Here is a 72,089-nt window from a genome sequence, read left to right on the forward strand (position 1 = left end):
TCTGACCAAAATTTGTGAAGATCGGATACAAACTTCTTCAATTAGAGAGCGGACACCATGCTAAATGCTTGAAATGCACTAAGTGACCATATGACCTATTTTTTGACCCGGACTAACCCATATTCCAACTTGACCTTGATAATGTCTAGAAAAAACTTCTAACCAAGTTTGGTGAATATCGGATGAAAACTATTTGAATTAGAGAGCGGACACTGCTGTGGACGCCGCCCGCCCGCCATCCCGCCCACCCGCCCGCCCGCCGCCAAGGTGAAATTATAATACGTCCCGTTTTTTTTAACGGGCGTTTAAAAAACTAGGGCCATTATTTTATATTTTAGTAGCTTTTTTTTAAAGCAACACTTTTGATTGATAATAGGTCAAAATATTATTTGTATAAACAATTATTGGAGAGATTAGGTTCTATGCTTTTGACTATGTATACGGGAACTTAGTTGTTTGTTTGATTTTTTTTTCGTCCGGAAGTGGCATGTGTCATAATTTTCCATCAATAATACATTTCTTAATGCCAGCTTATAACAACACACGTGTACTTGCATTTGCAGTAAAGAAATAATATATTGGTATAGTTATTGGCTAATGTGTATTTAAAAAAATGCGTGACGTTTCTGAAAAAAAAGGTATCAGGTATAAACATAACCTTTGTGTGTTATTTGGATAGCTAATACTTATGAATTTCTGACAACATATAGGACAATTCAGAAAAAATAAAAGATATAAAGTACACTGTTTTTTACAATGCTGCATACATTTAAAATGCATTAAGCTCATTTAAAAAAGAACATTTTTAGTTTCACTATCATTTACTATAGTAAAAGTTTGGCTAGACATGTTATGGTAATTCAATATTTCCATTTCGTGCTGTGTTAAAGTATTTATGTAGGCCACACACATGGTCAACGAGACTCAATACACAATTTCAACAGATTTTCTTATGATTTTAAGTAAATATTTAATTGTCTTAGTCTTAACTTCATATATTGGTAACGTTTAAGGGCAAACAATTCAACATTCTTAACCAGATTACATGAAGTGTCAGATTAAGATGCTATTTAAATGCTTTTTGTTTAATAAATAATATTTCGCCGATAAATAATGACAAACATGTCTCGCCTCGTTGCACTCACACGTCTTTATCACTCATTCGTCTCGTCTAACTCAATCCACTCAATCATCAAACTTGTGTTAATCACTAGTCTTGTTTCGTTAAGATTGTCTTGTATCTCATCTCATCTGAGTGGACAAATCGGTTTATTTTGGTTCCCACAAGAACTTTACATTTGAACCAGAGGCAGTGTGTTGCGTTTACCACTCCCATTCGGTACCTGTGTATGCTCCAACTTAACCAGGTCATGTGAAAATATTATTTATCTTCAGTACGTTGTTTTATATATAACCTTAAATGTTGTGATTGAACTAGCTGTTACGCATCTTACTACGCCAAGCAATGTGCCACTTCTTCAATGTTAATATAAAATCCGTCTATGCTGGACAAAGTAACTCGCAAGTAATACCGGTTTATTTCAGAATTTATCACAGACATCGAAATTTTTACCTTGGACCAGGTTCTTTGATGAGACACTTTCTCACCACACCTTTCACTTCAAGTATAAGTACAAGTATACGAAAAAATTATACTGAAAATCGTAATTTAATTTGGACAAAGATTTTTTCCGTGAACAGTGACCTTGACCTTGAACTTATGAATTGGGACCCGATTATTGCGTGCTACTCTTTATCTTGAAATAATTGTAATATCTGCTAATCACAATTAAACTCGATCGAAATTGAACATATGAAATGATATATTAAAATTTGCCTTAATTGTTGACCTTGAAATTGGGCCCACTGGCCTGGTCATGGCATTGATAAGTCCACCAACCATAATGAAAGTATCTTCTGGTAATTTATTTTTAAAATCCATCGATCATAATCATTGTTAAGCTACAAAAAGATTATGTTGTATCTTTAATTATTGTGACCTTGCATTATGGTCTTGATCTTTGACTTAACAGTCTATGTATTGCACACGACATACCGACAAATCATGTTAATCACTTCAATCAAATCGTTTGAAATTCGTCCATGGTATAGCAATACATATTCTGTAGTGCTAAGTGTTTAGGTTGATTTGTTACTTGACCAAGGACCTTGACACGTGAACATGGCATATGTTCGGACGGCTGTATTCTTTCGAGACTCTGTCTGATCATGCTTGTTTGAAAAAAAGAAACTCATGTTGGACAAAGATATATTTCAAGCACATTGGTAAGGTTGAATGAAATATATTTTACCTTTGATCTTTCAAATGATCAATGCCTTGGACATAGAGACCTTAGTCTTAGAAGTGCCAATCCGAGCTATCATGCTTATAAAGTTTGCAAAGAAAGTGTATCATGTTGAAAATATATTTGCAGGACAATGTTTCTTAAATTAAAGTCTTTTTTCTAGTATGTTACCATTGTCATAAAATATAAAACATGGTATTGGTCGTGACACTCTGGCTAATAAATCCTAGTACTTCAGCTTAAATATTTTAACAAAATTCATCAATTCAAGACAAAGTAATGATCCGAACAAACTGGTAGGATGAGTATCTTTGTAGTTTAAGTCGAAGCACACAAAACCATTTAAATATTTCTTTAAAAAGAACACGACATTCTAGCAATATAAAAGATACGGACGTGAACACTATACATGATGCACCGTAGCTTACACAGACAGATCTACGCCCCGGAAAAACACTCCCTTCTTGTTTTGCTTATTATAGTATTTATACTATATAGCCATTTGTAAATTTGATAACATCTGCCTATCAGTGCATAGTAACAAACATTTTCTTGATCTATGCGAGTTGTTAAATGATACTTACGACATGTGACCACACGATTTACATGAATATGTTTGCTTTTGAACAATACAAAATAGTCAATTAGTATACCGAAATACGTAATCTACTCTTTCAACGAAAATATAACTGATCTAAATACTTAATGCTCATGATATTGTTTTAGAATAACTATTGTTTACATGTATCATACTATATTAATTATGTCACTTTGTCATATTTTATATTCCATATATGACTTTGAATGATGACTAACGGTATATCTCGCCGTCATTATTCCCTACAAGTCTGCGGTTTTTCAAATGTACATACATACCGAAACAACTACAGACTCACGCGCCTCCTCATAACAGATTGCACAAAATCCGCGTATAACGAATCTCTCGAATGTTTGCATGCAGCAACTGAGTACTGCAATTATCCACGGAAGTTAATCACGGATGACACCTCTTTTTGGCGATGCAGTAATAAATGAGCCAAGTTGGCGCTAAGGACCGGATGTATTGATACTTCTACAGGGTAAGTAGATTTTATAAGTTTTTTCAACAACTTGAAATAATTCTTAAGATCAGGAAATGTATTGCTATTAAGCAAAGATTTATGTATCCACAAATGAACAGAAACGTCATGTATAGGCTGTGCTATAGTGGAGTTTTAAAAAACAAATTGATATTGTTTTCCTGTATGACCAGACAATTTCCAACATATTGACACCTTTATTACATCAAACGATTACGCTAAACATAGACTAGTATTTATAGGCACAATCATTTGTGTCTCTTGCGGATCTAATAGGTAGTGATGTATTTGTCCAAAAGAGATGGAGCAAATGCCAATGAGGTTGCACTAAAGACAGGGGCTGGAGCCAATGCACAGTATATGAATCATCACACGATTTACATTTGTTATAGTATGTTCCTTTTTAATATGTATTATGTAAATATCTAACATTTGTGAATATTACACACCATCGATATCATAATGTTTCATAGTTGTTATGGAGAGAAACATGTGTGATATAACTTGCACTTACATTATTATACTATCGCATAGCTGTTGAGGGGAGTAACATTTGCGATGCAATTAAATCAGGTTATATTATATTGTAAACTGTTTTGAGGATTTATATTTGAGATGTCAGTAAAGACTGTCGATAGCATATTCTCACATAGCCATTGCGTGGAGAAATAGCTGTAATGCAAGATTCTGGGTATATCTGACTGTGAAAAAGCTGTGATATTTAATACAACTGTGATGATGTTGTTTCAGACTGGCAATATCGTAACGTAGCTGTATAATAACATTTGTGATTTCAGCATAAACTTGCGATATAATAATGTAACGTGTGAGAAGTAACATTGTGTAATATTAATATAGAATGGTGATATCATATGGAGAAGTTTTTATAAGTAACATTTGTAATGTGAGTATAGACTAACGTAATCATATGGAATCAAATGGTTTCACATTGTTTAACAGCTGTTAGGGGAGAAGCATCATTTGTTATGTCAAATAAAATTGGCGATATCATTTTGTTTTCAAACCGCATTGATGTCTAAAAAGCGTAATGCCAGTACATATACTAAAACGTTATATAGCTGGTGCGAGTATAAACATTTTTGAAGTCAGTATAGACTATTTTATCATATTGTAAACTATCTGTTTTGTATTTTTATATTGGAGCTGTCAGTTAAGGTGTCGATATCAAATTCTTACATTGCTGCTGTGGGTTGTAATATGAATATAGACTGGACAATCTTAATGTAATAAAGCTTTTTTGGTTAATACCATTTTCGTGATGCCAGAATAAATGGCGATATCATGGTGTAACAAAGCTTTGCAGGGTGTAACATTGTTTTGCCGGTAGAGACTCTCAAAATCATATTGTTATTTAGCTCTTTTGGACAGTAGCATATGTGATTACAGCATAGAATAGTAATATCATGTTATGAAATGAATGTATTTCTTTTGGTTGAGTTACATATGTGATAGCAGTATATATTTGCTTCTGTAAATGTGCTGTGTATGGCGTATTGTAAAGCAAACAACACTCATGCATATCTTCTTATAGTAAGATCTCGTGTAATTATAGTGAAACTTATATGATGGTGTGCCCGTATATATCTGCATGTAGTTGACTTTAATGCAGACTTGCAATCGCATTGTCAACAAACTGCTATGGAGAGTGTCAATGGTGTTGTCGGTATGTATCTGCTGCAACTGACTTTGATTAAGACTTGATATATGATAATTACCTAGCTGGTATGGTATTTACGTTTAGAGATATCTCATTTGGACTAAATGTCTTATGGTTACCGAGTTTGTGTTTCATTTGTGCGTGCAGCTTCCTTCATACAATTATTTCTAATTGAAGAAAGATTACATGTACTTTGATCATTTTAACAGAGTTTATTACTCAGCTTATCCGTGTTCTTTAAAAGTGTAATAAAATCAATATGACACGATTCAGATCGACGTAACATTCAAAGTAGGAACACACAAATGTGACTTAAAAACGTACATGACCCAAAACCTGAAACCAATAATCTTGTGATAACTTACTCCTTCTTAGTTCAGTAAGCTGTTGATTTGGATTATAACAAACCAACAAACACTTTAAGAAAGAGGTTACTTTTATTATACTGTAATATACCGTAGGAAAGAATAATATCCATACATCCACCGTGAGAGTAAAAACCAACATCTTATATTCCCGAAACAAATTATCACACTTCTAAGAACCTGTACGACTTTTAAGAAATCATCAATTCAAACAATATACAAACGTCGAAATAATAATAGAACTTTTACGAAATGAATATATAAACATTAAGAAAAATACAAAAACATGGAAACCAATTAAAAATAAAAATAAAACGGACGATATAAAAAGTTAACATGCGGTTGGGTGTTAACAACAAAAAAGTTCAACAAACACGATGTACGTTGTTTTGTTTCTTTCTCAGAAAGTTATTGTTAATTCAAGTATATGTTCATAATTAAAGACTATTTTAAAGTGGCGTTACTAACTTATGTTTTTAAAATGTATATACTACAGCTAGACGAATTTTGTTGGCATAGACGCTTTAAACAAAATATACATAATTATTCCAATATAGACAATAAATACGGGGAAGGGACATAGGCATCTTTTACAAAATACTATGTACAATATATACGCAACATTCCATACAGAAATACGGTTTATTTTTTATCTAACCAATCTGTTAGTTTAGTGGTTGAAACGGAGACATAAGAGTCAGCTGGAGTGCAAAAAATCAGCAACTAAAAAAAGAGCCCGCAAATACAAAGGATATACTTTAACACATAGTAACTGTGCTGTTGTCAAACCGTCAGTTTCGGAACAATGTCTTAAAATAAAAGATTGATTCGTAAAATAAGACGGAAACATTGCATTGTATACATATCTATACTATGTATACGATGAATGACACCATTTCGTATAATATATGCAATTGTGTAAATCTCTGACATGATCTTAAGTTTGTATTATGATTTGTATAAATTACTAATTAATTGTTAGATTAAAGCAATTTAGTAATCGCGTTACACAAGTTTATTCCATGCTTAATGAGTAAAGCGAAAAAGACTAAGAGCATGATTACATTGAATTTTAGATCAGTGTAGCTTAACATACAACTCATATAATTATGTTATATGATATGTGTGTGTACACATACATTGCTCATAACCAATAACAGCTATAGTTAACCGCCAGTCGGCATTTTGCAAGTTGACTTGGAAGAAAATAAAGTTAAGTACATACATAAATAAAGTTACTGTGTAGAGCAAATACTTTGACGTGAATACAAATCTGTCAGAAAATATGTTTGCGAAGTTCACTTGATAAAATTGTCATTTTAAATAATTTCAGATAGCAAAAAGTCGACGAGCTTTATAGTTTGTTGGTGGAATATTTATGTCGAACACTTGCACGCATATTTTGTGTCAACCTTATGACATTTTAAGTAAATCTTCACCAAATAAAACAGATCCTTAACGCAACAATTCGGCTAAATAACATTATTGCCACCAGTCTGCTATGTTGACTTGTGTTCAATAATATATGTTTCTCCATGCAACGAGTTCGACAAGTGCGCTAACTTTTAAGGAAACTGCTGTTATGTTTGATTAAGAAAACATAGTATGGCGACTTATAATCTTGATTGAGATAACAAAATAAATAATGTCTCCCACTTATATTGTTTTTTTAATATAAAACGTGTGAAGTTTAATATTTAATGGTGAAACATCGAAGAACATTATTTTATCCAAGAAGTCTGACAGTTATCCATTTTAATGTTATCGAATGTCCGCCATTTTGCATTATTATGCAAATTATGGTCAATGACGATTACAAAATGTTTGCCTAACGTATATCACAATTTACGTTAAGCTATTTTCTAATTTAAGCACAAAATATGTCACGCAATAACACTCCCTTAGAATACGAATCGAGAGAAGTTTTATGTAGTTTCACAAAGGTATCAAAAAGTAATTCAAATAATCAGCTTTTATCAAATATATACATGTAGATGAAATGAAACTAAAGAATCATTAAAAGGATATAAATCCGTGTCCGCTTGTTTTTAATTAAAGGCATATGACCAATTGGCTATGCTTTACAAGACAATACATATAATACAACATTATGCACAAAACTTGATTGAGACTGGATATACTGAACAACATTAAGCAAAAACATGATTGAAACTGGATAACCGCAATGGAATGACAATTGTAACCATTTGTTATTTAAACCGGTTCATCAATAGCTGAACAAAACACTTAGTCAATACGTACTCAAGCACGACAATAGTGTAAACAAACATTAACATTAACCTCATAGCATCGTGATTAAACATGAAAACACATAAAAGCATATAATTTGATTTTTAAATTAAATTACTTAATTATGTTAAGATGCCCCATAGTAAAATACTTGAAACATTTTGAGGCGAGATATATATACCACTCACTCATGTATATTAAAACAAAACATTTTTATAGTAAAGAAACATTAATACTCAAAACCAACCAAAATGTCGTAAAATATTTCATAGAATAGAGTAAACCCATAACAATTAAGTATTTCTTAATGCAATATCCGAAATTTTAGCGATATATGTGGTATCGCAACATAGATTTAACGAGATACAAAATTCCCGTTTTTATTTTTTGTGTGATAATACATTTTATGTGAATTTCCCGCGGCGATATCCGAATATTTACCAGCGAACACAAGATGGGATTTGGGCAGTTCGTGAGAATCACGTCTTGGTTCCTAAAATAGAAGTGATTCACAAAATCGAATTATATATATTTACGCCACAAACACTTCGACGTTAAACTTGATATTGTTCACATTATAAAATCGTTGATACAATTAAAGGGCAACATTATTCTTTGTGGTTGCGGACGAAGCGTGTTCAAATAACATAAAAATGTTTTTTTTCTCTTTTATATTTTGACGTGCTAGCACCAAACGAACAATTTAATTATATCGTCACTTGCTTTTAACTTAAAAATCCCAAACGGTAATTATTAACTTTAACCCTTAATTCGGCTACGCTCAAATTAAAGTGAACAGAACTCTTACACATAACAGAGCTGAACCAGTAAAAGGTACGCATTTCACGAGTAGAGTTTGCATAAATATTTGGAATAGGCGTTTTCTCACTCTGGGTGTTCGAAATGGCGACACAAAATGATACACTGCTTCAATGACACTACGCATGTTTTCAAACAAAACGCCTTCACCCTTTTTATCGCCAATGTTCGAATTTGAATTTGAGAGTGCTTGTTTACTTCTAGTAAGTTGAGCTTTATGAAAATAGGAGAAACACTATTATATAATACTTTACTATTATATAATACTTTAAGTATGGTATTTTAATTTTGAATTTTGCTAGGCTTGAAATTGGATCGTTAGATTATTCAAAATAAGAAAGTCGATCATCCCAATGCATTTTTAGCTGTATTCCCTTAAATAAAATAATTGGTATTAGTATTGAGTATATAGATTTATTTTAAGGTCAAACCTCTAAAGAAGCGAAAGATAAACATACGTTTATGCCACAAAGTCATGTAAGGTAAACAAGTAACTTCTTCAACATTTGTAAACAGTAAATGCACTGCAATATAAGTGTATTTGTTGTTCCTAGTATACTTAATACCTTTTCCCTAAGAACAAAACATTATAGTTTTAATGTATGTGAAATCAAAATATCAATATGTATGTGAACAATACCTTTTAATTTTAAGACCGGAAATAAAAAAATCGATATACATTTGCACCATTTACTGTTTAACATATAAAGGAAAATGAAACCAATAATCTAAACATACTATCAATATACAATAATTTAGTTGAAGGAAGATATAAAGTAAAAATATGTGTACGTAATATACATTTCATTCATTCCAGAACCAACACTGTACGAGTATAAGTTATACAGTTATGTTATCTAAAAATATTATTACATGTTAACAATCTAATGTTATATCTGTAAACAAACAACTAAACAAAATCAAAATGCATGCAGTCAATAGTTGCTTCATCTCAGGAAAATTCAGCCAGCAAATATGTAACTTTGATTTACCTCAGAAAAATATCAAAATACTTATGCTAGATATACATTCATTAAATTAATATATAATATCCAAGTGTATGTGCTCGATATAGATTATTTATATCATGACACAATAATATCGAAATCGAATGTCTCAATATACTATCACTTTATGCCTCATTGATATATAACAAAGACAGTATACTGCATTTCCAGTTCATTGATCTCAATGATAAATAACATCGAACTATATGTTCAGAGATCTTAGAAAAACTAGCTTCGAGATTTTTGCGCACGATTTACAGTTTTTTTAAGGAAACAATATAACAGAGAAATGTGTGCGTTCAATGTATGTAACTATACTGTCCATTAATGAAAGATATATATAACATTGTCATGCTATATATAAATTATAGATTTATAGAATATATAATATCGAAGTACAGAAACACGATATCACATTCATCTTTTCGGACAATACACGTACATAAATATTAACACTTCTAACATAGCGGAATGCATTCATCCAATGTCAATAACAAACAAGAATAATCCATGTTATGTTACACTGGTAGTTTCATTGAAATAAGTATACTTGATATGATATATAATTTCAAAGTGAATTAACAAGGGTAAAACTAATTTGTAACGCCATATTATTGTGTGTTTTGTCCAACACATAGAACACTCCGCACTACGAATATTAAGCCAACAGTCTGTAAACCTGATATTTCCGTAATGCAAATACAAAAAAAAAACGGTTATAAATTGTATTTTTTTACATTATTCAGTAAAGTAGTGCGTTAAATTCGCATTCTTTCAAAAGAAGAAATTCACCAAGTCAAAATCTGACGGCTGTAAGTTGAACTCGTCGTTATAGTTTTGAGTATTTTGTCGCATGGCATTGCGATACACGTAAGAAATACATCAATATGCATGCACATTGTACAGCGTCTTTGTAAACATAATATCATAAACATGAAATTAACAGAACTCACATCATGAAAGAAAGCGTCAACGAAATAATTTTTATTCACACACACACAATAAGTCGCAAACATCTACAAACAGATTCCTGTTTAAGAGAATACAATTAATCTAAACATGTTTTTTCACAAATAAATTTTAATTTGGTATTGTTATTCTTATACATAATGTATATATATACGAATGTAACTAAGTAACATTGTTTTTTTAAATCTTTTATAAACTACTCCTCCCCACTTAACAAGGTTGCATAATTGTGGATAGAAAAATATGATGTCATTTCTGTTTAGTGCGAAGGGACAATCGCTTGTCTTATTTTTAGCGAGGCATATAAACCCATTGAAAGCTGTGTTGGCACTGGTGTCATTTTGCAAGTGACACTCGTTTTAAGTAACGGCTAGTCATTTGGTTTCAATGGTATTGGTATTCCTCTTGAAAGCTGTGCAGTCATTGGTTTTAATTAACCATTGATCGTGCTACTAGTGGCTTCGTTGATTGCGGGTCGTTAGACATTCTCTTCGTCAACAAACTCGCTCGAATTATATACATCACGGTCTGCAATGTGTTCAAAATCGCTGGACATCAGAACACTGTCTGTCAGTGTTTGATTCCTTCTTCCCTGCATAATAAGGTAAGTGTGATCTTACTCATGTTCATCACGATGCCATATTATATGAATATAGAAGACATGTATCGTTTCGTGTGTGCACAATTATTAAAAATATCATCTTGTATGAATCATTATCGAATTGAATACTATATAAATAGGATATTCACAACCTTTGTATTGATTGCAATCATTTTAAAGGCGTCTGTTTTACAATTTCAATACTATCAGTTGGCGATGATCATTGAATACCACATTGACGTCATTTTAAAGTTTTATCGAGAAATCGTCTGCAGTCCTGTTTTGTATATACTCAACCGTGCGAAACAAATAAATTTACATCTTGCTTATTCTAATATGTGCATATAAAAGTTTTTATACAGAATTAGTCAATTATGTATAGTTGCCATTACAGTAACACATTATTTGATTTACATGGTGGTTTGGGCAAACACTGATCATTTGATCGTTCCGGAATAAAGATTTTGGAATTGGAATTAACACAATCAAATTTTTTGATTATTTGGCTCACTTCCTCGTTGCGTGCTAGCTAATCAGTTATATTTTTAACATACCTTTTATTTGAGCAATTACCTAGAAAAAAGGTCGGCAGGCAACGAGGGAGTGAGCAATAGATTAAGGAAAAGTGGCTCACTGTACCTTTATTCGTCTTTCCCAAATATATTGTTGTTTTAAAAATTGTACGCGTTTGTTATATGATCAATATAACGGATCGTCTAGAGCAATATCATATACATACTTGTATTTGTATCAATGGATTGCAACGTACAGCATCTATCGGAGTCAGTGCGGGGTCTTCCATCGGAAAGCTGGGGGTGTTATGCCTCCTGCGTCTTTTTTACAAAGGTTCAATGTAAATATTAGATTCATAAATACAAATAAATACATTAATACATCAATAAATACAAACATTTCTTTAAACAATGTATTAAGTACTTAAACTTGCATCATGCATGTGTTGTCGCATTGGATGTATTAAGTGAAAACGTATACAGTAAACCATTTACATTTCATTCAGTATTGTTTATTTCACATTGAACATATATATATATATATATATATATATATATATATATATATATATATATATATATATATATATATAATATTGCCAAGTAACATTTAAGCTTACTTCTGTTTTATGAAGATAATAACTGCTACAGTGACACCGAGCCCAATGCCAATGCCGATGCCAATGCCGATGTACACATGCGCTTGGGATGTTGACGCCTCTGCATTGTTATTGAAACAAAAGGCAATATATGAAAAATAAAAAAGGCGCCTTTAAACAGTTCATATTGCTGCAAAAATAAACCAATTTATATTAGTCATGAAAAGTGCCTGTCTACGGCACCCTTCTTGTGTTTCTCATTTTTCAAAAAAACTAAAAATAATTAAATGTGTAACTAGCGGACAAAGGGTCAAATGTGATAAAGGCAGTTGCAGTTTTGAAGTGTTGAAGTAACCGACCCCGTACTGGACGGTTTAATGGCATACCGTCGATTTTATAATCTTTAGGGATCTCAACGCCGCATGGTTGTGTGTTTTTGTAATTGACAATATGTTGGTCACATTAAATGGTTTCATTTTGAGATCGTGGGGGATATTAAATATATGTAAGCATATTGGTTTTTAACCTCTTGACGTGGCTGAAATGTTTAGTGAGTAAATACAATATTTATCTGCTGCTGGACGTAACAACATAGCAAAACGATAAAAATCCAATCCATGTATTGGGCCTTCAACTTTGGAAATATGTTTACAAACGTCGTAAGGGGAAAACCGCTTTATGTACGATCGTATTGAACATTCCCGGGTTTTGTGTAAAAACGGCAGCAAAATATTATTAAATCTGGTCAAATATTAATCGATCAGCCATATGGTCGTAATTGTGAACGGATTTGCATCCTTCTTCTTTGGCAATAATAATCGATTATTTAAAAGAATTTTTAAATTACCGAATTATGCTAACATTGTTTTAAAATAATGACGTTTTGTTGCATACTGTGGTTACGACACGACAATCAACCAAAGCATGTCGCTATTAAGATGTGAATCAATTTTTACTCCAACCAAATATTAACGAATTCGCATAGGCACGAACACGTAAACCTTACATATCCATACGAATTCGATATCTTAAAGCGTTTTGTACAATTTGATACAAAGTCAATAAACAACGATAATTTAGTCTAAAAAAGTCGACAGTACAGAGTATTAATCTTGTGTGACGGACATGGTTCAATGAACTTCTCGTTCACATTATAAATGAAATTAATTTGGACATTGAACTAACTAAATATATATCTATTTTTTTTAAATAACAATATAAATTTTACAATTTATATAGCTTAATTTTCAGGATTTTAATGCAAACGCTAGGATCATACATTTATATATTACTTATAACGACACAATGTGGTAGACGTTTTCTTTTTCAGATGGAACTAGCCTGAGTGTAATGACCTTATCCGGTAATTTTATATATTCACCAGTCCAAAGATTGCCGGCATCCGTTACAATATCGAACACTTCGACAAAATATAGTTTTATCTTATTTACAGCGGATTGTCACAATATGACCTTGAACGGGTTACACTGATGGTTGTTGCCAATAATTGCACTATTACATGGATACTACAATTAAATTGCTAGATAAGCGATCGTTTTTTAAAGGCAGTACAAATCGTAAATTAATATAACGTTTTTAACCCTTGTAGCCATGAGCATCGGAACAGATTGTCTTTAGTCCACTTCAAAATAAATAAGTAAGGTATATGAATGCAAAGACATTTAAAAAAAAAAACAATGGGTAAACACATTTTCCTTCATACATAGGAATTCTGAAACTCAGCATAAACATTCTTATCTACATCCACTATTTTTTATTCTAAACAGGTGTTCAATATTCCATACGATGCATGATTAAACCGCAGTTCATATCAGTATTGAGCATTTATTGACGATTTTCTCTTTGTTGAAGTACGTATATATACAAAAGGTATACTGCTGCTTTACAAATATTATTGGAAGGTTAACATCAAGCGATTATGAGGTCAACGGCGGTAACCTTTTGTTAGTTCCATGCATTTGAAAACGTTAAATCGATGTCTATAAGTAAAGTATTTAGACGTATAACTGATCGTCGTTTAAACCTTCTTGAATAATTTTATAAAATAGTCTGTAATCTTAAGTATAAGTACATTATATTTAATTTTTAGCACTAAATGTACCAATACAATACCACGTTTATTATCGTTAAAGAATCAGAAAACGGACACGAGAGCGTTTCAATAAGCCTGAGGCTTTCGATGAAATCGAGCTAAAATAAGTTCTTTTGTTTATACAATTGCTCCTGAAATACAACAAACCAAAAATGACAACCACATTGACTTAAAACCAATTCAAGCGAAACAATTGAGTTATACATAGGTGTGACACAAGTGGAAATTGTGTATATATTATTTTATTAAACGATTTCTGGACGGTCTGGACAGACGAGCTTTTTCAAAAATCTGTTGTGATCCAAATAATTGTATAAGTCATTTAAGGTATGTATTGTTGTGAAGTATTTGCATGTTATGGACGACATTTGATTATCACAACGTCTTGCGATTGGTCACATAATATGTAGTCGATGAATACGCTTACTTTACAGGGATCTCAGGAAAAGTATTAAGCTATGAGTGTTATACATAAAAGCATGGTGAAACATGTAGCCATTAACGTATCGCCCTACGGAAACCTGCACTGACATGGATGTGAAACCGCATTGGCCTGTCACCGCATAGACGTGACGTGTTTGTCTATGCGGCAATTGTCAATTTATATACACGACCCCGTCTATGCCGTCGAACACTCGCTCCGCATAAACCATTCTAAATAAATGCATTCCAGCCACCCTGTTTAAATCCGATAAAGTTCTGAATGAAATAAAAAATGGATTTATACAGTTATACACGCATACTCAATTTCTTTGTGAAAATATTTAAATAAAGGTTATTATTGTTCAACACATGTTATTTCAACGTCAAATATTCGTATGCGTAACTTGAAATAACACTCATTTTTATTAAAACAGCAAAGTGTGGAATATCAATTAAGATTATATTCATAGTCGCGTCAATTTATACAAGTTTAATGATGCACAAATGAAAAGCTGGAATTCAGATATAAGGAGGAGGATATACAACCTTGCAATATTCGAAAAAAATGAAGTCCTACTTGTTTTTTCCAGCTCCTTTCCTTTCACAGTGAAGTTCACCACTCGATAGTCAAACTTGTGGCTGATATTGATGGAGAACAGCCTGTCATCCGTGAGGTCCTGGTAGAGATCATACTCGGCCGTATAGTCCGCCATTACAGGTGTTTTCACGTCGGGGATGGTGAAGGTCAGCTCCTTGCCCGACAGTGACAGCTTGAAGTACTTTTCATAGTTGGAGGTGTGTGGGATTGGCTGCTTCTCTGTAAGGTAGTTATATCAGTGAGTAACATTCAATGAACATAGCGATTTATCAAAAACAATTAACATAGATGTATACATGAAGTAATCATCTTTAAGCCACTTTATGTAAACAACCAGAAATTATTCCACGTGATGGTCAGTGACAGCTAGAAATACTGATCATAGATGGAAGTGCTGCTTCTCTGAAGGGTAAAAATATTGGTGATTTACATAGATGGAAATTCAGAATCACATGCTTTTCTAAAAAGTTACATTATTGGTTAAGCTACACAGAACGAAATTTGGAATTATGAAATTATTTTCTCAAGTGAGATATATCATTTAAGTAACAATGAAATTCAGAATCCTACATTGCTAGCAACACAACATGTAGTGTTTAATCTGGAATGTCAGAGGGGCATGGATAATGACTTAAAAAAGGCATTGCACACGGTTATTCTCTTACAAAAGGCACATAAGCTGTGCTTAACTTTTTTTAAGTTTTCATCACAGAATTAACTGATCATGGCAGAACTTATTTGAAATTAAAGGGATCTTTTCACGCTTTGGTAAATTGACAAAATTGAAAAAAGTTGTTTCAGATTCGCAAATTTTCGTTTTAGTTATGATATTTGTGAGGAAACAGTAATACTGAACATTTACCATGCTCTAATATAGCCATTATATGCATCTTTTAACGATTTTAAAACCTAAAAATTATAAAGCGTTGCAACGCGAAACGATTGAATAATTTGGAGAGTTCTGTTTTTGTCGTTAAATTTTGTGCAACTACGAAGATTGCTTATATAACGTATAAAATACGCCAATGGTGTGTACTCGGCGAAATAGCTCAGTAGGCTAGAGCGTTTTTACTTCAGGACTCTGGCAGGACTCCAGGGGTCACTAGTTCGAAACCTGCTCCGGGCAATGTTCTTTTTACAGCTTTTACGATCCAATATTTACATTTATCAATATAAAGCATTTAATGAATAAGTTAAAAAATGCCACAATCTGTGAAAAGGCCCCTTTAAACTGTTCGGATGTTTATGTTTAGCGTACGTCGAATTTTCGCAATGACGTCACATTCATATCGAACGCTCTTGTCGTTTTCAAATGAAAAGGTTACATGAAGCAGGGACGTACACGTGTTGGTATACGTCCCTGAATGAACTAAATAACACATGTTTCGTAATGCTTTTACTAAATGCCATTTTTAAATATTAATCATGTCTGTATTCATAAATTAATGAAGTATTAAACAAAGAAAGTTTTAATCAGCGCTAGATATCAGCGTGTTTCTCGTGAAAATGAGAGTTAAACAAACGGCGGTTCATGTATATGCCGGTTTGCCAGTCATGAAATAGGTAGTCAATACATAATAAAACAAGAACACCGCCTAGCGGGTGCAGACTGCTCATTTTTTTGTTTTTAATTTCAAGGACCCATCTCAAAACTTCAATAAAAATGAATGAGGTGTGGGGATGGAGAGGGATGTATAGTGTTGGGGTGTGGTCATGTATTACATTATCTTCCACAAATAAGAAACACAATGAACAAATCATCTTTTTGTGGGGAGGATTCTTGGGCGAAATGATTAGACGGTCTTTCAAAAATACAATAATGAAAAAAGTTGCGTTTTTTCAAACCATGTTTAAATAAGAAATAGTATTTTTATTGGTGGGTCGAAGTGGTCGGGGGTTGAGAGGGTGGTATAGTGTGAGGGTATAGTCATTAATTAGATGATCTGACCAAAATTAGAAAAACATGTGGAAAAAAATCATGTTCTGTGTTAGGGAATCTAGCATTGAGCATGGGGGATGGTTTGGGTGGAGCTTATTATGGTATGTCAGGTAAGTGTGGTTTCGTCAAAGTATGAATCAAATCTGATAAAAATAAAGAAGGTATGGCAATTTTAGCAAAATTTAATAATTTGACCTTAGAGTTTAGGTCATTTAAAGGTCAAGGTAAATTTAAACTTGTCAGGTACAGTACCCCAATGGTAGTATGAAAGTAGTTAAAGTTTGAAAGCAATAGCATTGATACTTTAGAAGTAAAGAGGATCGAAACAAAAAAAAATCAAAGTTACTTAGTAAAAAAAGGGTCATAATTCCGTTTAAATGACAACTTTACTTTGCCTGCCAAGTCCCCTCATAACAGTTAGTAAGAGTACTGAGTTTGAATGCAGTAGCTTTGATACTTCATGAGAAAAATGCACCTAAACACAAAACTTAACATGACGCCGACGCAGACAAAGACGTAGAAGCCGTCGCCGAAGCAATCGCTGACGCTCAGTTGATGATAATAGCTCTTTTTTCCAAAAATGGATAAGCTTTAATTGCTATACATGTTAATAAGCGTTCTTCAAAATTTGAGAGGGTTTGACTTGTTACATACAGTATTCTATTCAAAACTCGGCTTATTTCTAAGTAATTACAATCTTTACCGTTACGGCCTTGTGTCTTACGAATATTCTGATATTAACAAAAGATGTCGGATCATTTTAGTTCGACTTACACTACGTAAAGTCGTTAATTTAGGTAAATATTATTTGTACTCCATGTAGGTGAGCGAAAAAAACAGTCATACGCAAGGACTGTATAATTATTGCTGAGTTATTTCAGATAAAAGTCTTAGCCAAAAGTTTGGGTCGTCGAAGTTTGTCATTACGAAACGTGAGTGACTGTAATAAATTCGTTGACACAAAACCCACGCCGTTGTATTAAGAACAAACTGCTTTTTCTGATTGGTTTCCATTGATATTGCCACTTAGCCAATCAACATGACAGATGCATCACAAAAATGCCGTACGCAGAGTTAACATATCATATTTGGAGCTTATACCAACTCGCGCAATTAAATGCTTCGGGGTGATTATTGATTTTTACAGCACTTTTCGGGTCATAGGCCCTCTCTCATTGCGTCATACGCAGTCATGCATTAATATGCATGTTTTCGGGACACCGAGATAACAAACGATTGTACAATAAGATAAGACTTTAAACATATGGATCTAGATAAAATGGCACATCGCGCTAATGGGCTTTGCAAGGGGTAGAGTGGCGCTCCGAAAACTTAGGCATGGCGGGGCGCCAGCTGATGAGGCCTGGATAAAACACTACAACATGTCATAACTAACAGTGAAAATGTGTGGGGAATCAAATAATAATTTCTCAATATATGATGAAGCCCATACATGTTTTGTATATCATCTTTTATTTAACCTTTAACCTCTAAGCATGACCTTTACCTTTAAGCATTAGATATCTTTTTTATGTGATCGGCACTTTCCACAAGTTAAAGTCTTTGGCAAGTTATTCAAAAGTGTAGATGACAGAAATAACAGTCTAGAAAAGTTCTGGGATACCGAGTTTGATGATCCTTTACCACTTGGATACATATTTTGACGCATGTGTAGTCCCTTAGAAAGTTAAATTTATTGGATTCAAGTTTCAAAGGCTTTGTTTCCAACCATTTAAAACTCATGAGAAGCAAACAGCATAAAGCCGTAACCGACTTCAAGTGACTCTCAGGCAGTTATAGCTTTATACTGATTGCAAACAGCCATTTTCACTGTCCTTCTGAGCGGTAGAGGGTTAATTAATTCTTTGCCCCCAAAACCAAAGCATAGACACACATATCATTAAATGTGAGTCAATACTTGTATAAACACAACTTTCCAGTAGTCCGATTTGTGTACACTGTTCAAATGATATTAAGTACCTCCTACCATAAAAGAATCAGTTAAAAAAACCTTTTGTAACAATTTGTTAGGGGTCAAAATGAACGTGTTGTTGACCTGACTACACCGACCTATAATCTGGTTACCGGTCGCCGTGGTGACTGGCAAGTACGAGAACCATTTGTAGCTAATCTGGGTCTGCCAGTCTGGGTCCGTGATGACGTCTATGGCAATGACAATCGTCATATTGGGCTCAACATCGTATGTGGCATTAGGGGCCTTTAATATTTCAATCGTATCTGCAAGAAGCAGCAAACCAAAAATAAGTTTACAACAAAAAACAATTCACTGCTTAAGTTCAAGAAATACTTTTTAAAAATCAGATAAAAGAGTTGCTTTGTCAAAACAGGACAAACTCATTGTAACCTGTTTAAATAAAGTACACTTTTCAATTATATTAGCCTACATTTAGAAAACCGGATTAAATACATTTGAGTAGTTTTATCCCAGATTTGCATGTGCATTCCACTTTCTGCTTTCATGGATGTTTTCATTAAAATGATGTCTCGTTTTCAATAAATATTAAGTCATTGGCAATTGTCATCCGTAATAAGCCTGTGCTGACTGCAGAGTCTTATATAAAACGACACTTTTCACACATGCTTTAGCCTAGTTTTCCAAAATGGAGACTCATATTTTCTCCTATGTTGTCCAATCGCTATACTTGTCATAGGAAGTCATTATCATATCATTATTCAATGTATTTGTGTTACATTGTTCACATTGTTCACACTGTTTTCCTTAACACAACACATTCATTGTATCGAACAGCATAACTTTCAGAAACAATACCGGTACTCTGGTATTATGATTTTGGAAAGAACGTTATAATACTCTCCAACTAGGGGCCAAAGCAAGGATAGGAAATAGTTATACCTATCTATTCAAGCTCGATTGAATCAAAAGCCTAAGGCTTATTTCAAACTCATGAGTCCGCTTCCTGGGTAGAACAATTACTTTGAGGCATACACCTTTACACTACCCCATGCAAATTAGTTTGGAAAGCCAACACATCACATCATACAAGACTGATTCTTATTTGACTGTAAGTCTGACACATTACCTGCATCATTCAATACTGACTCACCTATGACTGTTAGTCTAACAAATTACCCAATACATCAAACAAGACTGAACTTATTTGTACAAATTTAATATTCTAAAGCAAAATTGGTATTGGATCCCGGTTTACGCAGCAAGTTTTGAGGAGGTATCTTGATCTCAGCAGCCATTTTGACGTCATCTTTGTCATTTTTCAACATATAATTTGCACTCCGTAATTCATATGTAATCTCTATAATATTATCAAAATGACATGTTTCAATGAACAACTCGTTTACATTATGCATGGAATTGAATTTGACATTGGACTAAATAAATATGTATCTAATTACTCTAAATAACAATATTCATTTTACAATTTACATAACTCAATTCTCAAGATTTGTATGCACACGCAACGATTACATTGATATATTACTTATTACGATTACTTATTACGACACAAGTTGATAGACGTTTTCTTTTTTAGATGGTAAACTAGCCTGAGTGTAATGACATAATCCGCTAACTTTATATATTCACCAGTCCATAGATTACCGGAATCCGTTCCAAAATCGAACAATTCGACAAAATATAGTTAAATTTAATTTAAGCGGATTTTTATAATAGGACCATGGACGGGTTACACTAATTGTTGTTGCCAATAATTGTACAAGTACATGGGTAATACTATTAAATTGCTACATAAGCGATCGTTTTTTTAAGGCAGTATCAATCATATTACGTTATTAACCTAAGTAGCCATGCGCGTCGGAATAGATTGTATCCTATTACCAGATGAAAATCGATAGCATAACAACGATCGTTTAAACTTCAGCGTTATACTATCGCTATTTTTATATCAGGATATTTTCCAATTGCTATTTCTAGACGGAACTACTTGTTTACCTCATTCATAAAGTTCATGTGAAACTCATATTTTCAGCGACCTCATAGGCATAAAAATGAATTTATAATTATAATCAATTCATAATAATAGTACATTCTATAAAATAAACAAATAAATAATAAAACACAACGTTAGCCTTATTGTTATATATTTAATTTAATTTATTTATTTATGATGTAAATATTATGCTCTTAAATTGCTGCTGCAACAGATCAAAATTCAACAAATATGTCTGATCATATTGAATATCCAAATTTGAATTTAATACTAGAGGATAGTGACTTTGAAACTGAACTAAATGAGCAAACTGCAAATACACAAGATGTTGTTGAAATTTCATATGAAGACTTTCAGGCAAAGTTTGGGTTTGATGCCAGAGTGTTGTTTGATTTTGACCATGAACTGGTAAAACCTGCTACTGACAAACTAGCTTATGAGAACATTCCCATAGATGAGGATTCAATCAGGCAAGAAACTTCCAAAAGCAATGAGTTTAAGGATGTTTACATTGAACATGTCAATAAATGTATCACTGACCAAGAAAATAAAAACAGCAAAAAAGCATTTGCTGATATCAACAAATTTCGCAGATATCTTGCACAAAAAGGCAAAACAAATCAAATACATGAAGTTCCCGTTGATCAGTTAGATCATTATGTGACAAGATGCATCCTCTCTCTAACTAAACGGATGGGTCGGACTATGAACCGAGTTCATTGAGAGGCTTTTTAAGGTTATTGAATCGGTATTTCCGTCGTCATCGTTTTCCACACAGCTTTATGTCCGGTTCCGGAACAGACTTCGCGCTGACTCGTTAAACCTTCAATGCAAAAAAGAAAAGTCTAAACAGCGAGGTTTACGTCTGTTCTTAATACATAATTATATAAAAAATGAAAGTAAGTTTATCCAATAAATGCAAAACCTATCCAAAAATTGCATAAACTATTGGAATTATTAATAGCATTTCTAACAAGACTATTGCCAAGCAATATATGTCCCCTACCGGCTCCACCATTGTAAGATTTCTTTTATATATTTGTTGCCATAGCAACCAGAATTTTTGACGTAAGCACACAATGAAATGACGTGCATTATAGCCATATTGCCATCTATCAATGTTTTAAGTTTCATGAAAAATATGAAGAACTTTGGAAGTTATCGCAGGATCCAGAAAAGTGTGACAGACTCACAGACTGACGGACTGACAGACACACAGAGCGCAAACAATTAGGCCCCTACGGTGAAACCAGTAGGGGGCAATTACTAGCATATATTCTGTACTTCTACTTGTTTTTAACATGTAAATAACACACATAAGTATAGTTGACTGGATTATTTAATGAAATGTTAAAACAAACAAAGCTATTTTAGTTGTCCGATGGATGTTTGTAATGTAAGGCAGAACACTACATATTAAATGCATACCTTCACATTATCGAACAGTTGAAAATTGCTGTATACACGGCTAAAGCAACCGGGAGAAGCTGAACCTCTCACGGTGAGGACATAGACCAGATATGGGAAACTGCTTGGCTTGGTCCACACACTCCATGTTCCCTGCTAAACACAATGTGGCTTAATAACAGTCTCCACTTTGGCTTAAGAGGGACAACTGAATAACACAATTTGAGGTGGGTAACTCTATTTTATCAAAATGAATTGTTTCAATCATTAGTGATAGGTCAATTACATGTTTTTTATTATTAAACCTACTATTTTTTTAATAAATAAAATTTTCGATACAAAATCCAAATAAAATTATTAATTTATGATACTGGTAGTGTGACAAATGATTTACAAGGGTTTCGCTGTCCATTGTCAGAGTCCATTGTCAGTAAAATTGACAAACTTTTAAATTGTTGAGCTTTTAACAGTTTGCAAATTCAAATTTGTAGACAACGTCATCTAAATTAATTTACCCATATTATCAATATAGTATTAAAATGGTAGCTGAAAGAACTCTAGCGAACAGTTGATATTGTACTGACAGACCTGTTTAAAGGCGCGCCATTCAAATAATAAAAAGCAACATTTTAATTTATGGAAGCCATAACTATTAAAGTTGCACTGTTCGGAGTTTTTTTCTTCTGTGATAATGGCCGTTTTTACAAATTTATTACAATCGCTACTCAAATTTTCACAATTTTAAAAAAGTTCGCAACTCAAATTTTCACAATTATAGAAAGTTCTCGACTCACATTTTCACAATTTTAACAATTTCGCGACTTTTTTTTTTATTTTGAACATTTCGCGACTCATTATGTCACAGAATGGGGTGGCAAGGCCGCTTCACAAAACTGGAAAAAACATGTTGTTTTTTCATTTTTGTGTGTATTTTTGTGTATTTTTTTATTTTTAAATTTAAAGGGGCCTTTTCACAGATTTTGGCATTTTTTTAGCTTATTCATTAAATGCTTTATATTGATAAATGTAAACATTGGATCGTAAAAGCTCCAGTAAAAAATCAAGAAAAAAATTAAAAAAAGGAAAAGAATATTGCCCGGAGCAGGTTTCGAACCAGTGACACCTGGAGTCCTGAAGTAAAAACGCTTTAGCCTACTGAGCTATTCCGCCGAGTACACATTCATGACGTATTTTATACCTTATATAAGCAATCTTCGTAGTTTCACAAAATTTAACGACAAAAACAGAACTCTCCAAATTATTCAATCGTTTTGCGTTGCATCGCTTTATAATTTTTAGGTTTTAAAATCGTCAAAAGATGCATATAATGGCTATATTAGAGCATGGTTAATGTTCAGTATTACTGTTTCCTCACAAATATCATAACTAAAACGAAAACTTACGAATCTGAAACAACTTTTTTCAATTTTGTCAATTTACCAAAGCGTGAAAAGATCAATTTAAAAAAGCAATAATAGAACAAAAGATTTTTATCATAACACAAAACACATAGCATACCTTATATTTAGATGGGGAGATGTGAGGCTGAGAACCACTGCAGAGGGTGATGAATGCAAAGAGTTTCATGAGAGGCAGACAAAAACTCGCACTGGTGAGAATCTGGTCGACTAAAGGAAGGTCAACCCCAAGGTGTTTGGGGTAAATTCTCCTCGTGACCCAATTGCCATGTACAAGGCTTATTCGGCAAAGCGACCAGATGGATTCTCAAAAGACGATGATCCATTTTTACCTAGCGCCGCGTACCAAAGATGGTTGTTCTAGTCAGTGTTTTTTGAGACAGCGCCTTTGAGAGGTCAATCGAGGAAAGATGCTCAAAAACATGTCGGTGGTAGCAAAATTTCCTGAGGGCAAACGTTACACAAACCAGTCTGCGCGAAAACATCTTGTCCAGAAGCTGCGAGGCCATGAAGTTCCTCCCACATAAAGTATGGCTATTACAGGTCATAAGAATGTTCAGTCCATCTTGAACTATTCGTCAGTAACTGAAAAACAACTTCAACGATGTTCAGCCATATTGTCGACGTCATCAAAAGCACATTCGAAGTCTGAACACGCCATCAAAAAAACAAACACAGCATGTACAGCAACACTAATCTCACAAGCAAATCTAGTTTCTCTTACAATTCCTGAATATACTGTGCATTCAGATTATATATTACCTAACCACCACACAACTTCCACTGTAAACACGGAATTCAATAGTTCAACAGCAAGGCTTTTAACATCACAGTTTTATTGAGCAACCTTTGACATCCAAAACTTTAATGTCATTAACTCTTTGAGTACAAGATCACTTTAAGATCTAAATAAATAAGTCTTGTATTTCAAATTCCCACACGCGCACATGTCAAATGTTCGCTTTCTAACCGATTTAAATCGATTTCTGGACGGTCTTGACACACGAGCTTTTTGAAAAATCGTGTGTTACCCGAATAAGTGTATAAATCATTTAAGGTTTGTATTGTTGTGAAGAACGTGTATGTAATGGACGACATGTGATTATCACAACGTCTTGCGACTGACGGAAGATGGACAACACGTAATCATCAAGCCTCCCCCCATGAGAATTATGCTTAAATACATGCCATTTCAAGTCGCGCTTAAGACAAAAAAAGGAATGCCTTACTGAGACAAACCAAAATGTATTTTTATAAAAAATATAACATATAGTTGTGGCTGTTATATATTAAGATGTGGAGGTGGCACATTCTAACAGGCAATTTTATTTTGTTGTTTAAATGATTGCGCTACTTAATTATTCGTATGATATTTTTAATACGATTGATACTCTTGTATTTGAAATTTTCTGAAAAATGGTAATATTAGAACTTACCAAAAAAGTGTGTTTGTTTGAAGAGGAAAGTCGATTAAATCCATATCGATTTCATTTCAAGCATACTCGCGACATCGTTCAAAATTACCTACATGCGAGAGTGTGTTGACTCCGTCAAAATAACATCGCAACATTTGCATTACCGCATTTCATTTATGTTGTGCCAGTTATGTCAGCCATACTAGGACATGTGTAACTGAGGTATTTTTCTGACAAATGTTCTTACCAATAAATGTAGCCATAAGAACGTAAACTTTTTTACTTTAGCCATATAAAGCATACTAACCCGCCGCATGGCGGAAATATTTTGCAAGGAACCGGAACTATTTAAGATATCGACCAATCAATTCATTAGAACAACTGATCTAACAAATATTTCGTGAATATTGGACTGTAATTTTTACATCAATAGTTTTAATAATGTTTTAATAAAGCCATATACAAAACTGACGCGACCCCGTGTGGCCATGTTTTTCAGTGCGGCAGAACCATGTTTAAACTCTGCCCAGATACCAATATAACACATTTTCTGATCAAGTGTAATGAGTAGTGGACCAACAAATGGACGTCTTCAGTGTAAACAAGGTTTCACTATAGCCATTAAAGGGATACTGCCTCGCTCCCTTGAGGCCATGTTTTTCAACGGACCGGAACCTTTTCCTAAATATGTCTAGATATCTTAAACAAAAACCATTATGGCCAGGTTAAATAAAGGTTGGACTAAAATGTGAATTATACCATGTTAACGAGGTATAGCTCTAGCTACAATATACATATAATAAACCTGCCCGTGAACCTGGCGGCCATGTTTGTCAACGGACCATAATCACTTTTTAAAACACGGCCAAGATCTTTAGAATACATACACCTACCATGTTTCATTCAGATTAAAAACAGTGAGTGTTTCAATATTTATTAGATTTACTAAAGTCATATCAAAGAGACTGCCCTGTCATCTGGAGGCCACGTTTGTCAACAGACCACAACCGTTTTCAAAGTCAGCGAAGATAACCTTAGAACAAATGTTCCTACAAAGTGGAATGAAACTAAAACGCTAACCCTACAGTGTAACAGGTTTCTCTAAAGTACGTTATTAAAAACGAACCAGCTCTCTGGTTGCCATGTTTTTCAACGGACTGGAACCATGCATAAGATTAGCAGAGATAACTTTTTGGAAAACAAAATCTGAATACGTTTCATAAATATTTGAAATGATGTGGCCTCTAGTGTTACCAAGGACTACTCACGATATACGAAGGCGAAGCATGACAGGCGAATTGTGACAAAGCAATTCATCATTTACACAATATGCTCAGATGAGCGTGTGACTTTAATGTTAAAACGATGAACATACCGTGCGTGCTGCAGTTGAGATCCGCTTGGGTGACTTCGCGTATGCCACGCCCCTTCAGGTGCACGGGTTCACTACACACTGCTTCCTTTACTGTGAGATTGGAGACGCCGGCCTGAACTGTCACAATGAGCCATCGCAGCTGGCAGTCGCAGACGAGCGGATTGTTTTCGAGATGACTGGCAAGACAATATATTTTTATATGAAACTGTTACCTACATATTTACTACCTTTAAACAATTGCACTTGAATTTGTAAGAAAACAATTGTTTGTGACTGTTTTAGCTTCATTGTTGGAACTTCACAATCACTTGACAGAAATTCAATGATTGTTTAACTCATGAAATAATTGTTGGTGTAGTATCGGTATAATAACTATTAAGTGTGTATCCTCTTTTTACTAAACAATACATGGGAATTGTGAACCATTGTAAATGTGACAACAAATGACGCCCTGTGATTGAACATTTAATCAAAACAAGAGAACACATTTCACAGGTTTCCCGGGTAGATTAACAGAACATCAAGCGAGCCCTAAATAAAAATAAAATATAGACCTGTTTGCTGCATATGCAAAAAGCACTGCATTATAATAATTATATTTAAAGATGAGATTTGTGAATAAACACAAAAACATGTTATAAAACAAAGAATGTTAATGGAAGCATACTTCATTTATTTATTAACCATTGAACTGTTTTTGCTTGATTCAGTTAAATTTAAAAACATTCCATTCTAAATATGATAATATAGTAAAACAGCATGAAATATATACTCGATGCATTCGTGTATATCGCATTATTGTTTCTGTTTCTGTTTCAAACTATCACTTTATTCATTAATATAATTCGAAAATGAACTTACTGACTAACTTACTAACTTTATGTAGAAATTATTAATTGAATGATATTATCCAGAAAAGTTGGTGAACTATTTTGGGTGGACATTGTAATTTGTATTTCGAAATACAAACAGGTCTTCACATATCAATGTACTGATTTGATTTTATTCCAGAGTATTGATGTTTGTATTTAATATTGTTTCCATTTTATAAATAACAATTTTCTTGAAATATAATTTAACAAAAGTTTGCTCTAGGAAATGAGTTTTTTATTTTCTGTCGCAAATGACAAAAATATGAGGTATCACACAAGTTTTTTAGTTATAATATGCTAGAACTGTTTTGATTTGCATGTAACATTATTTTTATCTGAAGATTACTAGTAGTGCTTGAACTCACAATTGCACCGGTCACATAAAATAGTATAATCATAAAGTGTGTAGGCCTGACGTCAATTTACAAATGTTCTCTTGATATGTAGTACACGCGCTGATAAATAACACACACACCATAAACAATTGGGACTTCGTTTTTTAAAAATTCCTTAATTGGATACTATATATTTCATAAATAAAATAGTTATATGTCAAAGCTTGTCGCGACATGATTGTTAGTACATCAATTTGCACATATGAATGCAATTATATGAGTTACACTGAAGCACATCCACGTACACGTTCTGCAAACAGAACTACAGTCCTCAAAATACATTTAAGGTTTTAACCCTGGCAATACGGCACTCTGATTTTCCTATTATTTCGTCGCGTATTGCCTAGGGGTATGGTATTATGCATTAAAATGAACGTTACAGAAAACATTACCGTACATCTAAGTTGTCTTAAACATTCCAAGTTTACAACCATCAATCTTTTTGTTTCCTTTTTTCAAAACATTAATAAGAACATACACTCTTATGAATATAACTATTGAAAAAGCAAGACATGTGTGGTTAATATGCATCCACAAATTCATTAGTATTGGATGTAAATAGTAAATACGATGTTACAAGCCGAATAAAGACGTTCATGCACAAAAGTTGTGTTATTTTCCTCTGAAAACCAGAAGAAATATCAATCTCAAGTAACAAGTCATTTAGGTTTTTTTTATTCGGGAAAAGGAACTATGTTTGAACGTGTACATTTAATATAATTTGTCCGAGGTTAAAAATAGAATGAAGTATATTTTCAAAAAATTGTGTTGCATTACCTTATAAAATATCGTAGTTCACATTGAAATGTCAAAAACTGCTCACAATTTTGAAATATGCAGTCCATCAATTGTAAAGGAAACTAATCGGGCCCGAATAACCCAATATCAAACCTTTCATCTTGCTCACTTAAGCTATGCTAATCAAAAGTACATAGTTTTCACATTGAAATAGTCAATCATACATACACTTGTTTGAATAATAAAAGGTTATTGATATATTATAAGCATCTCACAGTTTAAGAAACAATATTTTTACCTACGCAAATCAGGAGGGAATAAGCCAACTAAAACTTGATATTTTAAATAGGTTTGTCATAACTTAAAACAGAATAAAAAAGCGACTCGCTAATACTTTGTGTAAGTAAAAAATCACGATTTGTATTTTTAAACGACACTTTAAATTTTGAATAGTCCAAAGTCATTTTACTAGAGATCTTTAAAAGAAAATTTGACTTTGGGATTCGAACCCAAAAACGTCTAATGAGAACAACATATTTCTACACAACAGAGGCTTTTTAGTGTACTTGAGAAGAGTTCTACACCGATTCATGGAACATGTTCGGACAACGATCATGTACGAAATAATGCGAAATAAAACACAGTTATTTACAGTTTGAGACATTTATTAAACATATGTTTGAAGGACAGACGGACCGAAAGCATTATCAATAATTTTATTCATTGTAATAAACACTATGGTATTAACACCTATCTGCTACTTTATTTTAAGCAAAATTATGGTATTATTGTATGTAAGTGTTTGTACAGTGCGATTACATGACCATTCATTTTCAAAATATTGTTGAAAAATGAAACAACATTTTTATAAGAAATTCAAAAAAGATTGCATGGTACTAAACTTACTATGATAATCATGAATCATGAAACAATCGAAAATAAAACTTACTATGATAATCGTGAAATATAAGAAATTCATATCAAATATATTTATCTATCATATAACTACTCATTTATATTTATATAAGCAGCAGTTTCTTTATCGCGGCTTAAAATGAATAACGAATTTTTCCTTATTCTAACCGAATAAAGAACTGACTTTTCAAACTATACGACTTTGTTAACATGTACAGACAGTGCCAAACAGTATTTAACACAAACCTTGCCTTATGCACTATTCGAACGATATAACGAACTGATAATTGTTAATTGAACAATAACATAATATATACCAATCATATTCCATTTATTTCACATGCAATTCATTGTGATACATACATATTATTATCATTCACTATCAAACTAAGTGTAATAAGTCATTTCTTTATTTGTAAGAAACTGGAATTTAATACTAAGACAATATTTTTCATTTACGAGACAGCTGCCCGTGTAAATCATGTAACATGTTAGTGTGCTAAAGAATACACATTCCAAATACTTCTCATCATTGGTTTATCCAGTTCTTTCTTGCAGAACTAATGGATAATAATTTTGAATATACCGTATTTTTTATTATAGCAAAATGAGGAGTGCTTTTGTTTTGAACTTGATTAATAATTGAACGTGTATAAAACGTTACTTCAGAATTAGAACAATTTGTGTTGTTAATATAATAAAATATGCATTCCAACAAATTGATTTATGTATGAATTTATTGACCTATTGATTAATTAATTTAGTGATTTATCGATTTATTAATTTATTAATTTATCGATGTATTGATTTATTGATGTATTGATTGTTAATAAATTGTCCAGTTTCATTTTTTGCCGCTGTATGAGAAACGAGGAACCAGATCCCCATTTTGCATTCAAACCGATTAATATTACGTACTATAAAAAGTATTGTAAACAGATTAAAACGATGGTAATGATGATGATGTTGATGATGATGATGATGATAATTAACTTTCTCATAGTAATATTCACTATACAATATTTTTTACAGCATAATAAATACACTTCATTGCATGTATTCCCTTTTATTATTGTTTAATTTGAGTTACACTGCTATGAGGTTACATTTTATTTACACTTAAATGTATCATGACTCTTGCTGGGCCAAGTGTGAAGTTGAGCGCTCTAAAACCGGTTTGAACCCCCAATGCTTTGCATTGACCGTTCCGATGCGGTGACCCCAGCTTTATTCATTTATTTGTTATGTATGTTGTTTTGTAGTGTGCTGTTTTGTGTTGTTTTGGCAATTGGTCACCTGCCTTGCCTTAAATAAATGACCAACTAATTGTATATAATGAGAATTCAATACTGCTCCAGCAGCAGGAGTTTTTACTTTTTTATATAATATGTTATGTGTTCTAAAATATCACTTATACTGTTGTAGTTTATATTGAAACCAAGATATGTGATGTAAATGTATGTGTTCATGTTATGTATATATTATTTCTATAACGTTAAACAACATTTTGTTGTGTTAAGTTCAATCTACGGTGACGTGTGACATAATATGTAGTGCTTATTGCTTTATTTTTGTTTAAGCTGTAAAGGATGTGTTTGAACCCGTTCATATGCAATACTGTATTCTATCTGCCTTTATGCTAAGTTTGTCAATATGTTTACTATAAATACATAGTTGATAACACATATAATGCATATGCAATTGACAATTTACAGTTTCCATAGCAACTGTTAACTTAATTAATGTTGTCTCATTAATTTGATCTATCGTTGAACCAAAAACAGATGAAAAGTACACATTGTATCATGAGCAGTTATTATTTTATGTGTAATGCTGGAAGATATACAGAATGTTCAATTTCAAAATACAGGCTATTGCCAGAAAATGTGAATACATTATAAATATTATGAATATGATAACCATGTTACATATCAGTCCAGAACTTATTTTGATGATTCGGGTGTTATGTTTGTATTTAATTCTTCAAAATGGTAACAGCATAACATGTAATGATACTCCTTGAATTGAAAAGTCATTTAATACAAAACAGCGCTTTTCGCGTTTGTGGCATGATATACAAAAAAGGCACAACTTCGTCATTTTTAGGAATTTGATACTCAAATTTCGGATTTTGATTATTAAGATGTCGCACCTTCATAATATGTACTATACTTAAAAATACATTTTTTGGCCAGAATAGTCAAAATCGCGTTCCCAGCCACATTTATTGATTTATAGATTTATAGAGTTATTGATTTATTGGTGAATCAAATACTCAGCTCCGTTTTTATTTTGCTGAGGAGCGAGGAACCAGATCCTTATTGTGTATTCAAGACAATCACTATTACGTTTTGCAAAAAAAATCTAAAAATATGTGTTGCTATTTGTTGGCTTGGCTGAAATAGGGCTTTAAGCGTGACAAACACCACGGCCAGTTGACATGCGTTATAAATGCATTAAAGACAAACAGGGCTGAATCGATGTCAAGCTGATAAATTCGACCTAAAACTGTGTTTACTATTAATTTGTGTTATATTATCAGTTTTATTACATCTTGTAATTTGACCAGAGCCTAATGCTAATGCTAGTGTTACATGAATGAGCTATTATTGACATGAATTTAAATACAGCTAACTGTAGGATAACTTAATGTACGAAAGCAATTGTGTTATTGTCATATAACTCTCAACATGTACCATTACATATTAACGAAAGTTGGTTATTGTGGTTAATACACAAGATTACTGTATTATTTCGCACGAAGACCTAACATATGTACCTTCTAATATATTTATTATATGGTTGCAATATATAAGCTGCATTAGAATCTGAAAATATCACATATATCTACTTGCATATACACCATCGATAGCTGTTAATATAAGCAACTAGTATTAAATAATACATTAATGTATTGTTTTAATAAAATATATTATTGCTTTTTTATATCATAAACTATTTATGCAAACACTGAATGCTTAATATGTCAACTTGGGCTTTTTGCCTTCTGAATACATTGTTCAATACACTTGTTATTAGTAATGTGTACTTTATTACCAGTCTAAAAACGCTTACAAATTAATTAGGTTTGGCACTCCTTCAAATACACCGGCGTCAATGGATTCGATACCGTTTCCCGATAAACTCTTTAAACAAAAACAACGTTAACTAAAGCGATACCTATACTAATAAGAAACACTTAATCAAGTTATTTTAAATAAGCTATGCATTGTTTAAAATGCATTTGTATGCCTTTATATGGGAAAGACTAACAGGTACCTTTTTTCAAATATGACATGTAGCAACATCGCATGATGTTATAGTTTCATGGATAAAAAACATTCTTACCAGAAAGCAATCATATAACAAAGGAACAACAATAAATAAAGGTATATCATTCGTTCAAGCATACATTGGACTTGCACAGATATACATGGCCAGCTGAGCGGTATGTATTTAAATACAAATCATGCGTCTAGTTAAACTCACAGTTGTTTTAGTTGAGTCAAGCCTCTTAACGCTGCCCGAGGAATAGTGCCTAATCTGTTGTTTCCCAGCAGCCTGAAGTAAAACCAAACATTGCCATTTGACGTAACATTCAAACAATACAGGCACACAATTTGAAATGTTTCCGGTGTTGATTTGAATAATACGAAAACTTATGACGTTTACTGATAATACAAACAAAACATAAATACTGTAAGTGGTAAGACATTATAATTACAACATGTATCTTCAACGAGCCCCTGCTTAATAACAAGTATACCTGCCTGCTGTTCGCTTTTTGAATGTACTGCCATTGTATATTGATCTTTTTAGATAAGATATGTTTATAAATAAAGGAAATGCATTTTGTAAAACACAATATGTACATGTGACTTTACTTTATTTATTTAAGTAACTTCGGATGAGTGTGTGCGTGTTTCCATTTAGTTTAGTTTATTTGCATAAAACACATTCGGATCTTTAGAATTATTGTACTTTACAATATCGGTACCTTAAACAAGTGTATGCACATACGTTGAACCATTTATTCTATTTTCAACTTTTTTCTTTAAATGTAGTGAAAACGGTTTAATATGTATACATGACTACGGTTATCGCTGTAGAAAATAAAAGCATGTGTATTGAATATATCAGTACATCAATGAATAAACTGTTAAGAGCTAAGCACTGTACTAAATCATGTTGCTGTTCTTTGCATATTCGCAATAGCTATAGTACTTTTCATTAAAAAAATGATGATGTAGGGTGTATTGGCGATAATAGTACTGAAGCTGATAAAGATAATGGCGATTTTTGTTATAATGGTTGTAGTCATGGTGTGCAATATAACAATGATCACTATGCTGATCAATATGCTCCCAAGCTGTGCGAGATAAGGATGTGGATAATAATCAATGTGATAATGCCAAGTAAAACTAAGATAATGAAAGTAGCTGATAAAAGAAAGCCTTTGACAAAGTTTCAGTATTGATAACCGTGATCAGGCTGAAGGGCTACTTTTAACACTGATCAGATTGCTGTAACCATAGAAAATAATGGTATATCCGAATATTAATTGAAATCAAAAGGTGGTTTTGTCTTAAATTGTCGATGAAATATCTACTCAATAAAGCAATCTTAATTTGTTTAATATGTTGCATCAAAAATAATCCACACGTTTTAAAGTGATACCATTCAACCAATTAACTGATCATTCCGTTACTTTCCCGAATCCAGACAATCAACAATTTTAATTTGTAAATGCGATCATAAAATATTTAAAATTATGTTTGAATGCAATTTAACACGTCATCCAAAATGGGTTCTCGTGCAATTGTTATTAATGATCGGTTGATATACAAATATTAGCATACACCTTCAGATAAATATTTATAATATATATAATGTACGCACTGACAATTATATTTTAGTAGAAAATAGCAACAATCATTGTGATTTAGTATTTGATATAGCGATCAAGCTACCCTTATAATCTCTCTCCACAAATAATTTGAGATTAATACATGTTTATTAGACAACGACACGAAGTGATAAGACCAATGTGGTTCCATGATGTGCTGTATTGTGAAAGTCCTCTATATCAATAATAAATTAAAGTCGTTTATACACATTTTCAAGGAACCTGTATTTGTTTACTTTCATTTGCTATTTTCACCCTGAACTAAAACATATGGTAAAAGTACACGTGCTAATAAAATAAAACATCTAATTTGTACTATCCTTTGCGAAACATTCAACAATATTTGAGCATGTTATTAATATTGCCAAAACCATACCACAACAAAGTGAGACAATTTAATAACTGTTCCCACCTTATAACGAATAAGAACGGACTTCTTAAATTTCTCAATAAACATATATGTAGAATAACACAAAACATTGTAAACGTTTTTTTTTTTATAAATACCAAAATACTTAAAATCACTTAAGTATACTGTAACGGCTTAGAGTATTTTCTCCGTTTAAATAAAGGAAACGGAAACAGTTCCTTATTCCCTGTGCTGACCAAAATATGATACATTAAAGTCTAACATATATTTAATTCATATGTACGAATCTGTAACAAACAATTATGCACAATACCGTAATTACTCTATGTTGTCGGTAACTCTAAATTTTCGAACACCCCTTTTTTAGCAAAAATAATTATTTTTCGGGACTCTAAATTTTCGGACACACGAGTTTTCGTCCATAAATAATGTTTCTAAGTTTTCGGACAGTATATTTTACAGCGCTATTTTACCAAAATTCGGTTCTGTTTTCGATATCTAATGATACTTCGATCATGGGGTTTTACAACCAGATTAACATCATAAAATATGGCAAGTGCAAGCCTGAGGGCAACGTACCATTACATTTGCGTTATTGGGTAAATGACCTTGTAAACCGGTATTAAACAATGGTTTTGCCCGATAGCATAAGCGTTATTCCAATTATCAGGGGTAGTGCCAATTAACAGTTCAATTATCTACCGCAATGGCACTACCCTTCTCGGTAAAATAACTGATAAATACTAAACGCTTCAAAGTGTGATGCAGCCTTTTGCAAGTTTTACGAACAATGGAAGGTGTTTGACAACAACTATCGGAAATGAACAAACAAATAATTCATATTTTTTTTATTGCGTTCATACTAGCGAGTATCGGTACATCACTTGCTATCTTTGAACTCGTTGGTCAAAGTACAACCTTGTAGTAACTTTCTGTCAAATAAAACAAGCATTTAAAATTAAATAAAATGCAGTGCATACATATATAACTGTAAGTTATGCTATACGGCATGGTATTTTACAAGAGCGTGCTTTTACAAGTAGTCTTAGATACAAGTGACGCTATTTTCTGACACTTCAATTTTCGACTCTAAGTTTTCGGACACCTGTATTTTGTGAATATTTTTTGTTTCTAAGTTTTCATACAAGAAACACAATTATTATTTTTAAGTGTCCGAAAACATACCGTAATTTCGGTATGGTATGCGTTCTTATTGTATTTTTTTTTCGAACATAATTGTTTTAGTAATACTCCCGTTCCTGTTCTTCGAATGAATAACAAAAATGATTTTCAGCATACTTCGGGTTCAATGCAGTTACACAGTTCCTTTTTTCACGACCACATTTCGACAAGAAAAAAGGAACTAGTTCCTTATTTCATCCTTTGACCGAATAAGCAATAGTGGTACAAAATCATTTCACATTGACAAAACTGTGCCACATAACTCTGAACATAAATATACGTGTAGATTACCTATACATTATACATTCCAACATATTCCTACGCAAGTCTATATCTCGTCACTTTGCGCGGCTAAATAAAATAATGAACCGGTCACATTCTTATTGAAGAATATTTGAACGAAGTTTTATATTTTAAATAATATGTTTAATAGACCGTAATATATAAGCTGAACAGTTTGTTCACTATAACTTTGATACTCATGTTGTTTTGAAAAATAATTATTTATTTTAGTACCTTTCTACTTAATATATTTATTATGTATGTATGTTTTCCCTGTCTGTCTGTCTGTATGTATGTCTGTCTGTCTGTCTGTCTTCATAATAATGTATCCAGTTTTGTCCAAATACTTGTCAGAGGAAATGATTGAGCTGACCCGAGCTAAATTATCATTTATCAGACACGGATTCGTCAATGTAATAGCCTCAGATTTAATAGCACTTTTGATTAATCTTGAAGTGGTTTCAATTATAGCACGTTTATGTGACTCTTCATCTAATTCCATACACTTTTGCTTGTAAAATGATCTCAATATTTGCGATGTTTGCTCCCTCATCGTAACAATATCGTCCAAACCTTATCCTTTAGGAAAATTAACGACATTGAAGCGTGTTTAAAAATGCTTTTTAAAACTGTAATTGTCATACTTTTCCGAATCAGAATTGCAAAGGTACCCTTTCATTATTTCTCTCAAAGACGTAATAGTAAGTTGATTCTTACTGTGTAATAACATGTCTTCTGAAATGCTTGGTACTTATCTTAATCTATAGTACAATCAGATTTTCAGCGTTTGATATAGGCGGTATTTTGAAAATCTATTTCAAAAGATTAAAATGATCGAATATGTTCACTACATGAATGACAATTAAAGCCCGTTTGCTGCATGTACATCTCGTAAATAGTATTCAATCCGGCCCTTGACAGTAAATCTGCACATATTCTGATCGGGAATCACAGTCCCCTAAAATTGTCTCTAAAATTGGTCAGTACGTGCCCAGCTAATTTGTCATTGTTCAATTCAACCTTACAACCGAATAGAACGCAGTATGTATGGTTTTCAAAATTTCGACTGGATTGCCTTGTATTTTTTAAGGAACTAAAACTATGCTTTGCAACCAAATTTGTTTATAACGCTTGAGTTTTATATAATAATATTGTATGCAATGTTTTACTGGACATACATATTCAAAACAAAACCTGAACAACTACTTACTGTGCAATTAAAAAAAAATAAACATCGCATTTGAGTCATTCATTATGCACTTGTGGTCAATGTGTTAGCGGTCATTTTGGCGCCATGTTGGTTTTTCTCTGTTAGGTGATATACTAACAAATTTGTTTTCTATTTTAATTTTGTATTTGCCCCTTCGTAATATGTATAATATGTATGTGAAGTGTAGACACCAACATAACGAAATGTAAGTGGATAGTCACATAGTTATCATCATAAATATGTTTTGGCTGCAATCTTGGACGCTATCTTCAAAAAAAATCCGGTGATGCAATTTTGGTAAACTGTTGATATGTTATAAAGGATAGTCTTCGATACAATGATCAGTTAAAATACAAGTACCTTTTTAAGCAATTGTTTTGGTGGGTGGGTGTATGGTGTTTCATATAATGACTCGGCTTATAGGTTGTTAACGTACAGTGACAATGTTTCTGTTACAATTATCCCAAAAAAGAGTTTTTCCAGGATAATCCATGCTGTATAGTAAAAAGCCAGCTATCACGCTGGTGAAGTCACATGCCGTCAAAATTCGTAACGTTACTTTAATAGGAAATGAACATGTTTGACATTTAACGTGCTTTATCAAAGACGGGATCCACTTCATTCTTGAAAACGTCTTGGGAATTGAATTAACATTTCATGGGATATTAAAAGAAGTAAACAATGGGTTAGACAGCGACGCATATCTATCTATCTATCGCTATATATACCTGCATGCAATAAGAGGTGACAGTTTATAATTCTAAATCACATATATGGTTGGACAGCAAATCTTGAAGTTATCCAACAATGTTGTACCAACAAAGTACTGACATAATTTTGAATACATCACCCTATACGCCAAATCAAATTAATATATGCATGTATTGAACGATTTATAGAAGAAAAATGTTGTATTATAAATGTGTAATTATATACTTAACCTGGAAAGTCTGCGCATAAAGGTACTTAAAGGCGGTATAACATAACCTTTTACAACATGTTATATAAAAGGATATTTGTTGGATTCAGTGGAATTTCGATTTTAATACACGAGTGATCATAGAAAATAATATTTTCACGAGTGGCGTACCAAATGAAACAAATTTTATTTTACCTGTATTGTCTAATTCACATTTTATTCACATTGTAACACAGCTTAACTAGATAATTTCGCTGGAATAATGAGGTCATTTCGTAAAAAATGACGTCTTTTCACAGTAACAAAGGAGGAAAATATCGATAATTTTCACTGTTTTTTTATATTTGAAACAGTGAAATATCGGTTTGATTTCACTGACATTTCTCTATAAACCATCCGAAACCAAATACATGTTTTTATTCCATGCTCATCGAGCAAATTTGAATTTTGGGGATCCAAAGATCGAAAGAACTTCCCCATAATGGTGATCGAACCAGTAGCCTGCCTGTTGTTACGCGGACAATATATCCACAACCTATTCGAAAGTTTTTGCTTCATTGGTCGTCTTTACTGTAAACACTTACTTTTTAGAAACACAGACACGCGTTATTTTAAGAAGAAAGAATGTATTGGTGTTTTAGAATTTACCAGCTAACCTTAAGTCATTGGTTTTATAATCAGTAACACTTTGAAGTAAACTTTTTACCAAAATGATAATATTAAATATAAGCCCTATTATATTTTTGTTCCATTTTGGCCGCTAAGTTTGATATCATATTAAATAATAATCGAATGTTTATATTAAAAAAATTTTAAAATTTACAATAAAACGATAAATATACATAGGTTACACGCATAGGATTTTGCGCTTGGTATCCCATGTTCGAACCTGTTATGTGCAGCATTTAAATTGCGCCGTTTTCGTTTACTTAATTACTTATTTAGCTCCGTGATTGAGATAATACCATTTTGATCTCGACGTACACTCATTAAGGTAATGCTACAAATTATTTCTTCAGCAGCCAAGTTAAGAATATGTTTGCCTACACAAATCAGGATGAAATAAGTAACACAAAACGTGTAATTTGCAATGGGTTTTTCATGACGTGTAACAACGTAAATAAAGCGACTTTCCACATTTTTTTGTGTTAACATTATACAAATATTCATGCAATATATCAATCAACAACACTTTTATATCGGAGATCTAATGTCATTGTAATATAGAATATGAATCAAATCTGTATAGATTTCGGGATTCGAACCAGGGACCTCTTATGATCAAAATCAACGCTCTATCTCTATACCACATAGGACTTTAATTTTACCCTTTTGTGTACAATTTTGTAGTTCAAAACTCATTTATGGAAATGTTCGGACAGACAGTCATATACGAAATAAAGCGAAATGCTACGAATGTATGCACAGTTTAATATATTTACTAAACATATGTAATGCATCCACATTATCATTTTATCTCTCGAACATTAACCAAGATACCAAACTGTATAATAGTAAGTGATGTATTTTAACGCTAGGTTCATTCCTCGTTAAGTTTAAACATGTGAAATGGATGTATGTGCAACACACAACACTGACAAATTAAAGGAAGGAAATATTGAAGTTAAAGAAGTATCAATAATTTTAATAAGTGTAGTAATCACCATGGTATAAAGACCTAATTGTTCCTTCATTCTAAGCAAAATTGTGAAATATTTGTATATTCATTATTGTCCAATGCAATTTAAATACAATTCGTTTTCAAGACTGGTAAAATCTAAAAACATGTATGAAATAATTAACCAATTCGTTTTCCCTTTTCAGCCGCGAAAAAGATACTGTATGTATATATATTATACACAACAATTTCCTTATTCATTACTTACACCATATGACGAACTCGCATTTGTTAACTTAATGAATAACATAACATATACCAAACCAAACATAAACCATTTATTTAACATGAAATACTCCGTACTATATAACTTTGGATACCATTCACTTTTAAATCAAAATAATAGTTTTAACAATGAATACGAAACTGAAATTTTCAACTAAACAAATATCTCCATAGACGAAACTGTAATCCCGTAAAATCATTTTACATGTAAGTGTGTTAAATAATATACATTCCACATACTTCTTATTGTTTGTCTATCCAGTTCCTTCGTGCAGCATTAATGAACAACCAACTTGAATATGCCGTATTTTTTTATAACTTTATTGATGTATTGCTTTATTTATTTATTTCTTTATTGACTTATTGACTTATTAGTTTATTGATCTAATGATATATTGATTTATTGTTATATTGATTTATTGATTTATTGATTTACTGATGTATTGATCTATAGATTTATTGATTTTTTTATTTATTGTTTAATCAAATACCCAGCTCCGTTTTTTTGCTGAGCGGCGAAGGGCCAGATGCTTATTTTGTATTCAAGACAATTACTATTACGTCTTGTAAAAATAATTGTAAAAAGATGTGTTGCTATGTGTTGGCTTGTCTGAAATAGGGCTTAAGGCGTGCCAGTTGACATGCGTCAACAATAAATCGCATTAATCGCATTTAAAGCAAATATTGCTGCTTCGAATTCTACCTAATAAATTCGACCTTTAACTGTGTTTACTATTAATTCAATTTGTTTAAAGCCATGCTTTCTCAGTGTTATACATTAGTTGCTCAATATAATTATTATGATCACTACAAAATATTATCAGAAACGTGAGATCAATCACAATATTGCCGAACAGAAAAACAAAATTGGTCGCCATATTCAATCAATAAATAGTCAGATATACAAAGGAAAACAAGAAAATTTCGCATTTGATACTAAACAATTCAACTTTCGAAAAAACTCTTCGGAGCCGATTTGCATGTATACCATACTAAAATTACTACATAAAACAGGAAAAACGTCTGATTATATACCACAACCATATAAATGAAACAAACTTATATAGTAATATTTACTTTCATTATAATGTAAAGATGGTCAATAGCATTTACCTTTCTCATTACAGCGTTCCTCAAATCCAAGCCAAATCAATAATAAGTCGATGTATGGATTTATAGGATATTCAAGATATTATCCGGAGATAATCAAATTTCTGCGAAATAAATAAGATTTAAACACACAATTTTCACTTTACGGTACAATACTATTCATTCAGAATGACAGAAATGTTTAAGAAGAACAAAAATGCCAAAACAGCCCGTATACACGGATTTCTTGCAACTTATTATTCGACGTTTCGCAGTCATAGCGACGAAATATTGAATGCATGTAAAATAGTTTGCAATTCTCAATTGAAAGTATGTCCGTCAAGTTTTATGACATGTTGATCATACGTTCAAAAGCCATGAGAACTAATGCAGAAACAAACAAAATCTATGCAAGTGTATAAAACGTATCAGACTTTTAATATTTTTGTGTTCACACTGCATGTGCAAGTAGAAAAACGAATTCCGAAAATATATCTTATATTTCCTATCTTTATGGAAATTGGTACTCTGCACCGCTGGTAAACATATTTAAATGAGTTTTAATAAATGTTTTATACAATATTGTGACCAGTTGTATTGGTTATGGCTGAACAAAATAGACAATTACACAATTATAATTTCAAATAAAAAAAATATAGCTGGACATACACCCAGTGTCATGCGGTGTAAAAAAACTAGGACGGGGTTGAGAAGGCCAATCTGCGGTGTGCGTAATTAAATATTCAGGGAAATTTTACCCGTTGAGTGAATACACTTATTACAAATGAACGTATATTTTAATTGTCACAATATTGTACTTTTTACTGAAATGGGCACAATGTATTATTGATATTCAATCCAACAACGAGACAGTGATTTAAATAATTGTGTTTGGTGACTTGAACTCTCATACTTTGGATCTGCCCGATTTTGTTGAAAATGAAAATACTAATAAAAAAAAAATGCCGGACGACTACATCCCTGACGTATGCATTCCGCGCTACTCGCAAGATGAAGGCGGCTTATCAATACATGTTTAATTCTTCCTGATTTGTGTAAAAACACTGGTTTGCCTATTCTTAATTGTCGACTAGATAAAGATATGCCTAGTACATATACATGTACAAATGCTGGTATCGCTGGATCAAGCGTTGTTGATTATCTAAACAGTATTTGTATTTGTATATATATAAGTCAATTGTGAGTGCATGATCCAAATATTTAAACTGATAATTCTTTGGTAGACTTTTCATTGTCTTAAACCAGCCTGATAATAGTAATAAATGTGTCAAAGTTGATTAGATTCAGACACATATATATGTTTGGAATGGTAAAACTAAGGAAAGTTACATAGGAGTATTGTCATCTGCCTACGTTATCAACTTTATGCATGGCGAAATGCTATTAGAAATTGAAGTTCCGCACATGATATACATTAGTGTATTTCACAATTTAGTGATATTATTTACAAAGTTGCTTCACCTTTATTCAAACGCAAACTAAAAACACAAACTACAAATTGAGTTCACAGAAAACAGAACGGCATGTACATGTATTTAGGAAGAATGAAACAGATGAGTATCTGTCGTTATTAACTAACAGTAGAACTAAATGTAAAAATGGTATAAGGCAAGCTAAACTAAAATATGATAATATTCATACCAAAAGAATTGTTAGATGAACTGTTTAAAAATGCAAAATTGTATTCGAAAATTGTTAAACAGTCTGTTGTATTACGAATATCACATATAACCATGAGAGAGTTTGCGAATTACTTCAAAATTGTTAATACCCCGGATAGCTTGTTTTTACTCCCGTTTTAGATGTTGTACACTTTGTAGAAAGGTATAAACGAAAGGAGTTCAATATTATGTTTAATGAATTAAATACCCATATATCACTTCAGGAAATTAACAAAGCGATAACCAAAATAAACAGAAGCAAGAGCACAGGCCCTGATTTATTTTTAAATTACTTTTTTATACGCGGTACTATTAAAATCACGCCGTATTTGCATGATCTATTTAATAAACTATTTACGTAAGGGTATTTTCCAACACCATGGTCTGATGGTCTCGTGAATCCTTGACACGGAAAAGGCAGTGCTAACAAAGTCAATAATTAGCGAGGTATTACATTGTTAAGCACTCTCTTAAAATATTTACCAAAAAAATAAATAATATATTGTCTGTTTGAACAAACAATTAGTATGTATATATAGAGGAACAGGTGGGATTCAGGCCTCACCGGAGAACAGTGGATGCTATTTTTGAATTACATGGACTATGTTTTCCGGGATAATTCATGGTATAAATTGATACAATTAGGTATTCGAGGTAACATAGTGGATACAATAAGGTCGACGCATACCGCAATAAAGTCCAAATTCAAATCCTGTAAGTTAAGTGAAAGCATGGAGTGAGGCCGGGTGAATGTCTGTCTTCATTTTAGTTTCCATGTATTTATATTAGTCAGCGTTGTATACTAAAGAAATATAAGGTATTGACGTAATTGATTTTAAAATGTTTCTGTTTGCTTATGATATGATTGTTTTCGGCAGCACGGCAGATGAATTATAAAGAAGATTAATTTTGCTTCAAAATTTATTTTAATACGATATAACTACAATTATGATTTTCAAAAAGGCTGGCGAACAATGTCTAAACATTTTATTAAAGCGGTAAACTGATAAATATCGGACTCGAATTTACTTCTGGATGTTTCTTTTCGGAAGCACATACTACGCTTTCAGGACATTCATTAAACGCCATTTTAAAAATGAATAAATATTACTGTAAATTTACTGATATTTATATGAGCCACAAATTAAATCTCTTTTATAGACTTATAACTCCAATTTTGAATTATGGCTGTGAAGTTTGGTGTGTGTTAATGGTATGTCCGCTGGGCGTGCTCATATACTATTTTTTAAACAAATCCTCTGCGGACGACTTTGTATGAGGCACACTTTGTCGTCTTAATTATCATTCTGCCAGATATATTAGCATTATTAAATTTTGGATTACATTGATGAGAACATCAGACAACAAATGTACTTAAACATTTTATTTAATGCTGGTTAATGTTTGCAATAACCAGACTTGCTTTGTAACTTAGGGTTTTACGCGTAATGGCTCTTTCAAGATCTTGGAAATGATAAGGCGTTTATCAGAAATCTTAGACAAAGATCGAATGCCAATGGCATTCAAAATTGGAATAAGAGATTGTGCAACACAAACTAATCACCACTTTAAAATATCAACCTTATATAGATATGTGCACAATTTAAAAAATCGTACACGTTTTTATAAATTAAGATGATCTTCAAATAGATTGTATTTAGAAAGTGGGATATCGACAAAACCGTCTCCCGTACCTATAAACGAAACAATGTGCAATGTGTTTAATAAAGTAGAAGATGAATTTCACTTTGTCTTAGAGTATAGAATGTTTCCAGCATTAATATCTCAGTATATACCATATTATTACTGACACCGATCTTACATTCACACGTTTATTTATTTAGTAACAACTGAAAATAAAACGTTGCTAAACAAACGATGCTGTCACATATTCAACTCATTTTAGTAAGGGATATAAATACATATGTTCCAAGTTGACATATGTAAGTGTAGAAAGGTCGCTTTTAATTTAAACAATTTTAATTGTTGTTGTTTTTATCAATTGTGTATCAATTATCTTTTCAGTAAAGACATTGCTATAGGATCGTGCCTGTTCCTAAATACTTCTACGACATTATGGTTGTATTATTACATACATTAAATTGGATTCAACTATTAGACTCAGAACTGATGTATTTGTATTTTTTTTTTTTGATGGCGTATTACATGACGTTTTGACCATGTTGTGTGTTTGTTTATTTACCGACACCGTGTAGTGTTATATTATCAGTTTTATTACATCTTTTAATTTGACCAGAGCCTTATGCTAATGCTAGTGTTCCATGCATGAGCTATTATTGACATGAATTGTAATACAGCTAACTGTAGGATAACTTAATGTACGAAAGCAATTGTATTATTGTCATATAACTCTCAACATGTACTATAACATATTAACGAAAGTTGGTTATTGTGGTTAATACACAGGATTACTATATGATTTCGCATGAAGACCTCACATATGTACGTAGTTATATATTTATTATATGGTTGCAATATATAAGCTGCATTAAAATCTGAAAATATCACATATATCTTATTGCATATATGTCATCGATAGCTGTTAATATAAGAAACTGGTATTCAATTATTCATTAATGTATTGTTTTAATGAAATATATTATTGCTTTTTTATATCATAAACTATTTTTCCAAACACTGAATGCTTACTATGTCAACTTGGGCTTTTTGGCTTCTGAATACCTTGTTCAATAAACTTATTATTAGTAATGTGTACTTAATTTCCAGTCTAAAAACGCTTACAGTGTGGTTAGGTGTGGAGATCCTTCAAATACACCGGCGTCAATGGATTCGATACCGTTTCCCGATAAACGCCTTAAACAAAAACAACGTTAACTAAAGCGATACCTAAACTAATAAGAAACACTTAATCAAGTTATTTTATATAAGCTATGCATTGTTTAAAATGCATTTGTATGCCTTTATATAGGGAAGACTAACAGGTATCTTTATTCAAATATGACATGTAGAAACATCGCATGATGTCATAGTTTCATGGATAAAAAACATTCTTACCAGAAAAAAGCAATCATATAACAAAGGAACAACAATAAATACAGGTATATCATTCGTTCAAGCATACATTGGACTTGCACATATATACATAGCCAGCTGAGCGGTATGTATTTAAATACAAATCATGCGTCTAGTTAAACCTACAGTTCTTTTAGTTGAGTCAAGCCTCGTAACGCTGCCCGAGGAATATTGCCTAATCTGTTGTATCCCAGCCACCTGAAGTAAAACCAAACATCGCCATGTGACTTAACATTCAAACAATACAGGCACACAATTTGAAATGTTTCCGGTGTTGATTTGAATAATACGAAAACTTATGAAGTTTACTGATAATACAAACAAAACATAAATACTGTAAGTGGTAAGACATTAGAATTATCTTCAACGAGCCCCTGCTTAATAACAAGTATACCTGCCTGATGTTCGCTATGTGAAAGTACTGCCATTGTGTATTGATCTTTTTAGATGGGATATGTTTATAAATAAAGGAAATGTATTTTGTAAAACAAAATATGTACATGTGACTTTACTTCATTTATTTAAGTAACTTCGGATGAGTGTGTGTGTGTTTCCATTTAGTTTAGTTTATTTGCATAAAACACATTCGGATCTTTAGAATTATTGTACTTTATGTAACCATAAATAATCGGTAACTTAAACAAGTGTATTAACATACGTTGAACCATTTAAACTATTTTTAACTTTTTTTTTAAATGTGGTGCAAACGGTTTAATATGTATATATGACTGCGGTTATCGCTGTAGAAAATAAAAGCATGCGTATTGAATATATCAGTACATCAATGCATAAACTGTTAAGATTTAAGCACTGCACTAAATCATGTTGCTGTTCTTTGCATATTCAAAATAGCTATAGTACTCTTCATAAAAAAATGACGATCAGGATGCATTGGCGATAATAGTACTGAAGCTGATACAGATAATGGCGATTATTGTTGTAATAGTTGTATTCATGCTGTGCAATATAACAATGATCACTATGCTGATCAATATGCTCCCAAGCTGAGCGAGATAAGGATGCGGATAATGATCAATGTGATAATGCCAAGTAAAACTAAGATAATGAAAGTAGCTGATAAACAAAAGCCTTTGATAAAGTTACAGTGTTGATAACCGTGATCAGGCTGAAGGGCTACTTTTAACACTGATCAGATTGCTGTAACCATAGAAAACAATGGTATATCCGATTATTAATTGAAAACAAAAGGTGGTTGTGTCTTAAATTGTCGATGAAATATCTACTCAATAAAGCAATCTTTATTTGTTTAATATGTTGCATCGAAGTAAATCCACACGTTTTAAAGTGATACATTTCAACCAATTAACTAATCATTCCGTTACTTTCCCGAATCCAGACAATCAACCATTTTAATTTGTAAATGCGATCATAAAATATATAAATTAATGTTTGAATGCAATTTAAAATGTCATCCATTATGGGTTCTCGTGCAAGTGTTATTAATGAACGGTCGATATAAAAATATTAACATACACATTCATATAAATACGTATAATATATATAATGTACGCACTGATAATTATATTTGAATAGAAAATAGCAACAAACATTGTAATTTAGTATTTGATATAGCGATCAAGCTACCCTTATAATCTCCCTCCACAAATAATTTGGGATCACTAAATGTTTATTAGACAACAACACGAAGTGATAAGACCAAAGTGGTTCCATGATGTGCTGTATTGTGAAAGTCCTTTATATCAAGAATCAATTAAAGTCGTGTATACACATTTTCAAGGAACCTGTATTTGTTTACTTTCATTTGCTATTTTCACTCTGAAATAAAACATATGATAGAAGTACACGTATTTATAAAATAAAACATCTAATTTGTACTATCCTTTGCGAAACAATGAACAATATTTTAGCATGTTATTAATATTGCCTAAACCATACCACAACAAAGTGAGACATTTTAATAACTGTTCCCACCTTATAACGAATAAGAACGGTATGCTTAAATTTATCATTAAACATATATGAAGAATAACACAAAAACATTGTAGACGTTTTTTTATATATACCAAAATACCAAAATACTTAAAATCACATAAGTATAATGAAACGGCTTAGAGCATTTCCTCCGTTTAAATAAAGGAAACGGAAACAGTTCCTCATTCCCTGTGCAGACCAAAATATGATACAATATAGTCTAACATATATTTAATTCATGAGTACAAATCTGTAACAAACAACTATACACATTACCGTAGTTACTCTATGTTTTTGGTAACTCTTAGTTTTCGAACACCCCTTTTTTAACAAATTTTTTTTTCGTGACTCTCCATTTTCGAACACACGAGTATTTCGTCCATAAATAATGTTTCTAAGTTTTCGGACAGTATATTTTGCAGCGCTATTTTACCAAATTTCGGTTTTGTTTTCAATATCTCACGATACTTCGATCATGGGGTTTTACAACCAGATTAACATCATAAAACATGGCGCGTGCAAGCCTGAGGGCAACGGACCATTACATTTGCGTTATTGGTTAAATTACCTTGTAAACCGGTATTAAACAATGGTTTTGCCCGATAGCATAAGCGTTATGCCAATTATCAGGGGTAGTGACAATTAACAGTTCAATTATCTACCGCAATGGCACTACCCTTTCTCAGTAAAATAACTGTGACAAATACTAAACGCTTCAAAGTTTGATGCAGCCTTTTGCAAGTTTTACGAACATTGGAAGGTGTTAGACAACAACTATCGGAAATGAACAAACAAATAATTCATAGTTGTTTTTTAATTGCGTTAATACTAGCGAGTATCGGTACATCACATGTTGGTCGAAGTACAACCTTGTAGTTACTTTCTGTCAAATAAAATAAGCATTTTAAATTAATAAAAATGCAGTGCATACATATATAACTGTAATTTATGCTAAACGGCATGGTATTTTACAAGCGCGTGCTATTACCGGTAGTCTTTGATACAATTGACGCTATTTTCTGACACTTCAATTTTCGACTCTAAGTTTTCGGACACCTGTATTTTGTGAATATTTTTTGTTTTTAAGTTTTCGGACACGAAACAAATTAATTTTGTTTAAGTGTCCGAAAACATAGTGTAATTACGGTATGGTATACAATCTTGTTGTATATTTTGTTTCGAACATAATTGTTTTAGTAATACTCCCGTTCCTGTTCTTCGAATAAATACCAAAATGATTTCCAGCATACTTCGGGTTTAATGTAGTTACACAGTTCCTTTTTTCACGACCACATTTCGACATGAAAAAAGGAACTGGTTACTTATTTCATCCTTTGACCGAATAAGCAATAATAGTACAAAATCATTTCACATTGACAAAACTGTGCCACATAACTCTGAACACAAATAAACGTGTAGATTACCTATACAATGTACATTCCAACATATTCCTATGCAAGTATATATCTCGTCACTTTGCGCGGCTGAATACAATAATGAACCGGTCAAATTCTGTATTGGAGAAAATTTGAACGAAGTTTTATATTTTAAATAATATGTTTAACATAGACCGTTATATATAAGCTAAACAGTTTGTTCAATATAACTTTGATACTCATGTTGTTTTGAAAGATAATTATTTATTTTAGTACCTTTCTACTTAATATATTTATTCATTAATAATCTTTTTTTTCTGCACTGATTACAGGAAAAGGACACATATTCTTATTCATAATTCAAGCCGAATAAGCAAATGACATGTTCTAACTTAACCCTGAATATGTAAAGAATCCTTCGATTACACGAATACGATAATGTTAACATTTGTTTTAATACGTCAAACATTCGCACATACATTTTTGAAGTTATTTCGACCAGTATTTGCTTTTACGTGTAAGTTCACCAAGGTTAGTACTGAAGTATTTTTAGATTTATACCACCTAATTTTTCTAAAAGTAAATGTTGAATCCGTGAAATTCTAAAAATTCTCACAAAATTCCATGCATTTCAAATGTGATGCTATTTGTTGGATTGATGGCGTGTCTTCAATCACGTGTTGTTGATATGTATTGTACTCGCATTGATACTAGTGTATCGAGGTAATGCAGTTTACTTCGGAACTTAAACTGTGTTTACACATTACGGATTGTTGGAAACATAGAAAACAATGTGATCTCACGAACATTTATTGAAAAAAAAAAGTGAAGTGTCTCAGTATTGTCATGACAGATGTACTCAAGTCAACCGAAGTCATACCCTATCCTGAAGAACTTGAAACTTGCTCAGTTTCAGTGCTCATTAGATATGCAAAGTATTTAAGTTTATAAGTGTTGACTGATGTTTTCATACATGATTGTAGTTGAAAATTTCAAATATGATTCTTTCACGAAACACATGCCTCTGTTAATTAATCATACTTCCCAATAAAGAAAAACATGTGACGTTACATATTACTTGTTTGACAACGTGGGAATAAATACGTACACTAATAATAATTATAGTTTTGGATATAAACCGTACGTATTTTCTACGCTCTAAACATCCACGTAAATTTTAACATGCCTAAGCTCTATTTGTAACTCCGGATATATAGTTATCGTCGATGTTTGAAAAGCATCGATGAAATATATTTATCTAAGTATGTCAGAGAATATGTCCAGACATTGTATCCGTACAACCGTAAACATATTGCCAATATATATTGTCTGGTTATAAAAAATCCAACAGAGAAACCAGGCATCAATCGAGACACACGGTAATGCCTTGTGGAAGAATGCTTTTCTTTAAACGCACTCAGAGTATTCAGAGTCTCACACAGTGTATGTGCTGGCTTCATATTGTTATATCATGTAAATACCATACAGTGGGGTTAGGGATTTTGTTCCGGGAGAAACATCTTTATAATCCCTAAAAAATAATCCACATTCAGCCGATTTGAAGGGATTTATCCGTATTCACCTCGTTTCATCCGAATTCATCTGTATTCAAACTTTTTCAGCGGTTTTTAGGGATAAATTGCGATGAATTAAACCTTTTAAGAGATGAATTCATCGCGAGGGATGACTTCATCACTTCAAGAGATGAATTCATCGCAATTCAGCGCAAATCATGAATTAATCTCTTCAATGGATTAATTAATCTCTACGCATGCGCAGTCGATGTCAGCGGGGATTACGGATGAAAAGGCCGAGTTCATCACTACCGTAAACGAGCAGGCGGGGCGTAGACAGCTACATTTAGATGAGGATTAAATTCGGTCGGTTTTATGTCTAATACAATTTATTAATTGTATACCAGTGCACATTAATGTCTCGTTGGCCATCGCGCACTGGTCTATTTTGATTAAAATTATTTCTTTAGCGTATACCCGGGCAGCCGAGGTCAATTTGACTTTTTGTGGCTCAAACTGTAATATTTCACCTGAAAGGGCACATTATGAGTCGTGAAGACTCAGCGACGACCTGTTAATAAACTCTGAATAACAAATACAGACGTATAATACAATGTTTTTCATAGCCTAAAATACACGTCATTTGTACACTCAACAAATAAATTCTTTGTATTAACACGGAAGAATCGAAAACGAAACGGTGTGTGCTTTTAACAAGGTAAAATTTTGACTATACGTAATATTTGCCGTTACAAAGATTCGTGTCATTGCGGCAACCGATATTTCGGTCAAGTGATAAAGATGACGCATCTTATCGTTATAATCTTATCTACACATGTGCCGGCATGTGTTGTCATAGGCATACCAGTAAACGCTAAATCAAACATGGTGACATCCCCCTTGAAGACAATGCGTTTGCGCCTCTATCGCAGATTTGAATTCAAAATGTGTATTGTCGTTCTAATAATACGAATAAGTATATGTGTTTTATGTTAACAGTTCAATCAAAAAATTATATATTTTATTTGGATAACGTAATTAAGAAATAAATCAGTTTAGGAATATAGCTAATATCTCCGGGACAGTTAAATTATCAAAAAATAATTTTGTGCTCAACCTTTAGTTTTTTATATTCATTTCAAATTGATTAATTACCATAATTACAATATCAGTAAATGACAAAGGCAGATATGAACTGTTCAATAAAAAGTGTACTACGGCCTGAAATTTTTCGAAGTTTATCTTAATTTAAAGGAAGAAAGTCAGCAGATATTCAGTAGAGAAACCTGCACCAGTCTCTTTGTGTTTGTGACTAACACAGAATGTACAAAATAATTATTCTCATAAATACATTGGTATCAACGAGCATTGTATACAATTATCAAGTAAACCACATTACATTAAAAATTGATTATTTTTAAACTACAATTACATTTTATTAATTTTCAGTTTATATGTAATTAATTTCAATGTATTTACCGTATCGGGTAATTAATATACGCCCCGCCCCCACCCCCCCCCCCCCCTGCCCAGCCTCACCAATATGTGTCCAAAGTAATTGTCAAACAACGCAGTCTCGCACTTTAAAAATACATCTTCTGCAAGGCATGAATCGTAATCTGATGTATTTTTTAATTTTAATTTTTTTAAATGGGTCAATACTTTCCCATTGTTTGCATTAGTTCCTGTGTAATTTTGCATGATAACATATACTGATTTGCAAGTTTTTATTAAGTTACAGCACATGATCTTTTGCAACACGCACGTTTTCCTGGCAAGGAAATTGACAGACGACAGCACCAATGTCGCGCTCTTATTTATAAAAGGGTTAAACATGGCCTGCATGTATATTGAATGGTGAACGCTCTAGCTGTCTACAATGGCAGCGAATAGTATCCCGTTGCTGTAGAAAAATGGTGTAAATCAGTTCTATAAAGGGACATGATGAAATAAACATGTACTGAAATTAACATGCTACTGCGTAACATTGTAAAAGTTTTTTTCACAATTAACTCGCCAAAAGTAATTAATTTCTCACCGTTTGCATTTAAATGACATTATTCTCGGTTTGATAAATACGGTATAGTATGTGTTATACATGTTATTAAGAAGAGAGATTATGTTGATGGTTTAGCGCGAGTAATGCACGGGTTTTGAGTTTAAGATTTGCCGCTAAAGCGCACGAGATTTTCGTTCTGGGGTATATATGATTTGCAAATCTATCGAGTCGCCATTCGAGGGTGTTTTTTTACAGGTATAAGTTATGGAACAGGAAAACGAAAGGGTCAGAACCCCGCCCGCCCTTAATGAACATATGTATGCTTAAATAATCGGTTACATTACTTTTAAGTTTATAACTTTGCAATTATTAAGTCGATATGAACTTTATTTTCAGTTCGGTTTTTAATCCATTTAAGGTGGGATCTAAACAAGAACCGATTCCTTTACTGAGAAAGTCGATGGGAGTATTTTCATTTAAGTCTGAAGCAGCTAGGTTTTTTTTTATTATTTTGTATGTTTGAGATTCTCACTTCCTGGAGATAGTACTCCCAGCATATGTATTGAAATCTTGGTTTGTTTAAATGTCAGTGTTATATTGTTTTTTTTTCTTACTCAATAAACGTTTAACTTAAAAATATATTTTTATTTAAGGATTACGCATTTTTTTGTTTTGGTGTGACTGGTTAGATGTTAACGTCGGTTAAGTATAGCTGTTAACAAAATTTCGTCATATGCAGTTAGGGTTGCGTATCCCGCTCGCGCTTTGACATGAATCGTTCATTTTTGCCGACTAGTGTATTGGGAGTACTACTCCTACAAATATGAGGTCGATAAACATCGACCTCATATCGTTTAACGTCATTTTGCAAAAGCATCATTCCGATATGAAATCATGTCGGATGCTTTAATGACTGCAAATTCATATAAAGCGCGGAATAAGCATGCAACAAATCATTGAACATAAAATATAAACATTATTTTATTAATTGCATTAGAAGAATGTTGATAAACACTATAAAGCACTCTTTAAATTGGAAGTTGCATAATTTTACCTCATTGGTCGGTTATAAAAAACTTTGTTTCTCTTAACCTAGTATTCGATTAAGACGAATATAATAGTTTTCGTGGAACGTAAAATTAGTGTTTCATTAAACCGTTTATCTTACCATGTGTGTTTATTGACGTTATTAATTAAAGTATACTTATTATTGTATTTCATTACGAAATATACCGCGTTTCCCTTTTTGCTAACTGTTTTTGCAAAAGATCCGCGATTTTAGACACGGACAATCGTTAAAGCGTCAAATTCATTATGATTAGGCCCATAGCCAGGGTTTTGAAAAGGGTGTGTGAATTGTCTAATTAACGATAGTTAATTGAGCAACAAAGTGGTTAAGGGGGTAGGTGTGGTAGAGGCTGCCACATCTTGCAATCAGGGGGGGGGGTGGAGGTCCACCCCCCTTAACAATTTTTAAAATGATACATACAATCCTGTATTTTAGTGACGTTTTATCTGTCTTTAGAGACTGAAATTTTAGAGCATTTTTATATAAGTGACTGATCAAAAAATTCTGGGTGTGATTGCACCCAATGCATCCCCCGCTATGGGTATGATGATCAGCATACAATCAAACAATACAACATAGTTAAAATATTAAATATTAATTATAATTATAATGCGAACAAATTTCCACCGTAGATTTTCATTTACAAGTAATTGATCGCCTGATAATAAAGGCCAATTTGGTACAGTCACACCAGCAACCAGTATTCGATTCCCATTCTGGGACGGTTTCCAGACGTTTCCTACAAGGCGTTTCCCCCCCCCCCCCCCATTTCAGTTTTAGTGCAGACGTCCCCCCCAGATAAATTTATACTTGTTTGTTTGAAGTCTAATCTTGATTTGTTATCAAATGGTTATTTTGTTTAGGAAGTCTTTAACTAACATGATCTATCAAGCAGTCTGATTAGGGAACACAAATGCAAACAAGATTATTCTAATGTGTATACCAGACCCATTTTGAATACACAATTAACACCTTATTTCTGTTTGAGTAAACCTGTGCAGGGTTGTGGAACCTGTTTGTTGTTTTTAATCCAATTAAATAGGGTAAATTTGTGAATTGAACAAGAGCTGTCAGAGGACATTGCGCTTGACCATTCGAGTGCTTGACTGTATTACGCAAGCCATCATGGGAAAATTGTTCATATTCAATAATTTATTAGACGATCTTTCAAAAATTAAAAAAAGGAAACAAAATAATTTTTTGGGGGGTGGGGGGCTTGAGAGGGGGTATAATGTGGAGTGTGGTCATTTATTAGACGATCTTTCAAAAAACAAGAAACCGTTGGGGACGGGTAATGCAAAGGTTTTTTGACATAATATTGCACTATATATTCATATAAAAGGACACATCTTGAGGGGCATAACTTTGGACAAAATAATACAATTGATGGTTTAGCAACATAAAAATTCCAAAGGGTCATAACTCTCTGAATAAATCATCTAACCAGAACCCACAAATAACATGCGCATCTCCTAAAGGTAGTTAAGCTTACCAAAAAGCTTCATTGTATTCCAGTCAGTAGTTGCTGAGAACTAGCCCGGACAAGAATCGCACTATATGTACAGTTTATCGAAAATTTCAAAGGGCCATAACTCTGTGAAAAATCATCTGACCAGAACCCGCTGATAATATGCACATCTCCTCTTGGTAGTAAAGCTTCCCATAAAGTTTCATTGTATTCCGGTCATTAGTTGCTGAGAAATAGCCCGGACAAGAATTGCACTATATGTACAGTAAATAGAAAATTTCAAAGGGCCATAACTCTGTAAAAAAGCATCCGACCAGAACCCGCTGATAATATGCACATCTCCTCTTTTTAGTGAAGCTTTTCATAAAGTTTCAATGCATTTTGGTTATCAGTTGCTGAGAAATCGCCCGGACAAGATATGCACTATATGTACAGTTAATGGAAAATTCCAAAGGGCCATTACTCTGTAATAAAATCATCAGACCAGAACCCGCTGATAATATGCACATCTCCTTTTGGTAGCAAAGCTTCCCATAAAGTTTCATTGAATTTGGGTCATTAGTTGCTGAGAAATAGCCCGAACAAAAAATATGCACAGACGGACACACGGACGGACAGACGAAGCGGCGAAAATATGCTCCCCTCAATTTTTTTTTTTGGGGGGGGGGGGGGCATAATAAGAAAAGGAAACAAATGGGGGGGGGTGAGTGGGGGAAGTGGGGAGAGAGGGGGGTATAATGTGGGTGTGATAATGTATAAGATGATGTTTACAAAAAAATGTTGGGGGGGGAGGTTGGGGGGGGGGAAGGGGCGAAAGGGAAGGGAGGTATAATGTAGGGTGTGGTAATTTATTAGATGTTTAAAAAAATTGGAGGGGGGGAGGTTTTGGGGAGGGATTCTAGGTAGAGGCGTGGGGTATTGTTTGGGTGGAATCCATTGTGGAATTCAGGTAAGTGTTGTATTGTCAAAGTAATAATAAAGTGTGATCATAAATGAAGAAGTTATGGCAATTCAAGCAAAATGTTCAATTATCTAAGTGTAAAAGGGGCCATAACTATGTCAAAATGCTTGATACAGTGTTCTGCTCTTGTTTATAGGTTGGGGTCATGATGGTAAACAAGTTTGCAAAATATGTCGCTATATTACTATTTCTTTCATAGTATTTTAGACTTACAACAAAATTCAAGTAAAAATAACACTACTCACTGATAACGCAATAACAACACCAACATTTATTGGTATACTAAATTGCTCCTTCATTAATGGTTCTTCAATCACATACTTCATTTTCTCCTACCTAAATATAGAGATAATACACAAAATGTTGGGAGGAGAAAAGTCTAGGGTTTGGCATGAGAAAAGACCAGGGGAGAAACGTCCAGGGGGAGAAAAGACCGGAAACCGAAGAATTGGTTCCCAACGTTGTACACACGGGTATGTTCGGACCACTTTGCAGACGGCATCGGACCTAACTCTGTCAATTGTAAAAAAGTTCCGACTGAGAATTTACCGCAGCGCAGAGTTCTTCCAAAACATGAGAGAAAGGAGCGTACCATATTACAGCTCATTCCAGAAAATATTTCAGTCACCTCTGCCCTACATTTGCATTCGTAAGTAATAGATATGTAGCATGTTTTGTAATCACTGGTTGTCCACATGCAAAAATGGTAAATACAAGTATCCTTCTGCCTATAGTTTCACCCATTCCAGTACAAGAAATAATATAATTGAATAAGTAAATATGTAATATTCTTGTAGAAGGCAATATCAGATAACACGGATTTTACTTATAAACAAACTTAAGGTGTAATTTGATCAAATATGAGTTGTGTTCTGAGAAAACTGGGCATAATGCTTGTGCTCAGGCTAATCAGGAACAACATTTTTCGCTTATATTGAATTTTTCTTTTAAATGATGTCTCCTCTTAGCAAAAATCCAGTTACGGCTTTTGGCAGGAAGTGTCGTCCCGGATTAGCCTGTTCGGACTGCACAGGCTAATCTGGGACGACACTTTTCGCACATGCATTCAATATGCCCAGTTTCCTCAGAACACGACTCATTTATGTAATTGACTCTTCTTTAAATAAGGATTTGTGGCAAACTTAATTTTTGGGTTATGGCACATTGTAATTATATAGTTGTTATTATGCAAACATTATTCTCAAATACATTCAGATGCAAATTTTGTTAAATAGAAATAATGTTATTTACATGAAAAATGATTTAAATGAAAAGTGTACGAGTTGACAATGACTTGAATAAAAAAATGTGTGAAATTTTATTTTAATTGTTATTTTCTTTTATTGCCTGGTAAGTGGCTAAATATTTATAATACAGTAATCAATCATCATGACTCCTTTGTCTGCACTCAGAGAATGTATGACATACATGTTTATACGAGCAAATGTATATGTTAACAATATATCCGGTTTCCCTACTGAAGAAAATCAAAACAATGTTTCAAGTATAAACGTCCTGAATAATTATATAATTACCCTGCAGGGCATGTGCAGTATGCCTTCACAACTTCAAAGGGTCTCTCCTTGGTCATTAAAATCCATTGCTCATAGACACCTTGCTGCATTGAAGGATAACATTTAGAGTGAATGTAGCAGTGCTTGCTGCTGTCGCTTATGGAATTTATCATAATTTCGTGGATAAATCCTTCTTTATAAAAATTGAGACCCCTGATGTATTGTCTGTAGCACTGCATTTTTTCGGCATCTTCTGTGCGGTGGCTACTGTGCAGTAAGTAGCTCTCGATGTCGCTAAGCTTCACTGTAGGGAAATGACATGAAGTCCCAGTCCATCCTGCTCGGAGCTCAGCTATTTCGGGAGTTTCAACACCAGAAGATGACGATTGTGGTGTATAATCCGACACAATGTAACACCGCGATCCGATCGTATCTACTACCCGTTGGGCAAGTGTCAACTTGCTTCCACTAATTTTAACATTATTTGCGCGTAAAAACGCTTGCATTTCTACTTTGGAATAGTTCAACACATCCTCGACAGTTGTTTTATTATTTATTCAAATTCTGGAATAACGAAAGATCGGCCCAGAATAAACAATTGACCAATTAAAAAAAGAAAAATGTATCAATCGGACATTTCAGTACGGCGCGCCCACCTGTTTTTAAGTATTGTGCTCGCATTGAAGGCAATAGTCTGTGCCTCGTGTACAATGGCACTACATCACGCGCTGTTGATAAGTATTGTACTCGCATTGAAGGCAATAGTCTGTGCCTCGTGTACAATGACATTACATCACGCGCTGTTGATAAGTATTATGCTCGCATTGAAGGCAATAGTCCTAGCCTCGTGTACAATGGCACTACATCACGCGCTGTTGATAAGTATTGTACTCGCATTGAAGGCAATAGTCTGTGCCGCGTGTACAATGACATTACATCACGCGCTGTTGATAAGTATTGTGCTCGCATTGAAGGCAATAGTCTGTGCCTCGTGTACAATTGCATTACATCACGCGCTGTTGATAAGTATTATGCTCGCATTGAAGGCAATAGTCTGTGCCGCGTGTACAATGGCACTACATCACGCGCTGTTGATAAGTATTGTGCTCACATTGAAGGCAATAGTCTGTGCCGCGTGTACAATGGCATTACATCACGCGCTGTTGATAAGTATTATGCTCGCATTGAAGGCAATAGTCTGTGCCGCGTGTACAATGGCACTACATCACGCGCTGTTGATAAGTATTGTGCTCGCATTGAAGGCAATAGTCTGTGCCTCGTGTACAATGGCATTACATCAAGCGCTGTTGATAAGTATTATGCTCGCATTGAAGGCAATAGTCTGTGCCGCGTGTACAATGGCACTACATCACGCGCTGTTGATAAGTATTGTGCTCGCATTGAAGGCAATAGTCTGTGCCGCGTGTACAATGGCATTACATCACGCGCTGTTGATAAGTATTATGCTCGCATTGAAGGCAATAGTCTGTGCCTCGTGTACAATGGCATTACATCAAGCGCTCTTTATTAGTATTGTACTCGCATTAAAGGCAGTAGTTTGTGTCTCGTGTGAAATGACATGACAACACGCGCTGTTGATAAGTATTGTTCCTGCATTGAAGGCAATAGTCTGTGCCACGTGTGCAATGAAATGACATCACACGCTGTTAATAAGTATTGAGCTCGCAGTGAATAGGCTGGTGAACTGTATCGAAGACATGCATTTTAATTCGAAACTCAAACTACGTGCACCAATTATTGCAGTCGACTATAGCATTGAGCTCGCAATCGTTTCGAATAAAGGTTTCATATGGTTAAACAATCTAAAAAGTAATGTACATCAGCAATTTTTCGAACATATAGCGAAAAACAAGTTGTTTCGTCCACAATTCATAATAACAGTCAGTGTGCTAGATATAATTTAGCGTTTAATGATGATTAGTGTGATGATGGTGAGGACAATTAAGAGAATGAAGACGTAGATGATAACATTGAGAACATGATTAAGTTACAGTACCAATAACAGTGATAAGTCCACAAGGTTTACTTAAAACACTGATCGAATTGTCGGAAACATAGAAACCAATGTGATCTCTCGAACACTTTTTGAAAACAAAAGTTGAAGTGTGTAAATATTGTGATGATATATGTACTCAAATAAACCAATATCATACTCAATCATGAAGAAGTTGAAACTTGCTCAGCAAGAATGTTCATAAAACATGCAAAGAAATTAAGTTTAGAAGTGTTGACTGATGTTTTCATACATGATTATAGTTGACAATTTGAAATATGGTTATTAAGTAACCATTATTCCCAATAAAGGCAAACATGTGGCGTTGGATATTACGTGTCGGACAATATGGGAATTAATACGTTATTGTCCGACAGGTCACTTATTATTTTTATATTTTTGGATAAAGTGAACGAATTTTCTACGCTCAAATCTAAACATCCACGTAAATTGACACATTTTAACATACCTACACTCTATTTGTAACTCCGGATATATTGTTATTGTCGAGTTAAGAAGAGCATCAATGAATGATATTTTTCTTAGTATGTCTGGCTATTCATTCGAGACACACGGTAATGCCCTGTGAGAGTGCTTTTTTTTAAACGCATTTAGAGTAGTCTACCGTCTGACATTCCGCGACACAGTGTGTTTGATGACTTCATATTGTTATACCATGTACACACCATGTTTATGTCTAGTTAATCATAAAAAGTGTACAATTGAGTTTCATTTAAAACTTTTATTTTTAACAAAAATGAAATGTCATGTTCGCGTTAAATAGTGGCAGAGTAATCAATATTCAGAAGTTTGTAATTCATTAACCAGACATTGAACACACAGTTGTCATATTCGAAGCATGAATGTGCCATTGAGAAAAACCGTTGCCTTGATAGATTCACGCTATTGAGGAATGTAGCATTAACTCAATAATTTATTTAATATAAAACAAAACATGAATTAGTTTTATTCAGTTAAAACTATTGACGCCTTTTTCATTTGTTTAAATAAGTCAATAGGATTATTAAGTACGTATAGTATCAAAGGAATATACAAATAGTAGTATATTTTTAACATTTTAACCAAGTAAAGAAGATCATATAATATTAAATATATGTATAATTGTTAATTAAAACGTCTTCCAATAAAAGTTATCATGTCATTTGTAGAAATGGTATTTTTGGCCAACACTATAATCTTAGAAACGGATTACATTATTTTGAAACAATGATTCACATATTCGTATAAACATATCTCCTGTAATTTCAGAGAATGGAGTGTTTACAGTGGAAATAATATTTAACAATTAGACCATTTATATTTGCATATATCATTTCGTCTTGTTCTATGATATACCGATAAAACCACAATGATAACCTGTTTCCACAACACTTAACAGAATGATTGATTTTGTATATAACTCCATGCTTTTATATGTACTGTTGAACGAAGTGATACGACTAAAGTGGTTGTATGATGGACTGAGTATAACATACGTTATTAATATTAAGAATATAGACGTATTTGCATTAGTGAAGGTGCACCGGTATTAGTCGATTTTCATTTACGCTCTTTTACCTGATTTTTAACATTATCGTAGTAGCTCGTATATATAGTATTTCAATTGAACATACACATAGATAATTAACTACTCGCACGTAAAGAACAAAGAATTTTCCTCAATAAACTTAAATCCAAGCACTGCGCGAGCGGCGAAATCGCAAACATAAGTACCCAATTGCTTCATTACATTACATACAAACAGCTTAAGGAAAACAAGACTGAGATTTTACAAGGGAAATAATAATTAAGATAAACTTAAGAAAAACGACTACCGTACACGTATTATTCTAAATCTAACCTTACCGCACTTCCTATCATTACTATGTCCGGGCCATTTAAGAAAGTTCTCAGGAGAATGAAGAGGTCGTTCTCCAGTAAGGAAACCTCAATGACGGAAACCCCTAAAATCAAGCGCGCAATGTTCCGCCCCGGGGACATCTCAATTGACTCCGAGTCTGGCGCTCCGTATTCAGCGACGCGTATTACCGATGACACCTCAATAACCCCAGTCGTCCCTGTAACCGTGACTCCCCAGACAATCAATGACAATATGACCATAACCCCATCGACCACGAAGCAGACTACTCCCCCTGCCAACGGGCCATCATGCTCCCAAAACCATAAACATGCCCCGGCAATATGGCTTACCTTTTGCCTTACCACTGTCGCGGTGATCTTCCCGCGAGAGAAGGCTAAGGCAATAGGGGAAGCCTTTATCAAACTGCTAGGCTCTGAGAGAGTAAGACCCCTAAAAGAGTCCAAAGCTGGTCTCCTCTTCAAAATTAGGGACGACGCACTCAACCAAGCTAAACATTTCTCCTTTGATAGATTTGACTTCAAGCTAATTGCTCAAACTAAACTTGCAAGGGGTGTCATCCAGGTTCCCAAAAACGCGGATATAGACAAATTAAAAAACGATCTAAAAAACAAATCCAATGTAGAAGCAGTCCATAGTGGTCTTAAAAACAATGTCATTACGGTCACATTCAAGACGGAAAACGCCCCAACAAATATACTAGGCCACAATGTTAAGCCCGCGCTCCTAGCAACTCTTCGATGCTTTAAATGCCAGATGTTCGGCAATGCGTCCAATGTTTGTAACAATAACGCGAAGTGCCCACATTGCGCGGGGAATCATTCGCACGCGTCGTGCAATACCAGGCACGCTAGGAAATGCGCAAACTGTGGCGGCGGGCACAGCGCGGCGTATAAGGGGTGTCCGATCTATCTCAAATACCAATCTACTATCAACAGCAAAAACTTAAAGGTTACCAATCAATACATCAATAACCTTCAAGCTATAAATAAGCGACCCAATCTTGCCCAAATAGCTAAACAGTTAGTTGGTAAATCTGAAACAGAAATTTTGTCCATACTCAAAAACAAATTCTCCGAAAATGAGGCGCAATATAATATTGAGCATACCACTCCTACTCCGCCCGAACAACCGGCATCAACATCAACCAAAAATAATATAGCCACAAACAATGTTGAACATACATTCCGCCATCAGCAACAACAACAGCATAAGCTTCCCTCCAGCTCACAAACTTCAGATCACCCTAAAAAAATGCTCAATCCTATACCATCGCCGCAACAAACAAGGCAACAACAACAACCTAGGCAACAACGCCATCATCAGCAACGACACAGGATATCCGACCACCCCGCGTATTCTCCCTTCAATATACATAGAAACCGGCTACGCATGGCCCGTAACAGCTCGACCCCGATCATGCGCCATAGCCTCCGCAAAGGACACGCGATTGCACCGCCGTTTCCGGTCTTCTTTCGCCACGCGTACGGAATATATTAAGTTAATCCAGTAGCCTTAAGCCCGTACGTTAGGTCAATTTAACACACCAAACCCCAAATGTCTGCGACAGTTCATACTCATAATATAAACAGTCTTACAATTATGTCGTGGAACGCCCGAGGGGTTACTCATAACTCAAATGCAAAAATGTACGAGCTTCAAAATTATGTTAATAACAACGAAGTGCATGTAGTATGTCTCCAGGAAACGAACTACAAAAGTAATCACAGACAAGTTCATTTAAAAGGATATCAAGAACCTGTGAGAGGTGAACAAAGAGAAAAACTTATAGGCACTGGGGTAGCAATATATGTAAAATCGGGCATTTCATTTACTAAAATAAACATTGATCAAGATTGCCCTATTGAATCGTGTGCCCTCACACTGTACTTGACTAAGCACCAATCATTCCGCATTCAATGCGTATATGCTCAAACTAAAGATAATACGTGTAAAAATTATGCAAAAATTTTCCATTCAGTTGAACATAGAAAGAATAATATTATTGTTGGCGATTTCAATCTAAAACACCCCTGCTGGAACCCCGAGGGTGATCCACGATGCGACGATAACTCTGAAAATCTCCTAAAATTAATTAACAATAACAGCATAAACTTCCTTAACGACAGTCAAATAACGAGATTGTCTGATCGCGAAGATCAACCCGACAGCGCGATCGATCTAGCTCTTACCTCAGCCCATCTTCAAGCTATAAGCGATTTCAATGTCATTGACGACTCGTTTGGAAGTGACCATCTTCCAATCCTAATAAACATTAAGACAAGAATAGAGAATACCCTTCCGTCCACACAACACAAATGGAAAATACACAAAGCCACACCTGAACAATGGAACAACTTTAAAACTCAGTGTAATAATGAGTTCCTTCCTAATGTAGATAATACTGACACCAACTCTTACTTTAAATCCTATATAACAAAACTTAAAACTGCGCTTGATAACTCAATCCCTGTTAGCAAAACACCTAAAAAAACTCAAACGGTCTGTACCATGGTGGAATCAAGAATGCACAGACGCCATTAAATATCGTGAAAAATGTAGGAGAAAATGTATCCGAATCAGAACCGGACCTAAGTATGACAAATATAGGGAAGCCCGCAAAAGTGCTAAACAAGTATTAAAAAAGGCAAAATTAGAAAGCTGGAACGAATTCTGTAATAATCTCTCACATAAAACAACTAGCAAAGAACTATGGGATCAAGTTAAGCGCATGCAAGGCAGACCCCCTACTAATACACCTATCTTTCGGGTTAACAACGAAGTTCTTGTATCTAACGCTGATAAAGCTTCTGCCCTGGTACAACATTATCAAAAAGTAAGCAGTGACGAAGGATACTCTGAAACGTTTATTGCAACGAAAATAAAAACAAAAAATGAATTTCCTGTCTGGTTACAATCTCTTACCGAGGAAAAAACTCACAAGTACAATGCTCCTTTTAGCCTGTTCGAGCTCGAATCAGCTCTCCTTACATGCAAAAACGGCGCGCCGGGCGACGATTACATCCATTATAAGATACTTAAACAACTTCCATTCTCGGGGAAACAAGAATTACTTGCCCTTTATAATAAATCATGGTCTGAAGGTACTCTTCCTGATGAATGGCACGAGGCCACAATAATTCCGATCCTTAAAATCAATAAGCCTAAAGACTCTCCAGCCTCATATCGGCCGATCTCTTTAACCTCTACGTTCACCAAACTAATGCAGAAAATGATAAAACCGAGACTCTGCGCGTATCTAGAAAAACATAACAAAATCTCAGAAGTCCAATCGGGCTGTAGATCTAACCACTCTTGCGAAAATCATTTAGTACGCCTTGAAGCTGATATTAAAAGAGCCCAAAATCTCGGTCAAACCGTAGCAGCCGTATTTTTAGACCTCACAGCCGCATTCGATAAACTATGGAACGAAAACGCCATTAAAACACTTAATACGTTAGGAATAGAGGGTAAAATGCTCAACTGGCTTGCAGCTTTTCTTAAAACGCGTAAAATAAAAGTGAGACTGCATGACGCGACATCAGAATCAGTTGAGACTATAAACGGCTGTCCCCAAGGTAGTGTCCTATCTCCAATATTATTTTCCGTGACTATGAACACCCTAGACAGAGAAATTAAGGCATATAATTCACAAAATAACACTGATCTAATCAATTTATCACTTTTTGTAGACGATAGTGCAATATGGACCACATCAAAATCGCCGAATCTAGCAATTACTAAAATCCAAAAAGCCCTAACTGCAATAGAAAACTGGAGCGCATCGTATGGCTTCCAAATAAATCCCACAAAAACCCAAGCAATCTTATTCCCTGCCAGTGCACAAAAAGTAGCGGCCAATGCACGTAAAGCAACTCGATCTAAGAAAACCCCTAACCCCCCACAACTTACTCTATGTGGTGCCCCTCTTCCGCTTCTTGACAACATTACTTTTTTGGGTATGACATTTGACAAATATTTAACATGGAAAGACCACATCCTTAAACTAGTTGTACGCTGCCAAAAGGACCTCAACTTTCTAAAATGCATCCAAAGAAACAACTGGGGTACGGATAAAAAAGCCCTTATGCGTATCTATAAAGCCACTATCTGGGCAAAAATAAACTACGGAAGCATTGCGTACAATTCAGCCAGTGAAACATTACTCAATAAATTACAAGTAATCCAAAATACGGCACTTAAAATTATAACTGGTACACGTAAATCTACAAGCACCGTTCTGCTGCACGCTGAATGTGGAATGATAGAACTGGGTCAACAAAGGCAAATTAACCAACTAAAATACCGCGCGCGCACGCTATCTATGGGACCACACCTCCCAATTAACCTTAGTGTTACTGAAGACCCGGCCTACCAAAAAAGGAAAAAGAAGAGTGGTCTCCCGTACGCGCAGAACGTTCTCGAGCTAGGCAATTATTATGAGACTATTGACATTAAAACGCAGGAACCTACATACTTTAGCTTAAGAAATATATCAAAACCAAATATTGACTTACATCTAACAACATTAATTAAAAAATCCGACAACGACCCAAACAGTGGCTCTATAGCTCAAAACTATGTAACAGATAAATATGGGGATTACACCCAGATTTTCACGGACGGTAGCAAAAATGAGGAACTTGAAATAGCAGGCGCGGCTTTTGTAGTTATCAACCCAAAAATGTCATTACACATCAGTGCAAGGTAAAATACAATAAAGAACTGTCTATATTTGCTTGCGAACTAGCTATAATAAACAGCGCCATAAAGTGGCTTAATGAACTTGAAACCCACGAACGCTCAAACTACGCGATATATACCGATTCTCTCAGCGCCTTACAAGCACTTAATGCAGGATCATCGAAAACGCGTCCCGACCTTATATGTGCAACATTAAAGGGAATCACAAAACTAGCAAACAACAATATCACTCTCCAATTCGTATGGATCCCGAGTCACGTAGGCATTCCGGGTAACGAACACGCTGACCAACTTGCCAGAATAGGTTCCCATGAAGGTCTACCCTCTGATTTAAAGCCTAGCGCGCGCGAACTCATTGCAATCATTAACCAAAAAGGGTATAATGAACAGGATCACAAATGGTCAATTTACTGCGCCGATCATAATTTACCGATATTAACCAACCCTAGCCATAAGATTAACATCTATAGTCCCATTAAAAGGGAGGACAGGGCTTACTCGCGCATGCGCCTAAGGGTGACTAGATTGCACGGCGACTATTACAAAACTGTCCTCTGCCCCCAGTGCAACATTCATAACACGTTTGAACATCTTTTCTTTATATGCCCTAAACACGCTGAACAGAGACTAGAACTAAGTGCAGGGGTAATAGCGGCCTACAAAAACCCACTTATCATTAATCGCGACTCACTGTTGATGCCTCCAAGCGGAATCGCTCCTGTTGTGCGACTGCACGTGGTTAAATTTTTGCGCGACACGGGCTACTTAGATAAAATATAATATTCAGTTGGACTATTAGCGGTAGAAAGAAATAACAACACATACCGTCAGTTATATACTGCTTCATTTATTCAAATTAATAATAGCAATCTTATGTACTAATGACGGGCGGGACTCGGACGATGGTCACTGCGGTGTGCACCATATGGCCACTCGTCTGGGCCCGAACTGAACCTAACCATATTATCCCGGCCCTATAGGAAAATTAAAATAAATAAATAAATAAAAACTCAGATCAATAACGGCAACTTTATGTACTAATGACGGGTGGGTCTCGGACGATGGTCACTCCGGTGTTGTCCATATGGCCACTCGTCTGGGCCCGGCTCGAACTTATATACTATTATTAATTAATTTGGTTCTAAAACTGTACCGTAAAACAATCCATGATATATGTAATTTTAAAGATTCCAATTAATAATGACTATCTTATGTACTTATGACAAGAGGAAAATTGCATCATCAAATAAATAGATATAGAAACACTGCATGTAATGTGCACGCCGAGAACCTATATTTGTATTTGGGGTCCAAATGTACTTTGGATTGGTAGTACATTACAATGCAGTGTCCAATAACACCTTGTTGACGTCAATACATAAATAAACAATACTATAAACAAGGCAAAGATGAGGGAGCTGTCTATAACGAACGTTCGCGGTTTCCTCGTCTGCGCTTTATGATATACAGGAAAATTACACCAATAAATAAATAGATAAAGACTAATAATAATAAAACGACGGAAGGGTACGTCCCCCCCCCCACCCCCCCAATACATATGTCACTTGGCCTCTTTCGACCACTATGGATAAGCTCTAAGCCTTCTTTTACAACCAAATAGCGCTCTAGGTAACAAAACCCAGGGTTCCGCGAGACCCTCGCTTTCCTTCTCTTAAGCTGTAATCAGCAACAACGACGAAGGTAGGGGAAAAGCACACAGACAACATACTTCCACGCAGGATCGGAAGACACAGTAAGTGCGCACGTGGGCAAATTTACCCACAGTGCAACCCCTTTAGGTGTAAATATTGTTGTAATTAAATGTGATTAGTTAACATTTTTCCCATATGTACAAGACTTAAACATGTTGAGTAGAGCGTGTCGGCTGGGCCAGAGGGCGCGCCTGAAGAGATATCTCTCGCCCGTGCACTCTGGCTCCGTTGACATGACATCCGTGCACTCTGGCCCCGTTGACATGACATACCCAACATGACAAAAATAAAAATAAAAAGAGAATGGTGACGGTATTTGTTGTTGTTGTTTCCCCTACTGTAGCGTAGGTGATGTTTTCTTGTAGTGTAGTGTAAGTTTTTTCCTTGCATGCCTGTGCCTTGTTACGTTTGACGTTGAATTGTAAACCTTGTATTGCTAACCTGCACGTATTACCCTTGTCACTATGAGGGTCAGATCGAATTAGAGGGATGGTCAGCATTAACATCCCAGATCTATTCCCTCCTGAACAAAATGCACTAATACATATAATTACCATCTGTGTAACCACTAGCAATATAAACAGGAAGAAGAACGTGCGCTCTCTCTCTCAAAAACAAATAAAGGCGCGTGAAAATTGTCTCCCAAAGAAAGAAAGTGTAGAACCAGATATTGTCCTCTCTGTACCCCCAACAACCAACCAGTCATCTCGGTCCAACCACACAAACGCAGCCCCTTTTCTACTATATTAAACTTCAAAACTATTCTGACCCTTGCAACACCATTAAACACCTGACAATATCCAACAGCACAACAGAGAGAGCCCATGTGAATTTACACCAAGACACAGGGCAATAGAGTAATATCTGTACTAATCTATGTTTATGTACTAACAAGTCCTCCGCGAGGGACGTTAAACGGGGGTGCAGTGTATCGGTGCTGTACACCGGGCACTTAAAAGAACCAGGGGCGCCTCTGGAATCGGGGCGCCCTCTGTATCCCGCTCGAACCCCCACTAACACCTCTTGGGGCGGAGAGCACAAAAACCACACACAAACTATAAGGAATTAACATTAATGCCAATAAGGATAATGATAATCAAGAGATAATAGGAATACTGCAAAAACCATTTTGATAAAAAGGCAAACCACTACATAATCCATTAAAAAAAAAAAAAAAAAAAAAAAAGCATCTAGTCACATTAAGGTCTCATTGGCCATCGTGCTATGATGTATAATATGACCTTATTTTCTCCCCTGAAGGGTCACAGGGGCAGGTCGATACATCTGTAGTCGAGAAGACGCTGGACGACCTGTAAATAAATCTCAAATACACACACATACACATATACTTTATTTTACGAAAAGTTTAGCAATTAACTCGCAAACCATGAATAATGGCTAAAACATTACAAAACTAAGTTGGACGATTCAATAACTGTTCAGGTCTTTAAACTATTAAGGACTGACTAGTTGAATGTATCATTATACGTTTGTTTGGAATTACAAAAACAGATAATCGTGAACGTTTTAGGTATGTCTTTATATCTTACTTCGCGTTTTAATGCAGTTCTGCGTTTAACTTTTCCCGCTTTAAACAGGAACCGCAACCAGATCCTCATTCCTAACACAAACCGAAAAACGGAAGAAAGATTGTCTGACAAAATTATTCAATTATATATATCAATATTCGCAACTTATTGAACATTTTGTTGTGTAATTGATTTAGCGTTCTTGTATTATATTTATTAAGCACATTGTCAATGTTTCAGGGTCCAAACTCTCAACACGGAATACTCATTTACTATAATAGAACTAGTTATCTTAGAGTATAAAAGTACATATTTAGCTAGTAAGGTCACGTGACGTCAAGTTTGGCCTTTGTATGTATTTTTAATGTTTGTAAAGTAAGCAAGACATTTCATCGGAGTTTGGAATAAAACCCGCTTGAATTTACCTATTGGTTTAGCTTTTGTTTTAACGTACACTACCCCGTGTTTAAGTGTCAAAAAGTTCCAACAAAGAGTTGTCTCAGACTTTAGACTTATACGTTATTGTAGATTGGATAAGCATTTTACAATCTTATATAATAACGTCTAAATACATATCTTGCACGTGTCTATTTATCAAATTAAATTGCAACGTCTTTATTTAAATTGTAAAGTACAGCGATGATGTTAAATATCCAAAAGGCAAAAGCAAACGTTTTCCTGGATTATGGACTAAAACAGGCTTGCAGAGTACGAAAGCACCTGTAATGCTAATTTATTTCTATTAAACGGAAAAAAAACACAAACAAAATTGATTATTACGCAAGCAATTGGTTTCACGGTAAAAAATGTTGCGCAATGTGCGCTTTTCCTGGTTTTCTTGTTTTTAATGATCTTAAATCAAATACCAGAATAATTAGAATATATACATTATGCTTATTAAATATGACCTGCATGCAATCATGGCATTTTTATTCGAACACAGGATCCTTTGTTTACAGAAGGGACAGTTTATAATTATAAATCGCATGTCTGGTTGGACAGTAAAATAATCAAATTATAATGTACCAGCAAACTACGAACAACATTTCGAATACCTTACTTTGTAACCCGAATCAAACAAAAAATGATGTATGTATTATTATATTCATAAGCAACACACGTTGTATTATGATATTGTTATTAAATACTTCAAACGAATAAAGGTATTAACAAAGCCTGTGTAGCAGGTCATTTTAAATAGCTTTCTGTAGATTATTTCCAGGCTCAACGTGTAATTTGAATGTTTTATCAGCACTTTATTTATCCCTTTATATATATATATATACAAATAAAGTATTAGAATGTTCTCCATAATGCTTTTAATATATGTAAACAATTATTATCTTGAAAAAGCCGTAAGTGTTACGTTCAAATGAACGGGCATGATAACGTCACATAAACATGTGTACAAAATATTTTTAAATATGATTTTTGTACGTAGGCAAAGTTTAAAAAACGGAAACAGCGTTTCATGTATTTGCTGATAGATTCCGTAACTTATTGCGTTTAATCAAGCTTTGAACTGGATAACGATCACTTAAAATCCCAAGTTTTAAGCAATTGCAAATAACAAAAATAATAGAGTTATGTACAGTAATTGTCGTAAACATAGTTGATTCATGAATATATGCTGTTATAAAATTGTTGTAGTCAGTCGGTCGTACAATTGTTAAAAATCACTTTAAATTTAAATATGTGTGGTATTAAATTTAATATTGTGTATTCAAAATTTAGTTTGAACATATATATTTAAGTTTGATTGTATCGAAAGCCAAACGCTAATTGAAACCTTCTCGAGTCCATTTTAGTGGAATCAGTACTGATTGTCTTTTTGGGAAGATATAGAGAATACATGGAAATACAAAAAACAAATCGATAATGTGATACTCTTCTTCGTAAAAAATGAAAAGAGAAATGCAGCAGCAAAACAAAAACTAAATTTTATTTCTCTTAATGGCAACTTAAATATATTGCTTATAACAATAACTGTACAACGAAATACACATCCATTATCTGTTCTTACTTCCCTTTAACAACATCCATTTTTTGTTTGTCCATCC

General features: G+C 33.8%; 1 protein-coding gene across 1 annotated transcript; it reads right to left on the reverse strand.

Annotated features, from left to right (window-relative positions):
• Window positions 1-5,495: 5,495 nt before the first annotated feature.
• On the reverse strand, window positions 5,496-58,742 carry LOC127866104 (uncharacterized; the record flags this gene model as incomplete). The annotated part of the gene is made up of 8 exons (XM_052406515.1): window positions 5,496-11,065; window positions 11,844-11,907; window positions 12,207-12,306; window positions 15,299-15,538; window positions 19,329-19,496; window positions 26,821-26,996; window positions 46,464-46,535; window positions 58,213-58,742. Coding segments are annotated over 8 exons (1,464 nt in total), but the record flags the coding sequence as incomplete, so codon positions are not given.
• Between the last annotated feature and the right edge of the window lie 13,347 nt (window positions 58,743-72,089).

Source organism: Dreissena polymorpha, chromosome 1, assembly GCF_020536995.1.
Source record: "Dreissena polymorpha isolate Duluth1 chromosome 1, UMN_Dpol_1.0, whole genome shotgun sequence".
Classification (NCBI taxonomy): Eukaryota; Metazoa; Mollusca; class Bivalvia; order Myida; family Dreissenidae; genus Dreissena; species Dreissena polymorpha.